The 71,486-nt window shown below is 41.6% G+C and overlaps 2 protein-coding genes and 1 long non-coding RNA gene across 4 annotated transcripts; all 3 read left to right on the plus strand.

Annotated features, from left to right (window-relative positions):
• Positions 1-9,184: 9,184 nt before the first annotated feature.
• SEC23B (SEC23 homolog B, COPII coat complex component) lies at positions 9,185-35,411 on the plus strand. 2 transcript variants are annotated; one of them, XM_081917791.1, is made up of 20 exons: positions 9,185-9,290; positions 10,971-11,206; positions 12,735-12,792; positions 13,561-13,647; positions 13,812-14,048; positions 14,170-14,255; positions 15,076-15,220; positions 15,672-15,830; positions 16,697-16,812; positions 17,175-17,298; positions 17,705-17,785; positions 20,817-20,906; positions 21,413-21,519; positions 21,688-21,841; positions 22,942-23,019; positions 23,255-23,416; positions 24,382-24,468; positions 29,051-29,206; positions 32,596-32,661; positions 34,177-35,411. In XM_081917791.1, the coding sequence occupies exons 2-20, from the start codon at positions 10,986-10,988 to the stop codon at positions 34,264-34,266; spliced, it is 2,304 nt and encodes a 767-aa protein (XP_081773917.1). In that variant the 5' UTR covers positions 9,185-9,290; positions 10,971-10,985; the 3' UTR covers positions 34,267-35,411. The 2 variants fall into 2 exon arrangements, with proteins under 2 accessions (XP_081773917.1, XP_081773918.1); XM_081917792.1 differs by lacking the exon at positions 9,185-9,290 and adding an exon at positions 9,479-9,630.
• A 10,044-nt stretch (positions 35,412-45,455) lies between these two features.
• Positions 45,456-46,422, plus strand: LOC309374416. Its single transcript, XR_014170577.1, has 2 exons — positions 45,456-45,657; positions 46,199-46,422. It is a non-coding gene; the product is annotated as an uncharacterized lncRNA (long non-coding RNA).
• Positions 46,423-50,697: 4,275 nt separating this feature from the next.
• Positions 50,698-69,641, plus strand: DTD1 (D-aminoacyl-tRNA deacylase 1). Its single transcript, XM_081917933.1, has 5 exons — positions 50,698-50,827; positions 53,352-53,442; positions 54,948-55,183; positions 59,755-59,852; positions 69,466-69,641. The coding sequence occupies exons 1-5, from the start codon at positions 50,785-50,787 to the stop codon at positions 69,619-69,621; spliced, it is 624 nt and encodes a 207-aa protein (XP_081774059.1). The 5' UTR covers positions 50,698-50,784; the 3' UTR covers positions 69,622-69,641.
• The last annotated feature ends 1,845 nt before the right edge of the window (positions 69,642-71,486 follow it).

A 71,486-nucleotide genomic window follows, 5' to 3' on the forward strand; every position in this document is an offset into this window, starting at 1 on the left:
CCTTTAATAGTGGCCGAAACACACAGAAAAGTAGCTGGTGATGTTTTCCCAAGGATGGAGGTAAGAGCCAGGCGTGGTAGGTATACTTAACAGTCCCTTCATAACCTTTTTTAAAAGTTTAGAAGCAGCCATGAGAGGCAAATGCAAGGAAACCAAACCCTGGGAAAGTGCTGGAACCCCTGGAGTATCTGGTCACTTGGAGATTGGGATGCAAGCAACATTAACCATATCTCTTTGAGATTATCAGATTAACATTTCTCACCAGGGAAGCAAATTAATAAAGAGGTGGTAGCAGTAACTTGAGGTGTTGCAGGCTGGTCTTGTTTCAAGACAACTGGGCATGTCCACAGTCAGTTTCATACCAGTCATGAGTGGCCCACCCATGAGGCAAGGTGAGGTGACCACCTCAGGCGGCAGGATCCACAAGGACAACAGATCCACCTCCAGGAAATGCACTGCCGCCTGCTGCCGCCGCCTCTGCCTCCACAGTTGCCACGATGACTGTGGCATCCTTCTTGGAGGCCAGATCTGCAGCCTCCTCAGAAGCCCCCTTCCCCCCATGCCACCTCTTCAGTGGCCTCTTGGTGAACAGGAGGTGCTGCTGGTCTCCCACCGCTGGGAAGAAAATAGCAGGGGCTGCCTTCTGGGGTCTCCTGGGGTCTGCAGCACCCCAGCGTGACACAGAGCAGGCCGCTCCCCCCTCCCCAGCAGGCTTTAATTCCCACTTCAACCATCAGGTAAGGTTGATTGGATTCCCCCTACTCCATTCCTGAGGTAAATCATCACTCAGCCCTTCTTTCCAGACAGGGGTGGGAGCATTGCCAACATGTCTTGGGCCAGCCCTGATACCCATTCTATGACAAGAACTGTGGCACTAAGCATATATTTTTTAAAATCCAAGTAATTTGCTTCTCTGTTTCATCACCTTGTACTTTAGGAGTAAAGCTTCTGATGTAGATTGACTGTGCTGGTATGATGGCATTGTATGTTCACAAACATCCCAATCATTCAGGGAACAAACCTGTCTACCAAAAGGGTTACCTCTCATTACAGGTAGGTAGCTGTGTTGGTCTGCCGTAGTCGAAACAATTAAAAAAAAATTCCTTCCAGTAGCACCTTAGAGACCAACTAAGTTTGTTATTGGTATGAGCTTTCATCTGAAGAAGTGTGCATGCACACGAAAGCTCATACCAATAACAAACTTAGTTGGTCTCTAAGGTGCTACTGGAAGGAATTTTGTTGTTGTTTCGGTTACTTCTCAGTTCGGTTAGGGTTAAAACCTCAAAGGTTTTAAATCTGATAAAATACTTATACGGAGGGGTGTTTGATCTGATAATGCTCAGGGGGCAATAAGAGCAAAGTTATAATGGGTTATGGTACTGGACATCATATACGGCAGATTTGAACTAAGCAACCTATCATTTCATAGAATTGTGGAGTTGGAAGGGACCAAGAGGGTCATCTCATTCAACCTCCTGCAATGCAGGAATTTTTTGCCCAATGTGGGGCTCAAACCCATGATGCCGAGATTAAGTCTCATGCTCTACTGACTGAGCATCCCAGAATATTTGACTGCAGGTTTCTACTTCCCAGGCAAGAGCAATACTTGGACTATTCAACTTAATATTTTTAACTAGCAAGTGCTGTACATGCAGCAAATGACTCCTCTCCCACATGCCTTCTACTTCTGACAGCTACAAGACCTCGCAGTATGAATCATTTTCTTAGCATCTAAAATGAAATCAGCTGAAGGAAAGAATCTGTGAATGGCTGGGAAAGGGGAACTTTCTGCCTGCAGTGCTGCTAGCTCTATTTTCAGTTTGTGCCCTTCCTTTCTGACATGAATCCGCACAACTGATTAAACGGGATCTGTTTTAAAGCATTTCACACTCCTTGCCCTACTTCATTTGAGAGAACAGCAAATTATCCACAGGGTGCTCTGACTTGCCACAGACCCACTTGAAAACATTCAGTTGTTGAGGGGGGAGATGAAAAGCACTCTGGGATGCTGAATACCTGGCAGCTGCCGCTGTGTTCTGTGTATCGCGCCTTGCTCATTAATCATAACTTCTGCTTCAAAGGATCCCTGACAAAGCACAACAGCAAGAGTCGGGCAATTATCCCTTACTGCAGGTTTCTGGGGACGAGTCTCCAAGGTGATGTATGTGCCATACTGATACTCCATCCTTGGAACATCCAACAGAAAGGAAACCCTTCTCTGCCAACACTGTCACTACAGAGCAAGGTGTAGCCAGTGTGGTCCCCTCCAGATGTTCCTGGATGCCAGCACTCATAATCCCTGACTGTTGGCCATGCTGGCTGGGCTGGGAGCGGATGGAAGTTGTAACTCACCAACATCTGGGAGGGAGCCACATCAGGAGCAATGGGGCAATCACTGACAAACTAACCACATAGCAGCACCTGTGGTGGTGTAGACCCTCCAAATGTGTTCAGTGCGATAACGTGGCACAAGTTTTGGGCTATCCTCCTTCCTCCATGATCACTCTCTCTACAGTGTTCAAACTGTTTCTACCATGTTTGTCTACATGAGAGATCTTCTTACCCCACAGTCCACCTATATTTCCCACCCATTTCATGAGCGGGATCAGGAACATATATACAAAAGTGGAGTGTCTGACTACCAGGCCCTCTGAGTGGCTGTGGAAGACGGCGTAGTATTGGGGGTTAACCCACATGGCCACTGAGTAGAAAGTGGTCAGCTCTTAACAAGCTACTCTATTGTGTGCCTCACGCTCATAATAATCTACCATATTATTTTCCCTCTTTTGGAGCCATCCCATGAAATCAGTTGACCCTTCATGTTTAAATTGATTGGCACCCCATAAATTTGTAGCAAGCACTGCACACAAGAGCACAGACAGATGCAAAAAACAAAACAAAAATCTGGAACAAATGGTGGGAAATTTTAGATTCAGGAATGAAGCGAATGAATAGTTTTAAATATTTGGTTTGAAAATGTAGCCATTTTTGAGAGATGTGGTGGAAAACTACCACCAGTGACCCTCTGGATATTGTTGCTCCTCGGGAGAATAATCATTTTAACAGCATTGCTACTAAAGATTGCTGCCTTTATTAATTCAAGCAATACAGTCTCCAGCAGTCTCTTTAGAAAGAGACTCCACATTTAACCTCCAACCCACAGCATGGGATTTTTAAAATTAACCATATAAGTCCATCTTTCTCCTCTCTTTCCCTCTTTTGTTTGATTTAGGAAATTGCTTTTTCTGTTGTCAAAAGTGGTACTGTTGCTTAATATAAATACTCATCTCATTTTCATCTTTGATTAACAAAATGTCCAAAGTTCATATGCACACAATAAAATAATAAGGTGAACAAGAATACCACAGAAAGTAACAATTTCCAACATATCAGCAAGATCCAACAGTCACAATACAGTAAAAGCAACAGCAAATAACTATAAAACATGCTAAAATACCTGGGCAAATACCACCTCACCTGACACCGAAGACTTATGAAGGTGAGTGCCAAACAAACCACAAGCTATAAAAACCTCTCCATGGTCACCACTTACCTAACCTCAGATAGTGAAAAGAGCTGAAAGTTCTGATAAATATCATTTTGTACTCATGTGGTAGAAAATGGATCTTTGGATACCATTTAAAAAAAACACTCAGAAACAGCCTCAGTCTTCTGCATAGTAGAAATTCAGATGACACATTTTGTTTCATCACCACATTTTTATAATTTGCTTATACAATGGAAATTGTAAGAGAGAGGGAAAAAATGAATGTGTAGAAAGAAAGAAAAAATCCTGAAGAGAGCAGGGGAAATAAACAGCAATAAACAGCAATATTAAGGAGAAAGAGCCTATATGGGGAAATGTTGTCTGTTATTTGTTCATTCCAGAACTGGATAAACAAAGCCTATCTCTCAGTGAATTAGTCCTATTGGCTACTACTTAAAGCTTTTCTTTTGGATGTTTGTTTTGTCATTAATGCTATCTCCCAGAATTTTCTCAATTAGTCTGTTATAGCCAAAGGATTCCCCCCCCCCCCATTGGTAGGTAATGCAAAGTTTAACACCAGCCAATAAGCATGCCAACTGAAGATCTGTGCTTCTAACTCCTGACCGTATCATGCACAGAAGACTTGTTCTCGGAATTTCAAAATTCATATCCTATTGTTTCTTGTATTATATTCAGTGGCCCAGAATGTTTTTATTTTATTGTACTTCCTACAAAGCAAGTGCTGGCAATATATTTTATTCATTCTAGATGGGGGAAAGTACCATTGCCGTGGCCTAAACCACAGAGCCTAGGGCTTGCCGATCAGAAGGTTAGCGGTTCAAATCCCTGCGACGGGGTGAGCTCCCGTTGTTCAGTCCCTGCTCCTGCCAACCTAGCAGTTCGAAAGCACGTCAAAGTGCAAGTAGATCAATGGGTACCGCTCCGGTGGGAAGGTAAACAGCATTTCCATGCGCTGCTCTGGTTCACCAGAAGCGGCTTAGTCATGCTGGTCACATGACCCGGAAGTTGTACGCTGGCTCCCTCGGCCAGTAAAGAGAGATGAGTGCCACAACCCCAGAGTTGTCCGCGACTGGACTTAACTGTCAGGGGTCCTTTACCTTTACCATTGGTCAGTTGTTCTGAAATTATTTTTCCTTCTTGTTGGTACTAATTAGAGTTACTAGTATGAATTTGAACAACCATTCCCATTCAGTTTGTTGCACTATAATATTAGGTTTTCAATAGACTCTTTCCCCATTTTTTCCTGTATGTCAGTTGCTCTCTCTTTAATTCAGATAGAATTAAAATTATTTTCTCTGATCAGTTGCAGCAATAGATTTTCAAATGGAGTTTAAAGTAATGGTGTCCGTGGCAGATTTATAATCTGCAAGACCCTGTGCGAAACATTTTTGGGTGACCCTATTCATTTACCTTAATTAATGCAACTATGTGAAAATATGGGGTGCATGAGGAGATGACAGTAATAATATTTCTGTCTTTGCATGTATTTTCCCCTGCCCCTTGGGAACAATTCCTGCTGCTGTGGTGTTTATAATAACAGCACCTCTGAAACTGGTGAACCAACCTCCACTGACTTTAATTGGGAAGCAGGAGAAATGAAGAGTGCAAACAACGCGAAAGATTCAAATACTATAATTCAGCAATGGCAATGCATTGTAATTATGCTTCAGATGTATTCTCTCAGTTAACAATGCATATTAATAACTTGTGGGGCCCTCAGCTTCAGCGGTCCCTAAAACTGCATTTTGCGCATACCTATGAATCCACCACTGCATGGTATTCCATGTTATGTTAATAGTTGTCCTAAGAAAAAGATTTAGCACCTTCTGCGGAGTTTTCTTCAACGGGAACGAGTGCTCTAATAGCCAAGCCAGCTCCATCAAAACACCACAGATACCCAATCCACCCTATAATTACTCCGTATGATCGGAATCAATTGAGATTGCCTGCATCTTCATAAAACCAGGTTGCCTAAGCCTCTTGCTGGGGGCAGGATAGCTAGGATAAATAACAGATGTGATAGTGAACACCCCTGCTGTGTTCCCTGTGGGAAGGTTTACTTTAGCAGAGTTAAACAGTCCCCTTTATAAGTTTATGCAGTGGTCTGAGTTCTACTAATACAGATGCCTTCCTGGCTAAAAATCTCTTTAAACCCCTTTTAAAGAATACACACACAAATCTGATTCATGTTAATATAAAACTATTTCACTCTCAGATTCATTCAGGTTTACAGAACTGTACCTGAAGGCAGGCTTAGGTTACATAACAAGCAAATAAACTAAACCAGGGGGAAGTTGGTCCTGAGGTGACTGCAAGTGAGCAGTTACCTTTCAAAACTACCAGCAACCGACAAACTGGTTGTCACAGCAACTGGTTAGAACATGGAGGCCGTTAGTCCTCTGTCAGAATGTTGCACTTGGCTGCACCTTTACATCCCACATTCCCATATAAAAGTGCAAACAGCGTCAAGTCCACCAAAGTTCACACTTTCTCGTGCTTCAGAGTCAATTACTCAGATAACTTTCATAAGTTTACCTCCAAATTGCATAACTTCAAAAACTTTCTAGGGAGACATCCATTCAAGACAGTTGGAACTTCTTGAACAAATCTAACGAGATTCAAGTGGCTGGTATCTTTAAAGAGTTACTGTTGTGCATCATATTTAGAGCTCTGTGCACAGAATCCAATATGTGCCTCTAAGGAACAAAGCCCTGATGATTGCTATGAACATAGTATCCCACCACTCTGTTCAGCCTGGGCATTAGAAGGTTTGTGTCTTGGTTAATCAGGGCAATGGGACGATATAGTCCCAGCTGAGTGGGATCTCTGTCTGGTTTGGCAATCACAGTTGGATGAGACTCTCTCCAAGAGTCTGGTAAGCCCCCACCCCAATTGTGTTGTTAAACAGGACAGCAATATAAGAGGCTGATTTTTCTCCAAATATAAAAATTGTTTCCAAATCTGTTCCAAAGGGATTTAGCCATGTTATTGATTACTCTTGAATCTTGCTGCTTGGACTCATGAACTGTTGTGAAAAAGTCTCCGGGAGGAGAGCGGGGAGTGTTCGCGTGACACACCTACACACTACAGCCAACACACTAATGTGTCGCAACACACGGTTTGGAAAGCTCTGATATAAAGGTGTCATGAGTTTGTTATGTGGTGGTCAGACCCTCTTTTTGAGCAGCATGAGCTAAGGTCTGCCCATCCAGTACTGGATTAAGAGAGCTTTTTGAACCTATACTCTTGTGTCTGCTTCCCTTTCTTTGGGATTTTTGGGCATTCCCCCAGGGAAAGAACTTGGCATAATTTTATGCAACATTATTCTATATTTCCATGCTGCCACAAGCCAAGGTCTCATGTCTGAGCCCCTCTATTAGCAATCCTGCACTTCCAACTCATCCTGCACTTCCAGCACTTGCTGCCTTCCAGTTACTTGCTAGCTCCCTGCCCAACTTTTTGAACTACAAAGCCATATTGCCATCCCTTGACATCCATTCCAGCCTTTTCCATGCCTAAGCCTGCCACCGACCATGTTGTCTACGTCTGACAGCTCCAATTTCTTGGAAAAAAGCACTGATGATTCTTTATTTCCTTCCCTTTAACCAGGTGCTTGATCTGAAGGAGAGACAGAGGTCTCTGTTTGGTCCTGTTGCCTTATTCATCACGGTATTGATCTCATTAGAGGGACTGTGGCAATGGAATCCTTATTATCTGGAGAATCAGTGGTTGACAGAAAAAAAAATGTGTACTGGTATTCTTATGAAATTCCTCCTTCCCTGTGCTTCTTATTCCATCTATTTTTGAAGCTGGCCTCATGAGCAGGAAGGTCCCAAAGGACTAGGAGAGGAGAGGGAGGTTTTAAAAAGCTTGATGAATACAATTACTTCCAATTGGAGAGGTCAGTTAAACGAGGGACTTAGATAAATGAGCTTTTGTGAAATGTTTCTGAGGTTATTTACAGTGAATAACCTCCTCTCATTCAGGTAGGTCTGACACAGTCAAAATAAATAAATAAAATGTCCAGTAGCACCTTAGAGGGTTGGTCTCCTGTTAAGTTTTGGGTGAACATATCAGACGACACAGCGATTCTTCAAACAGCTCTTGTTTATTCAGAGGCAGAACAGAATTGAACTGAAGGGCTCAGTCAGCCTGCTTGTACTGTATAGACTAGAGCTCCAGAACAACAGTTACTGTAGCAACTTTCTAAAACTATCCAATCACTGAACGTCACTTTCGATCCTTCATTTGCATAACTATCTACAGTATCCCCCTGCTAGCCCAGGGTGAGAACTTCAATGCATAACACTACCGGACAATTTTTTTATTTATTTCAACCTCCTCTCATGTTCTTCTTTGCCCATGGCATGTTTGTCCCTGATATATATCTCTTGAATGTAAAAAAATAAAAAAATAAAAAATTGCAAGATTAAAAAAATAAAAATTGCAAGACAATTGCTATTTCTTCCTCTTGTCTGAAGTCAGTTTCATGTAGGCCATGTGTATTGCTGTTCTAAGGGTACCATCACTGAGGCTGCCAGGAACTGTATTCCTAAAATGCTTCAATAGTGCTGAACCAATCACAAGTAGTTAATTGCTCGTCCTATTATTTTGAACCTTTGGGATATGTTGGCTTAAAGTATTTGTACTGTGATCTTGATCAGCGAAGTTACGTTTTTGCCAATAAAGACTAAAAAGTGGGCTTTGTTAGAGTCATGATTGGAGCGCTGTAGTAAGGGAGTATCAGACTCTGGTATGTGTGATCCACACCCTCTCCACTCCCCTATGCCACTTGTAACATGGGAAACCTCATAATCGGATTTTGATTTGAGACTTCGCGGGACTTGTGCTTGTGTAGCCAACAGTCTGCCTCAAAACACAAATTTCCTGCTACGTCTAACAGTCCTTATTTAGTGTGAACATTTAAAAAACAACCATGCTAATGCACATTCGAAAGCAAATGTAGCTCATTGTCCTCAAATTCATAGAATCATAGAAATCGAGAGTTGGAAGGGATGCCAAGGGTCATGTAGTCCAACCCCTTCAATGCAGTTATCTCAGCACGGAGTCCCTCGTCCGATGTTGGTTGCGGGTGTGAGGGGAGGGAGGGAGAATCTGTCCAAAATCACGGCTTCCACTTTTTCCTCTTTCTATGCACAACTATTTCCCCGACTATGAGCAGGCGGAGCATGCAGGGGCGGGTAATGTAGTCACAAGCAGCATCCACATCGAAGGGATGCTCTCTCTGCTTTCCCCACCCCTCCTGCGTCTGTGGCCCAGCTAGCAACCGCTTACTCAACTCAGGGGAAAGCTCGCCTGCCATTTTGGAAACGGGCAGTTCGCCCGGGATCGGAGTCGCGGGCGAGGATGACGTAAGCCCCGTAGGTGCCGCATCCGCCAATGGCTAAGCGGCAATGGAATCGAGACCATAGATATAGGAAGGGAGAGAAGCCTGAAAGAAATAGTCCAACAGCAGGACCTTAGAACAAGCTCTCAGCTTTGCTTTGCTTCTGGAGAAAGACACCCCTCTGCCTGTTCGCATGTACACCTAAGTCCAGTCTCTTTTATAGGAAGGGCTTTTGTTTTTTAAAAACCTTTCTCGACTTCGGACGTGGCTCTCCAAGTGGGCGCCGAGCAGAGCTCTTGCCACGTCTCTGGTGCGCGCCGCCTCCGCCTCCGCCATCTTAATTGCGGGCAGCCTGCCGCTGAGGTGTCCTTTCAGCGGTTCCGCCAAACGGGCTGAAAGCGGCGGAAGGGAGAGAAGCGAGGCTGGCGCTGTCAGGTGGGGCGCCGGGGTGAGGGCCTGGCCCTTCGGGGGCTGCGGGGGGGGGGCGGCGCGGCGGGCGCTCCTATCTGCGGGGTCCCTGGGCTCTCGGGGCGGGAGGGACCGGGCAGCGCCGGGCATTTGGGGCCTACGTGTCCTCCTCTCCGACGCGGCAGCCCGTGAGCCTTCAGGCGGGCAGCCCCGCCGTGGCCCCTTCTCCCCGCGCCTAGAAAACTCGCAGGCCATTGCCCCTTCTCCTTGACATGCTAGCTTTCTACGTGCAGAGGGGTTGCGTGTGGAAGAAAGGTGATTTACTCTTGTAAAACACATACAGTGCCTGCTCTCTCAACTAGTAAAGGTAAAAGAACTAGTACACTTAGGGTATATTGAATAACCAAAAAGCTATTTTGGTTAAATTATTGTAATTTGGTTTTGCTTGCTAAGCGAAATGTGTACTGTATAAGCAGTAGTATTTTCTGGGGAAAAAGAGGCCAGAACTCGCTGTGAATGCCTCCCGTGTTTTCTTAGAATGGCAATGGCACCCGCCTGAGACTGATCTTTGGTGAGTTCCAACTGAAACCCCCCCCCGCCCCTGTGTGTAAGATTGCATAAAAATCATTAAAAATGACACTGAAGTACTTTCAGTTATATATTCCACATTCTCTGACATTTTCAGAAAGTAATATTAAGTTTCTGTGGTTTTTCCTGAGCACTTTGTGTTTTTTTTAATCAAAGATAGACTTACCAAGTTAAATGTTGTCCAGTCACAAAAATAACAGTAGATTCAAATTCATCACACCCAAAAGTTCTGTCCTGGGCCCGTTGTTCTTCAACGTCTTCATAAACGACTTGGATGAAAGAATTGACAGGATGCTCATCAAATTTGCAGATGACACCAAACTGGGAGGGGTAGCTAATGTCGCAGACGACAGAATCAGAATTCAACATGACCCTATCAGATTGGAGAACTGGGCACAAGCTAACAAAATGAATTTCAATAGGGACAAATGTAAGGTTCTGCACTTGGGCAGATGCATAAATATAAGCTGGGGGACATCTGGTTTACTAGCAGTACGTGTGAAAAGGATCTAGGGGTCTTGGTGGACCACAAGCTTAACATGAGTCAACAGTGTGATGCAGCAGCAAAAACACCATTCTAGGCTGCATCAAGAGAAGTCTAGTGTCCAGATCAAGGGAAGTAATAGTCCCACGCCATTCTGCCTTACTCAGACCACACCTGGAATCCTGTGTCCAATTCTGAGCACCACAATTTAAGCTGGATGTTGACAAGCTGGAAGGTGTGCAGAGGAGGGCAACCAAGATGATCCAGGGTCTGGAAAGTAAGCCTTATGAGGAATTGTTGAAGGAGCTGAGTATGTTTAGTCTGGAAAAGAGGAGACTGAGAGGAGATACGATAGCCATCTTCAAATATCTTAAGGGCTGTCACATGGAGGAGGGAGCATGCTTGTTTTCTTCTGCTCTGGAGGGTAGGATGCGAACCAATGGCTTCAAGTTGCAAGACAGGAGATTCCGACTAAACATTTGGGTATAAGAGTAAGAGCTGTTTGGCAGTGGAACAGACTCCTACAAGAGGTGGTGGGCTCTCCTTCCTTGGAGGTTTTTAAGCAGAGGTCAAATTGCTACTATGGATCTATGGCTCCGAATAGTTGTGAACAAATTTGTTGTCTGTCTTTGCAGAAACATTGCTATTCTATGGCGACTTACCTGGAGTTTATTCAGCAAAATGAAGAGCGTGATGGGGTGCGTTTCAGCTGGAACATATGGCCCTCCAGCCGACTGGAGGCCACAAGAATGGTTGTCCCACTGGCCTGTCTACTGACTCCTTTGAAAGAAAGATTAGACCTGCCGCCTGTCCAGTATGAGCCAGTATTATGCAGCAGACCAACTTGCAAAACTGTCCTTAATCCACTTTGGTATGACTTTCTTTAACATCTATTGTTTCAGTGGAGCCATATTTTGTTAGTGATCTTATTCTGCAAAGCTCAAGACTGCACATTTTTCTTAGAGTAAAGGAAGCCCTAAATTGGAGTTTTGTAATTTAAACATACAGTATAGCAGATTCTTCCATGTCCTATCGGCAAGCCTGTGTGATACATTAAGATTGTATCATGATCCATTAATGTTAAAACTGGGTTGGCATACCCAAAGTATATTAAGAGAAGGGAGAATATTATTTTGGGTCAGAGGCATTGCTCCCAGTATTGAGGGGACCCAGCGTCGCACACCTGTGAAGTCACAGGTGTGGCGCACATTGCGTGCATGTGACATCATACACACAACGCGTGTGCATCATCGGGAGGATGTTGAGCATGGAGCCCAGAGCCTTGTGGCTTCAGTGGCTGGTGGCTCCTCCTGAGTGGTGGACACTGATTCTGCTCCACGCTCGGCCTCTCCCGCTCCTCAACATTTGGGGGCTCAGACCCCTGCCAACAAATATTGAGAGGGCCGAAGAGAACTCTGTGCCTAGGAGTTGGTGCCTCTGTTTCCGATGCAAACCTTAGTCATTCAAGCAAGTAAGCCCTGCAGTATGCATGAGAAGTGTCAAAACTTAGAAACCAGACACACTATCCTAGGCAACACAATTGCACCAGGTAGATATTTGGGCCATTGTGTTGTAGTTAGAGCTCTAGATTGAAAAGCTTGGAACCTCAGTATTTTTTATATAAATTTAATAAGCCTAATACAGATACACAGTTAGCTGTGGTTTCATAATTGGATTATAGGACTGAGTGTGTTTTTTCTCTGTCCTTTTCTTGTTTGTAAATTGCTTCCCCACAAAAAGTCTGGCTTTTGCGTTTATGTGTGAAGTAAACCCTGATCACAAGTAACATTGAATCTAGCTAGAGAGGATTGGGAAAGAATCCATGCATGGGAGGCAAGAGAAGCAGAAGCACAATCCTGTCACACACACACAAAACCTAAACACTGACTGATTGTATGTATGGCATTGGAGTCACAAGGATGCCATTTATTTTCTAAGACAAAGCAAATGTAAGGAAACAGGTCTGGCAGAAATTACTCTTGTCCAAAGGCTAACAGGTTAAATGAAAGGGCAAACAGCAAGCCTGAAAAAGTGTCCCACTCCAGGGAGGGACACACAGATGCCTTGATACTTGCTAGTCAAAATAGCTCTCCTTGTTGAGGAACCACTTGCTGAAAAAATGTACATTTGCCTAATTGGCAGTAATTGAAAGTACTCTTATTGGCTACTAGCAACTGAAATGAAGAGATTAAAGTTGGCTTTTATGAGGTAATGCCAGTAGTAGGAATTTTCTCTTAATATCATTAGTTTTGTTATGTCATATGTTTACCTTGAGGCTATGTATCAAAGACCTAATACCAATTATTTGAGAGAGAAATGGAGCACCCTGACATATATTTCCTTAAAGCACAAGTTTGATATATCACAAGGATTTTAACAACTTTATTTCTTTTTTACAGTCAGGTTGATTACCGAGCCAAGCTTTGGGCTTGTAACTTCTGCTTTCAGCGAAACCAGGTGGGTTACATCTTCGCTAACTTAACTCTCCCATTTGCCCAGATCAGTACACCTTTTTAATGTGTACTGCGAATGTACAACTTTGACCAGTGACATTGACAAAAATGCTGCATAAAAACTTTTAGTTTCTGTTTTTGAGCTGTCATCAGTATTTGCCATGCATTTGGTTGTCTTTATGAACCAGGTGCATCATCATATGTTGCCTTTATTAGTCAAGTGACAGTGGCTCAATTCAGACATAGCACCAAATTCTGGTTCATAGTTTAGAATCATAGTTTAGAACCTTAACTGAAGCTTGAGCTTCTAAACCTACAATAGGAAAACTGTGTTTTAGAGGTGCTTGACTGCTTTCATTTTCCAGCTGCTCAGCACACTGGGCTCAAGAAGCGTTCATCTCCAATAGTCAATTCATACATCATGCCAGACCAGGAGTTTGCACAAACCATAATTTGCAAACACATTCCAAATCATGTCAGTCAGATGTCCTGTTAAACCATACATACGTTTGGTGTTAATAATGATTTGGTGTGATGCCAGAATTGAGTTTGTAAGTTACCTTGACCAACCACTGGAGCTAGTTTGCAAATCCTGTAGCCTGATTTCCAGTTTAATCAGAAATTCATCCCAAATTGGCAGCTGTCATTTTTGTAGAATGTGTAATTAAATTCTCATTTTTTATTGAAATATAATTGCTTGTATATACGTTGCATTACAAGTGAGCTTTGACATATTTTGATGTATGTCCTAATCTTTGGTGTGTTTCTCCAGTTTCCTCCAGCATATGCAGGGATATCTGAAGTGAATCAACCAGCAGAGCTTATGCCACAGTTTTCCACAATTGAATATATAGTTCAGGTAATCCTTTGTACGCTGTGTTTGAAACTCCACTGTGTTTACTTTAGTATCTATTTGACAGTAATCTTAAAGTGTTTAGACTATGGCTTTCTGTAAGGAAAAAAGGAAGTATTCTATTGTATATACTTCTATGTGGTAAATAAATGTTTTTCCTCCCACACAAGCGTGGTCCTCAGACACCCCTGATCTTTCTTTATGTGGTGGACACGTGTTTGGAAGAGGAGGACTTGCAAGCTTTGAAGGAGTCCCTACAGATGTCTCTGAGTTTGCTGCCTCCTGATGCTCTTGTGGGGTTGATAACTTTCGGCAGAATGGTACAGGTTCATGAACTGAGCTGTGAAGGCATTTCCAAAAGTTATGTTTTCAGAGGCACTAAGGATCTAACTTCAAAACAAATACAGGTATGCTTTGCTTTAACTTTCTTATAAAAACCCCTAACCCAACCTTGTCTGCCCCTCAAAAATTATTTTAAAGTGCAGTCTTCTGGGTTCCTCCAATTCTGATATGTGTTTTGATTGTCAGGATATGTTGGGTCTTACAAGGCCTGCAGCACCTGTTCAGCAAGGAAGACCTCATCAGCCTCAGGAACAACCTCTTATTTCAAGCAGGTATATAGTTTTGCAAAGCAAACTGTATTTAAAAGGATGTAGTTGATTGGCTTGCATGGAACTTCTAAAGATCCTTGTCTCTATAGATTCCTTTGCATGGATCAAATTTGTCTATTTTTGGCTATTTTGAAGCAGCTGCTTTTATTATATATTTAGGAGAGAAGTGGCATTTACAGAATCTTAGAATTGTAGAGTTGGGAGGTACTATGAGGGTCATCTAGTCCAGTCCCCTGCAGTGCCCAATGTGGGGCTCAAACCCCCAACCCTGAGATTGAGAGTCTTATGCTCCACTGACTGAGCTATGATGGGCAAAGCTATGGTCAAAATAGCTTTTAGCAATTTTATCCAGTTTGCATCTTCAGTTTGAAAAGATGGGAAATCACCATATGAAATGTTATATTAAAGTACGATCAATAATTCAACACTTTGAGGGCATATGGATTCATTTGAAAACGATACCTGATTCATATATTGTGGTGCAGTTGGGTGTGTCTCCCCTCCCCCCCAATCATGTGGAATTTTATATGTTGTTATATGCTGTTGTGTTCTCATGCTGATCCCCTTGGGGTCCTCCAGCAAACAGAGATATTGTTGCATGAGCTTTCATAGGCTAGAGCAGGTGTGGATGTAAAAGTGATCTTGTATGTTATGTCTGGGTTGATATGCACAGTTTGTATCCTGTAGTGCCCAGCTTGCTTCTGCTTGTATTTACTGATATTTGAGTAGTAAGATAGGAATGCAAGTAGCCTGAGAACTTTATACATCAAGTTTGTTCTCTGTAAAATAAAACACAGTGTACTTTTATTCTGAACTTCTGTAGATTTTTGCAGCCTGTTCACAAAATTGACATGAACCTGACAGATCTCCTAGGGCAACTGCAAAGGGACCCATGGCCAGTAACTCAGGGAAAGCGACCCCTGCGATCCACTGGAGTAGCTTTGTCGATTGCTGTTGGATTACTGGAGGTATCTTTGTTATGCTGGTGGAGGAAGGAAGTGAAAATTATATACTGCATTCAGTATCTGAAACTTGCATTGTTGAACGTGCCTAAATTAAAAAAAAAAAGCCATATGGTGTTCCTTCAATACTGCTTTGGAAATGAGATATTTTAGAATTGCTTATAGTGATATATGAAAAGTAATAACTTGCGATTGCTATCTGACAATGATGTGTTGAAAGTGCATCCTTTCTGTATGCAATACTTTCTTCACCATTTTAATATAAGGCTGGAAAAGTGATAAAAGAGCATGAGCAGTCCTTATTCTTCCTAATGAAAATGTCATGCTCAATGGATTTCTTTTTTTCTTAATAAAATAACTAAAATCCCCAGTGTGGTTGATGTATACTGTACTGCCTTTGCAGAATACATTGCCTGCTGATATTTCATGTGTGTTTTCTTCTCTTCTCATCTCCAAGGGAACATTTCCAAATACTGGGGCCAGAATAATGTTGTTTACAGGAGGTCCACCAACTCAAGGGCCAGGCATGGTGGTGGGAGATGAGCTGAAAACTCCCATCCGTTCCTGGCATGATATAGAGAAAGACAATGCCCGGTTTATGAAAAAAGCTATGAAGGTAAGAGTTGGTCTCTGCTTTAAACTCTCTCTGTGTTAGGGGTCTGCTGGATTCTGGCTTGCCAGCAAAATATGTAGTTTCAGGAGCTTTTCTGAATGGAATGGAATGAACATTCTGAACAGAATAGAAATCTTCACCTTGGGTTCTAACAGTTTAAGTCAGATGCATGCTTTTTCGAATAATCTTCTAAATCGTTTTTAATGCAAGCTGAAGTGGCTAAAATCTCTAATAAAGGTCCTGGATGAAAATTTTTCATATGTCTGTTGTACCAGCTGCTCCTTTTTAGACCATGATTTTTGCTGCTTTCTCTTCCCCCTAGTTGTTTTCGCTAAGACTGTAGTTTTCAGTCCTGCCTCAATGGTTGTTTCACAAATTTTAGTACTTGGGGGTAATCAGTTGCGCCCAAACAAAAGTAATTAGGGGTAACTGACCTCCAGGTTTGCTATGCCACATGCAGCTCGCTTGGTTAGAGTGTGGTGTTGCAGGTTTGATCTCCATAAGGGACGGCTGCATATTCCTGCATTGCAGGGGTTGGACTAGATTCCTGCATTGCAGGGGCACCTTCCAACTCCATGAATTTATGTACTAACATATGCATGCTCATATTCATGTAGAGCTTTGGAACTCAGTAGTTGTTACATTTCAGTTTGACACCCATGGTTTAATGGGCTTGGCACTCTGAATCCCATGCTATTGTTTACCTGTTGAATTTGGACAACTTTTTGTTGGACTGCATATTCCATCAAATTCCCGATGGGAGTTGTGGTCCAGCAGCAGCTGGAGGACACCCTGTTGCTCTAGGATTATAATATTTAATCATATTGGTAACAAAATACATCTTCAAAATGTTTGTTATGTTTTCTTAGCACTATGAGACATTGGCTAATCGCGCAGCTACCAATGGACACTGCATTGATATTTATGCCTGTGCTCTTGATCAGACTGGACTTCTGGAGATGAAATGTTGTGCAAATCTTACTGGGTATGTTCTCAGTCCTCAACGGGAGGGTGTGCCTTTCTCTGTTTTCACATCATAGAGAAGGGATAAATTTCTGGATTGGTCCACAGTCTCTTTAGATGACTAGGAGGGACAGGTTTTCAGTCTAGGGTTTTTTGAGTGGGAGAACAGAAATAATCACAGTTATTTACTTCAGCCATTATCATGTATATAAATCCAATTTCTGGGTTCCTCTTCTTTTGCATACTATAGTATTACACTCAATTGTAACTAAGGCCACAAACCTATATACTTAAGTTTGAATTCAGTAGGAGACTGAGAAGGATGGTTGGTTTATGTTTTGTAACCCAGCAGCAGTATTTCACTGTAACACATTCTTTTCTCAGGGGTCATATGGCGATGGGTGACTCCTTCAACACCTCTCTTTTCAAGCAGACTTTCCAGAGAGTGTTTAACAAAGATCCCAGTGGAGCATTCCAAATGGCTTTTGGGGCCTCTTTAGAAGTGAAGGTGAGTGTGGCAGACACCAACTGTATTTTGAAGTTGCAGGACAGTTTGTTAGGTATTACTGCTACACTCTCCTAACTTTGGAGGAATTGATAATATAGTTGCCAACTTCAGTCAAGATCCCTTATTCACAGTGGGGTGGTGTACAACATTTTCACATAATAGTGGGTAATGGCCCTACATAACAGAGAGGTTCTCTGTATCTTGACATTGTCTTGTTTTATTCAGTTTTTTCCTCAAAATTCCACTTTCTCATTCTGTACTTTGCAGAATTCACAATTTGAAAACAAGGAGTGTTGTGGGGAGGATTTATCAGGCTGTGGTCAGGGTGGCTGCTCAGGGGACTTCAAGGGACCCAGTGGACAATTGTTATGACTTTAGGATTACTTCAACCTTCTTTTCACTTTAGACCTCTAGGGAGCTGAAGATTGGTGGAGCAATTGGACCATGTGTATCCCTAAACGCAAAAGGGCCCTGTGTTTCTGAAAATGTAAGTGTGTGTATGGTTACTGTTTGTTTAAGTTATTTAGATGGTGTGTCAATGACACAAATGCTATCATACATAACATAAAATGGAGTTTAGCATCTCAGTTTTTAGTGAGTGGTTATCTTATAGGTACAACAGAAAATGATGTAGAGAGTTGGGGATTTGTCCGCCTTTTTGTTGCTGTGAGTAGCAGAGTTGAAATCAGGGCTGCTATGTGGATTGATCTTGTTCCGTATGAAGAAGGCTTTCATTGAAAGGATGTAGGATGTTCAGCTGCTAAGCAGGTTCTTGGCATCCAATTCTAAGGGTGGGAGAACCCCCCCAAACTGCAGCCTGCCACATTACACCTTGGATTTTTGCTTCAGGGATAATAATAATAATAATAATAATAATAATAATAATAATAATAATAATAAAAAAATAATTTTTATTATTAATTAATAATAGCCAAGACCGGGCTCAGGGTGGCTAACAACCAATAATAAAAACAAGTTGATTGAAATACAACTTAAAAAACAAGATTAAAATACAACATTAAAACATTAAAATGCAGCCTCATCACAGGAGGAGAAAGGAAAAAGGAAAGGGGGGGAGGGAATCAATTTGATTTCAAGCCAAAGGCCAGGTGGAACAACTCTGTCTTACAGGCCCTGCGGAAAGAAATCAGATCCTGCAGGGCCCTGGTCTCATGAGACAAAGCATTCCACCAGGCTGGAGCCAGTGTTGAAAAGGCCCTGGCTCTGGTTGAGGCTAATCTGACTTCCTTAGGGCCCGGGACCTCTAGGGTGTTGCTATTTATCGACCTTAAGGTCCTCCGTGGGGCAGACCGGGAGAGGCGGTCCTGTAGGTACGAGGGTCCTAGGAGCATGTGGGTGATACCTACTTTTGCTTTTTTTCAGGAATGTGCTGTGTGTGTGTGTGTGTTGTTCCTCTTTTCCAGAAGGGAAAAGTATGTTTATGTTGCCTCAGATTTGAGAGCTGAGGAGTTCCCTTATAAAATTAGGTGTGTTGACTGGTTTTTTGCATAAGTTCATTGAAAAGAGTTGGCTGATTTCTTTATCAGTTTTTTTTATTATTTTGCACTTTCCTTCATGTGGTGTTTTAATACTACATTGTGTGTTTGTTGCCAATACTCTACATTTGTTACCCAGTATGATTTATCTTATTCTTTAGGACAGGGATGAAGAGCCTCCAGCCTGCAGGTCTTCCCATTTGACCCACAGGTTCATTTCAGCCAAGCCATACCCACCAGTCCTACATCTGACATCATATATGAAGTCAGGTGTGGAGCAGGTAGATGGCCTGTCTCAGCCAATGAGGACATCCAGGCACTTACAATCAGTTGATTATTGAATCTTGAGAAGCTCTTTTCAAAGAACTGGGCAAGCTAGTGCTTTGAAACGGGCTTCTGAAGGCCCCTATAGGCAAAACAGGTCACCTGACATCATGTTCCACCTACCTGTTAGATGGGAGCCGCTGACTGATCTTACCCAATTTCGCACTGCTGCTTTTGGAGGTCAGGCAGGAAATGGAGACTGTTGAATGCAGTGCCACAATTTGTCAGCTTTCAAGGTTTTTAGCTGTGGCAATTGGAATAAGATCCACTATTTGACTATTGATTCAAAACCCTAAAATGTACCGTATTTTTTGCCCCATAAGGCGCACCGGCCCATAGGACGCACCTAGTTTTTTTGGGGGAGAAATAAAGAAAAAAAATTATTTCCCCCCCTAGGGCTGTTCCCCGAGCTTGCAGGCTTCTCCCCGCCGCCAGCCTCCAAACCAGGTCGGGGGACAGCGGCATGGCGGCATTCCGCCTCCCCGCTGTCCCCCGAGCTTGTGGGGCTGGCTGTGGGGCTCTCCAGGCTTCAGCGAAAGCCTGCATTCGCCCCATAGGGTGCACACACATTTCCCCTTCATTTTTGGAGGGGAAAAAGTGTGTCCTTTAGGGCGAAAAATACGGTATTTTATATAATTGACTTTTTATTTCTATTCTTTGTATATCGTACTGTTGTTATATTACTATGGCCAATGGCTGACGTAAATAATGATTCATTCATTCACTCACTCATTCTAAGGGACAGCCTTCTCCTTGCCTCCGGCTTGTGCAAGGTGGAAATGGGGCTGGGACTCCCTTAGACTTCTCTGTTGAGAGGTGTGGGTGTGCGCCCCTTAATAGAGAAGTTTAAAGGTGCCCCCAACTCACCTCTGTCGCAAGCCAGAGATAGGGTGGGGGTTCTGTTAGACACACACACCCCTGCCACCTTGCCAGGGCAGCAGCACTTTAGCGTGCTTGCCTCACCTGCCACCACCTTGGCACAGGAGTCGGGCAGACTACCCCTTTCTCCCTGGAGAAAGTGCCTGTGCAAGGTGGAGGCAGCCTCTCAGAGGGAGCCTGGCAGGCTCCTTGCACCCAGGAGGAAAGGCAGAACCCTCCCTCCCAGTGAAGTCAGCTAGGCGGTGCAGAGTCTTCTTAATGCTGCTGCCGGGCCCAGCTCCGCAAGGCACGGATAAGGTGGCTTGCCCACTGGCTGAGAAGCACACAGAAGCACCACATCCCTCTGGCTCATGTGTCAACAGGAGGGCTGTGGGGCTTGCTCAGCAACACGCAGTCAGCCAGGCAGAGGGAATCTCTCACATCTGCCTGGCTGGCTGCTTGTTTGCCTCCACGCAAGCAAGTTGGATGGGCAGCAGGTCTCTTTTCTCCTGAATGATCCACTGGGAGGAAAGAGATTGGCCACCCCTCTTGCTCGCGAGGAGGCAAACACACAAGCCAGAGAAGCATTGGGGCTCCCTCAGCTGGAGGGCTTTGGGGGGAGCCTTCTGTAAGTGGGGAGAAGATGATTTAGCAGGCTGTCTTATGCTGAAATGGGAAGTTGGTACCATGTGAGAATGATGGGGGGGAGGTGTTTGCGGGTAAACAGTCCAAGCAAATGCATTTCTACTCATAAGCAAGCCCTACTGAATTCATTGGGGTTAAACTGGCAGATGAATCTGCAAGATCAGAGTAGATCTGAATATTTGGATTCTCTTATAGGAACTTGGGATTGGTGGCACATGCCAGTGGAAGATTTGTAGCCTTGACCCCACCACAACTCTAGCCATTTATTTTGAAGTAGTAAACCAGGTGAGCCCGCCTATTTATTTATTTGCCTTTAACGTTGTATGTACATTATGAAACATTTTTTACTGTGCTATTCAAGTCAAGCAAATTATCCATCCAGAAATTATAGCTGCTCTTTTTGAGCAATGCTTCAAGTTTAAGAAAGTATGATTCCAAGCTGCATCCTTATTTTCTTTGCGTGGGGGTTGCCACCACCCTGTTCTAACTATTTCTCATAATGTATTTAATTAGACTTGATTAAGCTGCAATCCTAAGCACTGACTAGAAGTAAGTTTCATTGAGCTCAGTGAGTTTTACTTCTGAATAAACATTCATAACATTACACTGGCAGTCTGTTTCTCATTAGTTTGGCCTGCACAATAATGTTGTTGTTTTTTGGTGGCTCTAAGAAACTGTTGATTTTGAGTATGCCATACTGCTTTTATTTTGTTTTCATTTTGTAACTGCATGATGTTTTCAACCTGCCCTTAAAATATCCTAAAGGAAACTTCTGTTTGTCTGGTTTTCAGCACAATGCTCCAATACCTCAGGGTGGCAGAGGGGCTGTTCAGTTTGTTACACATTATCAGCATTCCAGCACACAGAGGCGCATTCGTGTGACTACAGTTGCTAGAAAGTGAGAACAACTTGGTGATATTTGGCTGTGTATTGGCTTCATGTTTATATTGTTTAGATTGTGTTGCTGCTTCATACAGGGTGCATACATTTTCAGGAATTTGGGAGGGAGTTTGGTGTGTCCTTTAATCTTCAAAAATCTATGTGTACCAGTTGTTGCTGTTTTTAGTTGGGCAGATGCACAGAGTCAGCTGCAGCACATAGAAGCTGCATTTGACCAAGAAGCAGCTGCTGTCCTGATGGCTCGACTCGGTGTCTATAGAGCTGAATCAGAGGAAGGGCCTGATGTCCTACGATGGCTGGATAGGCAGCTAATCAGACTTGTGAGTATAATTAATTGTAAGCCTGTGTAATCTTAGGACTCAATTATTGTTTAAGCTGATTGGACTGCATTCTGCTGGAAATGTTTCAGATTGTGGGGGTTTTTAAAGCCCAGCTGGTATGAAACAAAATTTGAATAATCCATTCCAAATCCATTGGCTAAATCTAAAACATTGGGCTAGTTCAAACAATTCTGAACTCTATTTTAACATTACAAGAGCAAGCCTACACAACTCACAGGCCTGCATATTCCCCTCACCTCTTTTCCTCTGGCATGGCCACAAAGAGAGCAAAAGAAATGGCCTTTCCCTTTAAACTATTCAGCATTTCCTATTACATCTGAACTCAGTGATAAATCGGTACGTGTAAAGTAAACTTTGATCAATGAACAAGCCAGGATTTTAAACCATGGTATGGTCTTGGCTTATATGAACTAATCATAGTTTAAACTAACCCAAGTTCCCCCAACTTCTGATCTTAACAAGCTTCAAACCATTGTTTAACATCCTGGCTTGTCCAAAACTAGTAACCAAAATTTTCTGATTCAAAGGAAACAAGAAAGTGTGGTTAACTGGAGATTTCTTGACTTAATTGTGGCTCTCACAAAGGGAAGAGCAAAGGGGCACTGAGTACAGGCAAAATGCTTGTTCATATCTTGCCTTGCTAGCTGAGATGGTAGTTCAAAGCCAGGCCACTAAGTAAAATTCTCAGGTGTCTAAATTGAGCTTGTGTGTTTTGTTATTGTAGAATGAGTGACAGTTTCCAGGAGTGAGCAGAAAAGCATGGATGGGGAACCTGTGGCCCTCCAGATGTTATTGGATTCTAGCTATCACCAGCCCCAGCAACATCTGGAGGGCCACAGGTTTCCCACTCCTGGTGTTATGCAGTTGATGTGATATAAACACTTGATTATCTAAGGATCAGTTTCTCCATTAGTAATTTTAAACTAAACTGCTTTACTAAATCCATCTGTGTCAAATTTTATTCTATTATGTGATGAAATAAACATGCTTTTTCAAATTTCTTGGTAATTTCTTGTTATGTTATGTTACATTAAACTGTTTAAAACATTTAAGGTTTTATTACTATATATCTCCAACAGTGTCAAAAGTTTGGCCAATACAACAAAGATGATCCAAATTCTTTCAGATTGTCTGATTCATTCTCTTTGTATCCCCAGGTAAGAGGATATTTTTTGGAACTTTAAAAAAATTAGAACAATTGATAGGAGATAACAGTGGGGTTCCAAGACTCTTATGATGATTAAACAAATTCTTAAAACAATGATGTGTTTGTGTGACATTCACTGACTTAATTCAGAGAGATGAATGCAAACAAAGAGGAGGAAATGTTATGGTAGTAGTTTTGATTGGTATTCTCCTGAAAATCTCTACCATTTTCTGTGTCCCATGTAGTTCATGTTCCATTTGCGGCGATCTCCATTTCTTCAAGTGTTCAATAACAGCCCAGATGAATCTTCCTATTACCGTCATAACTTTGCCAGACAGGATCTGACTCAGTCTCTCATCATGATCCAGCCTATACTCTATTCTTATTCATTTTATGGACCACCTGAGGTGATTTGCTTTTGTTCAGACCAAAGTTATAGTAGATACTTCTGTATATTTTGGGACACATGTTAAGCTAGGAGTAATGACCCCAAAATATCAAAATGTTTGTTTTTAGAATCTTACTGTGTGTATATTTTGGTGAAAATGTGCATCCTGAATTGTTAGAAGATCTAAAATATTTGTTCTCTGTTCTTAGTTACTGAAGAATAAAAACTCTAATGAAATGAAATCTGTGTTATAGTATTTAAAAGGCAGGGTGAGGAATTTGCGTCCCTCAAATAGTGGGGTACAGAGGTTTTGATATCTACTAACAGTTGATAAGTGTACTGATGTTATATATCTTGATTTGAGTAGAAGATACCAGCATAATATTGAGAAGTACCGCATTTTTCGCTCCATAAAACACACTTTTTCCCTCCTAAAAAGTAAGGGGAAATGTTTGTGCATCTTATGGAGCGAATGCAGGCGGGAGGCTCTGCTCAGCACTCCCTTTAAAGAGCCGTGTGGAGCGTGTGTGTAGCTCCTGGGGGCTTTTCCCCGAGGAGGGAGAAGGGCAGTCCCTCCTCCCTCCTCGGGGAAAAGCCTGCAAGCGCTGCATATACGCTCCACACAGCTCATGAAAGGGAGCGCTGAGCAGAGCCTGGGATGCATAGAGGCTGTGCTCAGCACCCCCTTTAAAGAATATTTTTTCCTTGCACTCCTTCTCAAAAAACCATGTGCGTATTATGGTCAGGTGCGTCTTATGGAGCGAAAAATACGGTAGCTATTAATATTTGGTAGAAGTAAAAGATGCTATGTTAAAAAATATGTATTTGATTTCCTCTTTGGGTGCAGGGAAGTTATTTGAGAATCTGCCTATTTTATGTTTAGTTTTGTTGTTTGAAAGTTGAGGTTTTACAAAAGCTATATTCCACTTCACTTTTGTAATAAGATTAATGTGATTATTTTTTTCCCTTTTCTTCTGCTTCTAGCCTGTACTTTTGGATAGCAGCAGCATTCTTGCCGATAGGATCCTCCTGATGGATTCTTTTTTCCAGATCGTTATCTACCTTGGTGAGGTAATGTGCTGATAACCTTTTGTTGAAACTGAATGCTTCCTGTGAGGTGCTAAAAAGTTTAACAAGCTCCTGAAAATATATTGTCTATTTTATTATCTTTTATGTACAGTCGTACCTTGGTTTTTGAACAGCTTAGTTCTTGAACGTTTTGGCTCCTGAATGCCGCAAACCCAGAAGTGACTATTCTGGTTTGCGAACTATTTTTGAAAGCTGAACGTCCAACGGGGCTTCTGTAGCTTCCAATTGGCTGCAGGAGCTTCCTACAGCCAATCAGAAGCCACACTTTGGTTTCTGAATGTTTTGGAAGTTGAATGGACTTCCAGAATGGATTTCATTTCATTTCCAAGGTACGACTTTATTGGATAATTATTCTGGGATCCATATTCTTGTTTGTTTTCCCAGATACTCTTGCCTTGTGCCTTTATAATTTGGTGAGTAGGGTGTGTGTTTATTTATTTATTTATTTTTTATTTTTTATAATATTTATTAAAATTTTCCAGAATGAAAAGGAAAGATAGAAAGAAAAGACAGATATAGTTTGCGCTTAGTTTCAATAACATCTTTCCCGGACTTCCCCCCCCCCCCTCTTGTATCCCACTTCCCTTTAATTGATTCCACAAATTCTTACCCAAATTTAAAAACCTTATTTGTAATTTTAAATAACACATTTGTTCCAAATTTAATTTAATTTATCTTGTTATCCTTAATTAACCATTTCTCCCTATGTTTTATATAATTCCCTAAGATCGACCCCATTTCCCTTCCACGAATTCCCTTATTTTCAAACAACAAACAGTAAAAAAGAAAAAAAAAAGAAAAAAAAGAAATATAAAATTTTACAGCCTTTGGGTTCCAAATCTCCCCCCCCCCTTTTCCCCGGTTCCGATCCCCAAAGTTCATCCAGTTGTCTCCTGCCAGCCTGGTGCATCCACATCTATGTCTCAGCTCCACTTTGCCGTCTTTTAATTGTTTTTAATTTCAGAAAGTCCAATCTCAAAGAAACTCTCCCAAATGCTCCACCTTCAAATTTAGTCCAGCTCTCATTCCTTAGGTTGCTTTTTTCCTGTTCTGCTGCAGAAACCTTCTAATTCAGAAACTTCTTGTTCTCCACAGAGGCTTTTGTTATTCAGGAACATAACTTGCGTCAAGTCCCTTCCTTTCTTCAATAGATAAAATCCATTGTCTCCTTTAGTATAGAAACTTCTGTAGACAAAATAATGCTTCGTTTTTGCAGCTTTCCCAAGAGATAACAAATCCTGTTCAAATTCATAGTATTTTTCCATTTGCAACTACTGTTGCAATGTCCCATCCTCCCTCTAGAGGGAATTTAGTAACTTAATTTCTTTCAAAGTCAGACCCAAAAATCTAATAACTTGTTGCCTTTATTTCCAATAGTTTATGTCCAAATTGTAACAAACCAGCAAAGCCATCGTAACAAAGTTCTCTTTTATTTCCCTGCTTTGACAGCTACTTTGACAGCTGTCAAAGTTTCTGTGTCTCTTCGCCAGCCTCTCATAGCGGTTCGTTCCCGGTTCCAGGGTGGGTTGCAATTTAGTTCCACAAATCAATCTTCTCCTCCAGCACAAAATTGTAATTTCCCTTCGTAAAGTTAAAAATTTTTCCAAATAAGGAAGTTCATATCTCGATCTTAGTTGTCACATCCTTGCGTTAAACCGTCTACAACAAGGGGGGGGCGGACTTCCTTTTTGCACCCCCCCGCTTGCTCCAAATTCATAGGTCAAATTTGCCTTTTTAAGTCCGATAATTTTACTCACGGGTTCTTTTTAGTCCAAATCCGAAATTTCCAAAGAAGAAGTCGTTGCTCTCCACCGAATGGCGTGCGGCTTCGCTGGGCAGGGGAAGCAGTGGACTCATAGCACCACACACACCCCCGTCACCCGCTCTGGAGCCTTTAAAAAGGCTCCTTCACGGGTCGGGGGGGTGCAAACGGTGCCCGCCGAGTCACCAAGTCCATGGGCATCTCCGCCCATGGTTTTTGAGGGTCCCCGCGTTGCCGGCGCGGCAAGACCCAACCCCTACCCAGCAGACTCCCTCCGGAGCTCGGAGAGAGTCCGCCATTCGGCGATGGCGCCGGCCCGGAGGTCCCGGGGTGTGTGTTTAATCAATGTTTTTGGCTTAGGCATAATGCCAAACCACAGTTAAAGCAGGCCTTTATGAAAAGGAAATATGTTCTATAGCAGTGGTTAGCCAAGTACTGTGGACCTCCTGTTTTTCTTTTTTCTTTTTAAAATTTTTAAATTAATTTTTCATTAATAACAGTCCATTGGAGGCCACACTAATACAATACCAAATCATAATGCAATCAAAAGAGCCAATTAATCAGTCCTGAATTCAATGTTTTTGGATGACTTCCCGTGTTCCAGCTATCAGGAGCTGAAGTTATTCCTTGGTCCTGCTCCAATTCTCTTATAGTCCAAATACCACAATTCCGATCTTAATCCGTTGTTTTAGCAGCCACTGGTGTGATGACTTTTGTTCATATTTAACAAATCCATATCCATTAAGTTGCAGAGGGAATTTATATCTTGTATTTTTGTGTGTGAAATATTTGTTTACGTTCTTCTTTTCCTTTGTCTTGTAATCAATCCTCTTCAACATTGCCCCTCCTTCGAGGACTTATTTCTTATTACGCCACAGTTTCTCCATTTTGCCTCTCCAAAACTGAAAGCACTCCAGCGTCCAGCCGTGACTCCTGGCTTACTTCCAGCATTTGTCTCCTTTGAACTGTTCCAACCTTCTAACAAGCTGGTGTCTTGCCAAAACCATAATAAATCAGAATTAGAGCCCTCTTTAGTAGGCAATGTCACGAGTCATCACAGTATTTCACACAGTCTATTCTTTCAAGTACTCTGTAAAGAAAATAATAAGTTCTTGTTGAATCCCTCTTGCATTCCATATATAGTTATAATCCATTAATAATTTCATTCCATTAGTAATTAATTGATTCTTCTTCAGTGAAGCCTTGTCGAATCATAGCCCAGCAAATATAATGTAAATATACCGTATTTTTCGCACCATAGGGCGCACCCAGTTTTTTTGGGGGGAAATAAAGGGGGGGAAATTATTTTCCCCCGCAGGCGCGATGCTGGGACGGGGAAGCTCGAGCTTCCCCCGACCCCAGCCCCCAAACAGGCAAGTGTCCGCAAGCTGTTGGAGCGCTCCTGCTTCTTGCTGAGAGGTCCGCGAAGCCTGGACGCGCTGAGCTCAGCGCGCGCAGGCTTCAGCATGCAGGCAACTCTCCGCAAGCAGCGGGAGCCCAGCGCTGTCCCCCGAGTTTGCGGGGCTGGCGACGGGGAGGAGCAGGCTTCTCCCCCCGCCAGCCTTCTAGCCAAGTCGGGGGACAGCGGGAAGGGTGCGCTGCGCCTCTCCCGCTGTCTCCCGAGTTTGCGGGGCTGGCGACGGGGAGGAGCAGGCTTCTCCCCCCGCCAGCCTTCTAGCCAAGTCGGGGGACAGCGGGAAGGGTGCGCTGCGCCTCTCCCGCTGTCTCCCGAGTTTGCGGGGCTGGGGACTGGGAAGAGCAGGCTTCTCCCCCCACCAGCCTTCTAACCAAGTTGGGGGACAGCGGGATGGCGGCCTTCCGCCTCCCCGCTGTCCCCCGAGCTTGTGGGGCTGGCGGTGGGGCTCTCCTGAAGCCTGGAGAGCGAGAGGGGTCGGTGCGCACAGACCCCTCTTGCTCTCCAGGCTTCAGCGAAAGCCTGCATTCGCACCATAGGATGCACACACATTTCCCCTTCGTTTTTGGAGGGGAAAAATTACGTCCTATGGTGCGAAAAATACGGTAATGTAAAAAGAGAACAAAGGCTCCCCTTCACTTACATAGCGTTCCAATTACGATGAGAGTCCTCTCCAGATCAAAGCCTTGGCACTCAGTGGCTGATTCATTTAGCAAGTTATCTTTCTCCTTCATCCAGAACACGTCTGTTTAAGTCCAAATTCAGATCCATCTTAAAAGAAACAGAAGTACCTCTGCTCATGGCGACTGCATTGGGGAGTTTCCAATATGTGCAGTGCTATGCACTCTGCATCCCTGCCCCCACATTCCACCGGAGCAAGAGGCAGTTATTGGATGATCCGCGAGTGAAAGCTCCCCCCTCCCCCGACCCTGGTGTGGGTCTTGCAAGGATAATTACTCCCAGATTATCCTTAATTAACTGCACGGCTGGCATCCACTATTGTGGGATCCATTGTTCGCCATGGCGGCTGCATCGAAAGTGGACCTCCTGTTTTTCAAAAGTCAAGCCATGGACCCCCTACTTTTGCAAATGTTGATATCTTTGTGGTAGTTTTTGTTACGTGAATGGTGCCACCATACTCTCCAACATGTCCCATTGCAAAACTGGGATGTGGCACTTCTGGATCGTGCTCCCATGTGAATGATGTGGGCCTGGGACTGCACAGGGCCCCATTCCAAACATCTTGCTTCTCCTTTATGTCTGAACAAGGTGAGATGAAGATTCTGCACTAACACAAATCATAGATTACGAAGCAAAAACAGGCTTGTCCGTCAGTACCTAATAATAAAAGTTGAAATACTTTAATCCCTCATTCTCTTTCCTTTCAGACTATTGCCCAGTGGCGTAAAGCTGGCTATCAAGATATGCCTGAATATGAAAACTTCAAGCACTTACTGCAAGCTCCACTGGATGATGCTCAAGAAATTCTGCAGACAAGATTCCCAATGCCACGTTACATTAACACGGAGCATGGAAGCAGTCAGGTAAGGCAGAGCATTACAAAGGTGTGTGATGGAACTTAACAGAAATATATGTAGAAGTGGATTTTGAATGGGTCCCGATACATAGTGTTTATTTAGAGTCTGAAAGCATTTTGTTTTATCTTCAGCCATATTAATAAGTGTGTACCACAGCCACACTATAAAATGTATGTTTCTTTCTTGCACTAAAGGTTACTGTACTGGTCATACTGTACTGTACTTAGGATGTCAACTCCTGGGAGTTACTTGTTTTGATACAGTTTGTACCTCTTGCTCATCTGTTGATTCTCTCAGGCTGTTCTGTTGATTATTTTAAGATTCCTCCAGGAACCTTAGAAGACTGATTCTATACAGCTATCCTGTAGTGTAGGCTAGTACAGTGGTATCTCTGGTTGCGAACGGGATCCGTTCCGGAGGCCTGTTCGCAATATGAAAAGAGTGCAACCCACAGCGGCGCATCTGCGCACGCGCAGGTTGCAATTCGCTGCTTCTGCGCATTCGCGTGGTGTCATTTTTGCGCTTCTGCGCATGCGCGAGTGGTGAAACCTGGAAGTAACCCTTTCCGGTACTTCCGGGTTGCCGCGGGACATAACCTGAAAGAACGTAACATGAAGCGGATGTAACATGAGGTATGACTGTATCAAAGCTGAAGACCTGCCCAAGGCCACCCAGTCTGCTTCATAGCTTAATAAGGAATTGACTATGCATTCCCCTATGCTTAAATAGAGCCTCTGCATCTTCTGAATAATAATAATAATAATTTATTATTTGTACCCTGCCCATCTGGTTGGGTTTCCCCAGCCACTCTGGGCGGCTTCCAACAAAGATAAAAGATACACTGAAATGTCACATATTAAAAACTTCCCTGAACAGGGCTGCCTTCAAATGTCTTCTGAATAATAATAATTTATTCATTTAGTACCAGACGTTTACATTCTACTATCTTATAGTTGGGCTTTCCTCTCCACATAAAATCATAGAGTTTGAAGGGACCATGGTGGTCATCTAGTCCAACCCTCCGCAATGCAGGAATCTTTATTATTATTTAGTTTTTTATTCATACTTTTCAAATTTATACATTTCATTAGTTTTACAATCAATTTAACATTCCAAAATTTGACTTCCCCCTCTTTCTGTGGTTCCTTAAATGTATTTTTTAATATCTTCTGTGTATCCAAATTCATTTAACTTACTCTTTTAATTATCTACTATAAATATATACTCTTATAAATCTGCAGGTTATTACAGTAATCCTGCTAATGTCTTTATCTGTCTACAATTTATCTGTAAATATTCAATAAACCATTTCCATTCTTTTATAAAAAGTTTGTTATCTTGATTTCTTATTCTTCTGGTAAGTTTCACCATTTCTGTATATTCCATAAGTTTTTGTAGCCATTCTTCCTTTACTGGGGCTTCTGCATTTTGGGGCAAGTAACATTCTTGCTGCTGTAGTAGCATACATAAATAAATTTCTATACAATTTAGGTAGTTCTGTCCCTATAATTCCCAAAAGAAACGCTTCTGGGGTTTTTAAATAAAAGTTATTTTGAACATCTTTTTCAATTCACTATATAACATTCCCCAGTAAGCTTTAACCTTACTACAATACCACCACATATGATAAAAAGAACCTTCTTTCTCTTTAAATTTCCAACATTTGTTTGATTTAAATTTATACATTCTTGCCATTTTGGTATTAGATATCAACGATATATAATTTTCACATAATTTTCTCTTAAACCATAGCATGCTGTAAATTTTATATCCAAATTCCACAATTGTTCCCATGCTTCTATATCTATGATCAATATCTGTGCGCAGCGTATCTCTGAGGATTTTGCTTGCTCATCCTTTGTCTCCCATTCCAATGTTTTATACATTTTAGACAACACTTTTACATTACACTCCAATCTTTTTAAAATACTTTATTCAGATGATGACATTGTAACCGTGTTGTTAATTTCCCAGATAATTCTTTAAATTCATTTAATTTATACTCTCCTCGCTCGTTTTAATAAATTTCTATAAGTTGTCCACACTTCTACCATATTCTTTTTCTTTACCACTATAGCTTCCAGAAGTGAGAGCCAAAATGGTCTTCTTACCTCTAATAAACTTTATCCCATACGCTGTACAAATTTTTCATAATTATATGGTTTGTAAATCCTTTATGAACTTTCACCTTTTAGTACCATAAATAAGGGTGCCACCCAAAAATATTATCATGACCTTCTAAGTCTAAAATATGTGAATTCTCTAATGTCATCCATTCCTTCAACCAACAAAGGCAAGATGCCTCATAATGTAATCTCATATGCCAGATATGCAATGCAGGAATCTTTGCCCAATGTGGGACTTGAATCCACAACCCTGAGATCAAGAGTCTCATGTCCTACCTGACTGAGCTATCCAGTGTTGAGGTTAAATAAAATAACAGGTATTCTTATCCTGTGAACTTCTACATTTTTCATTGGGATATACCAGTAATTTATTTTAAGGTTTCTGTCCAAACATGGGTGTACAGAGCCCTCAATGTAACACACAATCAATCAATCAACATAAATATCTATTGGATGATCCAAAAACACAAGCTCATCAGTAAGTTGTACCCTGCCCACTGCAACAGGGAATCTCAGAGTAAACAGCTGGGCTGGCTTGGTGTGCTGCTTTGTAATGTGCGTAAGATGCTTGGGAGTTTCTCTTAGCTCGAAAGGCAGCCATTAGCTTGCTTTTTCAGTAAGCAGGCTGCTGCCTTTTGAGCTAATAGAAACTCCCAAACATCTTGAGCACATTACAGTCATCTATAGTTGAAGGCATGTATCATTTTAACTCTGATTTCATACTTGAGAGATGTCATCGCCCAAACAAATGTGTATTACTTCTTTCTAATCATTTACTTGAAATATGCCAGTAACCATTTGAACTATTAAAATCAGCAGACTAGTTTTTTGTAGTGGCAGAATTCTTCCTTCCTTCCAAGTTCCTCTTCTGTGAAAGTTCCCTGTTTTTTATTTATCTTGAGCTGAGAAGAGCAGTATACAGTGGTACCTTGGGTTACATAAGCTTCAGGTTACATACGCTTCAGGTTACAGACTCCGCTAACCCAGAAATAGTACCTTGGGTTAAGAACTTTACTTCAGGATGAGAACAGAAATCGTGCGGCTGCAGCGCAGCAGCAGTGGGAGGCCCCATTAGCTAAAGTGGTGCTTCAGGTTAAGAACAGTTTCAGGTCAAGAACGGACCTCCGGAACGAATTAAGTACGTAACCAGAGGTACCACTGTACATGCAATCACTTGACAAATTCACGTGGACATTTAGGATATAGTGATAAGCTTGAGATTTCATTTTGTATTATGTCTAACCAACTTTCTCTTTTTGGCTTTTATAGGCACGCTTTCTCTTGTCTAAAGTGAATCCATCGCAGACTCATAATAATCTCTATGCATGGGGACAAGTAAGTAATGAAATACCTACTCCTGTGTTTAAAGTGTATATTTTTATTCTGTATATGTATTCACAGTTTAATTTACTATATCGAAATTAGGGAGTAGGGATGTGGGCATTGTTTTTGGTATTCAGGAGGCTTGGTTTTCATCCCCTTTCATCCAGTCTTCCAGGTGCTGTGGGACAGCCAATATGCTGTAAGAAGTGTGACATTAAAATACACAAATTGGAACTAGGATATTCTGCAGTGTTTTGAGGGGGCGGGAATCAAATATAGTGTACATCAGTCATGAGGAACCTGTGGTCCTCTAGATGATAACACTCCAGCTTAAATCATCATTGGCTATTGGACATACTATTGGGGCTAATGGGGTTGGAGTCAAGTAGATCTACAGTTAGTTCTGTTGAATTTGTTGGCACTTACTTCCAAGTAAAAATGTTTAGTATCAGTGTGTAAGTATTAAGGCCAGAAGTGGACCCTTTCAGAATGGTAGATGATGATAGTATATAGGGGTACCAATTGGCTTTCTTAGGACTAAAGCTCACCCCGTCACGGGGATTCAAATCGCTGATCGGCAAGTCCTAGGCTCCATGGTTTAACCCACAGCACCACCTGCGTCCCATCCTTTGGACTATAATGTAACTTAAATAGAAAACTTTCTTTAGAAAGATTTTTCCTGCAAAAACATTTTATTTTAAAAAATCTGATTTATTTTTTTTAATCATTTTTAAATTTTAAAAAAATTCAATTTAAATTTTAAAAATCAGATTTACATTTGTTTTAAAAAATCACTGATTTTTATCCATCCTGGTGCATTCATACCATCCATTCTGCTTACCATCAGTGTGTACATACTTGCAACAGAATTATATTGAATACATCTGCAGTGGATTCTAGTTGACAAAAGCTTACGCCGTAATTAATGTAATCTTTAAGTTGCTGCAAAATTTAGTCTGTGTTGTAGCAAAACAGCAAACATAGCTAACATTCCAGAAAAATTTAGTTAAGTCTGTCTAGTACAGTGTTTTTCAACCTTTTTTGGGCAAAGGCACACTTGTTTCATGAAAAAAATCAAGAGGCACACCATCATTAGAAAATGTTAAAAAATTTAACTCTGTGCCTATATTGACTATATATAAAGTAATTCTCTTGAATAGGAATCAAATAAACACAAAGAAAGTATTTTATAATTACTTTATTATGAAATAGTAAGTAAACAGAAATATGAAAAATTATAAAATACTTTATTTTTAAATCTTTCGAATTTTTCAATTTTTCCCACGGCACACCAGGCAACATCTCGCGGCACACTAGTGTGCCGTGGAACAGTGGTTAAAAAACACTGGTCTAGTATAAGGCCTGTGAGAAATTAGAATAAAAATTGTAACATAGATTAGTAGAGCTAAATTAGATAGTTTTGTATTCTATGGTGAATTGCACTTAATCTGTCCAGTTACCACCATCCCTGCCCCCACTGGTTACATTAGTTTGGTTTTGGTGTTAAAATGTAACTTCTTTTTCCAGGAATCTGGTGCTCCAATCCTAACAGATGATGTTAGTCTGCAGGTATTCATGGATCATCTGAAGAAACTGGCTGTTTCAAGTGCATCATAATTTTGACCTGCTGAAGAAATCTCAAAAAATCATTGAACTAAGTGAATCATGCTACTGATTACAACCTGCCAAGAAACTGATAACATTCCTACCCCTCTCTTCAATTGATTTTTCTTATTGATTCTACATAACAAAGATGTGAGGGAGTTTTTTTATTTTAGAGTTAACTTATTTGTATTCCTTTCGTTTGTGTTCTGCCAATTCTACCTTTTCCTTCATGTCATTATTACAAAATGATGAATTATCTCACCTGTTGTCCCTGTAACTCACTTTTTTTTACTTGTACTTAAAAATAGTAATAACAATAATTGAGGAAGGTATTGATGCTTGGCGCTGTCACTAGCTAACTTCTTAATTGCCTGGTTTGCATAAATGCAGTTAAACTTTGGCATGAGCATGTTAAAAGGAACTGAATAGAAGTTCTAAACAGTTTTACTTAAGAAACACCCAACATTTCCAAATTGGTATTAAGATTTTTTTCTGCTTTTATGAGCTGTTTAGTGTAGCTGTAAATTTCAAATCTGGGCACATACTCTGGATACTGTATAAGGGGCCAATAGCTTCTGGGGAAAAGCCCCTGTTCTTACTTTACCTTTGAAAATATATCTTACCCACAAGAGTATTGCCTACAATTAAGTAGGCAATGCAGTGAATTAGGAGGCTATAAGGGGAAGGAAGGGCTACCTGGAGCTGCTTTAGACTTGAGAAAGTCTAGTTTGAAACTGTCTACTAGAACTGGCAACAGCCCTCAAGCCTTGTGGTCGTGCCATGAAGGATGTCAGGCATTGACTCATGTGTACAATCCCTGAGCTGTGCCCCCAAAATCAAAGGGAATTCACCTGTGCCATTCTATAGTTGTGGATGTAGTCTTTACCTTTTCTAACTGGTGGAGTGGGCTGAGGTGCTACTGAAGCCCTGGCTTGAGAGGCTGATGATGTTAGCTGTTGGCTGGTGAGGGAGAAAAGAGGAAGAGTTGTTTCATTATGAACATTTAGCTGTTCAGCCTTCTTATTCTCTTGATCTTTCAATGTGAGTCAACTTAGTATTTCTTGAGACATTGTGACAGCTCCTGATATTTTTAACCTTTTTCTATTGTGAACCACAGTAATAATACTAAATCTATTAAATCCCTGATAAATTGCTTATTTCTTTCTGTAAGGTGTCATTTTTATTTGTGTGTTCAGCGTATTTGGTTACATGATATATCTGAATCAACTATAATAAGGCACAGAGTTTTCCACGGGGAGCTAAGAAAGCTTAGTTGTATGAACAGGAAGATAAAGAATGTGAGTATTATGTGCCAAAAATAGCAGTAAATTTACAGGCAGCATCTGACTTTGCTATTGGTCTGTTTTCACAGGATAGAAGAAAAAAATGCCATTGAGCTTTTCTTGCTATATTTTGGGTCAAATGTGTAGTGCAGGACAGAACACAAACAGGAAGATGAATATGCATTTTTGCTATTGTAGTTTTGTGATTTAAGTATGCACTTGCCTGTTCGTTACCAGAATGGAAGCTGCATCTCCTATTTTAATTTTTTTTTTAAATAAATTTTTATTGATTTTAAGAACATAAAGAATAACAACATAACCAAGAAAAGAAAAAGAAAAAACATACAAACAAACATACACGACTTCCCCAAACCTTCCCTTCACTGCACCCTTATTTTTAGAATAGTTTTTAGCAATCCTTCTTTCAATTTTAATAAAATAACTTTCTTTAAATTTTCTTAAGTTTAAACTTTAACAGCTATAATTCTCTAATTCATAACCCTTGACATCTTAACATTCCGAAATTTTACAGGAGTTCTTAAGATAAACTTTAAATTTTTTCCAATCCTCTTCCACCGTCTCTCTCCTCTGGTCACGGATTCTGCCGGTCATCTCTGCTAGTCCCATAAATTCAATCACCTTGGTCTGCCATTCTTCCAGAGTAGGTAGTTCTTGAGTCTTCCAATACTTTGCTAATAAAATTCTTGCTGCCGTGGTTGCATACATAAAAAAAGTTCTGTCTTTCCTTGGAATCGTTTGGCCGACCATGCCCAGAAGAAAGGCCTCCGGCTTCTTTACAAATGTCCACTTAAGGACTTTCTTAATTTCATTATAGATCATTTCCCATTAGGCCTTAATTCTTGGGCAGGTCCACCAAAGATGATAGAAAGTTCCTTCGCATTCATTACATTTCCAGCACTTGTTATTGGGCAGATGATATATCTTTGCAAGCTTGGCTGGGGTCATGTACCACCTATAGATCATTTTCATTATGTTCTCTTTTAAGGCACTACATGCCGTAAATTTGATACCTGTGGTCCATAACCATTCCCAGTCTGCAAATATAATATCATGACCGATATCTTGTGCCCACTTAATCATTGCTGATTTTACTGTTTCATCTTGGGTGTTCCATTTCAGCAGCAAATTATACATTCTGGACAGGTTCTTAGTATTGGGTTCCAATAACTCTGTTTCTAACTTTGACCTCTCCTTCTGCACCTCCTATTTTAAAATGGTGCTTCACAGCCAATAGCAGTCTATAATTCAGTGATCTATGGAAAGTGCGCAGGGCTTGCTTGTTTTCCCTTTTTGAGGGGGAGGGGTGTTCTGACTATGCTCCAGTGAATTCTGGGCTTCCTTGATGAAAAGTTTAGTAATAGCAAGGAAAGCAACTGACAACTATTTTCTCTACAGCTACCAGTTTCCCCCTGAAATATACAATTAGAGAGTGTTAGGTCCTGTAAGTCTGGCTGACTAGCACCCCATACAAACTGTATTGTTCAGAATGGGCCCTGGATTCCTCCATAGAATCTATTGGCTGACAAATCAATATGAAAAGATTCCCCTAAATGTAGGAACTTTAAAAACCTGGTACAGGGGCAAGGCTAGCCCTACAGTTAGGCAATGTGAAACACCTTCCACAGTCAAAAGATTTTCAGATACTACTAAAGGGCAGGAAATTGTCTACAGTTATCACCCACTAAAACTGACATGTTCCTACTGGACTTTCTGCATAAGGCAGTAAATTACTCAGTGGATGGGAAGGGTGGAACTGATGATACTTTTCCTTCTGTGTTCCAACCCTTCGTCAAGAGTCACTACTGAGTGCAAAATTGTCATTCCTGAGCTCCTATGTGGTGAGGTTTTTTATGTTAGTTTTGTTCAGTATCATATTTAATCAGTTTTCTTATAATTGTTCAAGCATTCATACTTAAGGCATGTCTGAACTTTAATGGGAATATTGGGAGGAATTAGGCTCAGATATTCCAAATAATTTCTCCTTGAGTCTGAACTTTCAGGACAGGTGTCAGGGACTGGCAGGGCTCTGAGGTGTGTGTGGCAAAGGCAGGGCACCAGGGAAGTGACCCAGGAAATCTCACAGGAACAGGTTTTCAGTGGAAAAATCCAGTGACTTTGTAAACAGTCTCTGTTGCAACTGTTACCTTCAGCCCTCTAGAGGGAGCATCAATGTATCCAATGAGTGAAAGAAACAAAGAGTCCAAAAGCCCTCAGAGGAGAATAGTTTCTAAACAAATCTATCAGTCTTTTAGTTGCAACAATGTTATTTCTGTAGAATCTCAAGGATTATATCCAATAAAGTCCCCACTTTATAACAAATCTTGTCTGACAGTTCCCTGTCAAAGTGCTTCACCCAGGCAGTCCGTTCCCAGAGTTAGAGACTGCAGGAAATAGTCCTTTAATTTCCCTCATGCAGGTTGCCTTTTCTTCTTCTTCCCCCCCTGTTCCTGCTTACAAGGGGGGGAGTTTACCTCCAGTGTTAGGGTTAGCCCACTTAGAAAGTTCACAATAGCTTTTCAATTACAGCTTCCAAGTTCCGTTGCTTTGAAAGTCATGCAATCCAGGGGAGGCAGACTTCCTTTATTTACCGTCCCCGGTTTCAGCCGAATTTAAAGGTAATTATTTGTAATCCCAATAAAGTCTCCAATCTTACTTACGGGTGCTCAGTTTTAGTCCAAATTTTCAGGAAGGAATCGGCGCTCTCCGCCTATGGCGACGCGGCTTCACTCCACGGGCTGGGTAGCGACTCTCAGCACCGCGCGATCCCCCGATGCTCCTCCGGAGCCTTTAAAAAGGCTCTTTTGCAGTAAAGGGGGGCGCAAATGGTGCCCACCGAGTCTCCTTGTTCACAGGCTTCCGCGCCTGTGATTTTAGGGGTCCCCGCTTCGCCGTAGCGGTCAGACCCGAACTCGTGGAGCAGCCCTCTCTCCGGAGATCAGAGAGAGAGCCGCCATTAAGCGCTGGCGCCAACCGGAAGTCCACAACCTTGGGATATGAGTGGCCCTGAGAACGACCTTGGGATATAAGTGGCCCTGTAGAAGAGATAGCAACAAGATCTAAAGCTAAAGCTGCACAAAAGAAAAGGGGATCTCTATCAGGACTTTTGCCTACAGGTGCAGCTGGACAGGAGAAAGTAACTACTGCATTTATGGATTCAGTGACACAGGCATTGCTTAAAATAAATGAATCTTTAGAACAACTGAATAAACAGAGCACAGAAAACACTAAACAATTGTCAGAACTTTCAGCAAAATTAGACTTAAACACCAAAAGCATCACATCTAATACAGAGACTATAAATAAATTGGTGCAAGAAAACACCACAATTAGAAAAATTGCAGAAGAAGCTAAATCTACTGCGGAATCAACACAACAAAACCTAGTACTGGTTTGTAAGAAGCTTGACCAGCATGAGGTGGCCTTGTCCTTATGGGAAATGCAGCGCAGGGAGAAGAATTTAAGACTTAGACTTGTCCCAGAGAGTGAAGGGGACAGTCTAGTGGACTTTCTCACAAAAGAACTTTCTGAATTTTGGCAGGTGAACCTAGAGGAAGAAGAATTTGAGATAACTGCCTTCAGATTGGGCAGAAGGCAAGGTAGGAAAATCCCAAGGGATTGCTTAATAACTCTGAGATCTAAAGAGGAAAGAGACAAAATTTTAAACTTGCATTACCAGAAAATTTTGCAGATCGAAAACGCTACTGTGCAAATTTATAGGGACATCCCAAAATACATCCTAGAGGTAAGAACCTACTTTAAGAACCTGGTTGACCTGCTGAAGAAGAACAACATACTTTTTAGGTGGGAATATCCACAAGGCCTGTCCTTCAACTTCAAAGGGAAGAAAGTCAAGATAAGAACTGTACAAGAAAAAGAACAATTCCTGGACAGACACGAGGAGGACTTGGTGAAAGGAGTGCTGGACTCGACATCTGAAACAGACCTGGGAAATTTGACATTTGGGCTTAAGTCACCATTGGAAAAAGAACAGCCGCAGGGTGCGGCTGGAGGAAATTAACCAACAATGTCTCTGCGATTTTTAACCTGGAATTGTAATGGACTGAACCTTCCCCGAAAAAGACGTGAAGTTTTTCATATCTTGAAAAGAGAACAATTGGATGTGATCTGTCTACAAGAAACCCACGTGACAAGGGCACATAGAAGACTACTTATAAATAAAAGATTAGGACAAGAATTTATCTCATCAGATAATGTCAAGAAAAGAGGCGTGGTGATCTACGCTAAAGAGAATCTGGACCCAAAATTGATTTTCAAAGATCAACATGGAAGAATTTTGATAACTGAAATACAAATCCAAGGAGAAAAGTTTTTGATAATTGGTATATATGCACCAAATGAAGGGAAGGCAGAATTTTACAAGAAACTGCATGAGACATTGATGGACTATTTAGATCATAAGATGATCCTTTTAGGAGACATGAACGGCGGCGTCTCTACAAATATGGACAAAGCACAAAGACAGGTGATTTCTAAGGATGGGAGACTACCTAAGACTTTTTTTGAAATGACTGACAATATGGACTTGATTGATATCTGGAGAACAAGAAACCCTCTCGAGAGAGAGGGGACATTCTTTTCAGAGTCACAGATGACATGGACAAGAATAGATCAAATATGGATTACTAGTGGAATGGCTCCAAAGGTAAAAAAAGTGGAAATCTGCCCAAAGACACGCTCCGACCATAACGCGGTGAAGATGGAGATGAAGGTAACAACAGCTGGTTCCTTCAGATGGAGAATGAATGACACCCTATTCAGAGATCCAGAAGTTTATAAAAAGGCCCAAAAAACTTTGAGAGACTATTTTGAAATAAACCTGAGGTCAGAAGTGGAGAAAAGAGTGATCTGGGACGCAAGCAAGGCCGTGATGCGAGGTTTCCTAATACAGCAGAATTCCTTAAAAAGGAGGAAACAAAATGAGAAGAAAGACAGGATTTTGGAAAAAATAAAAGAAGGTGAAAAGAAACTTTTTTAAAAAAATAATATTTATTAAAGTTTTCAAGAATACAGAAAGAAAAGATTAGGATACATTCAAGGCCTTATTTTCATACGCCCGCTTTCCAGGGCTCCCTCCTTCCCCCACCCCTACCATATTCCCCTATCATATTGTTGGCTCCACAAGCTCTCGATTCTAATTAAAACTTAATTTGTTATAAACCATTCTTCAAATTTAAATTTAAATTTATACAATCCTCATCAATACCCTTAATAAAAAACAAAGATTCTCTCCCTAGGACCCACCGCCTTTCCATTCCACAATTTCCCCCTTTTTTTTTTAATGATAAAGACACCCCACACAATAGAAATATAAGAAATAAGAAATAAGAAATATAATAGATGAAAGAAAACCAATTCAAAAAATAGTTAACAAGCCTTTGGTTTCTAGTTCTCCCCCCACCCCCGTCCCCGGTCTAATTTCCCCCTGACCACCAATCCATGTTGTCTGCCTGGAATTCTTAAAGTCCATAAATCACTTTTTTTTTCCCCCAACTCCTTGCTGGCTTTTTCTTTTTATAATTATTTTTACACCATACATAACCTGAAAGCAAATTTATAATTATTTTAAAAATTATTTTTAAACCATTAAACTTCAAATCTTTGATAAAACTCCCCCCATTGTTCTTTCCAAATTGTAGTCCAGTTTCCTCTTGTTCCGCTGCTAAAACGTTCTAGTTCAGAAATTTAATAAGTCTGCAGGATTATTGTTATTCAGGAACAAAAACTTGCGTTCAGTCCCTTTCTTTCTTCAATAGAAAATTCTATTGTCTCCTTTAGTTAAACACCCTGTAGACACAATATTGTTTCCGTTTTGCAGTTTTCCCAGGAGATAACCAGTCCTGTAAAATTCCGATGGTATTTTTCCACTTACGACCTTCTTTGTAATGTCCCGAAACTCCTCTAGGGGGATTGTTGTAACTTTGTTTTCTCTAGTCCAAAAGTCCGATTGTTGTCCATATTTTCGCCATTTTGTATCCAATTTTTAACGGATTGTAACAAATTATAACAAGATTAACCAGCAAGGTCCTCATAATTAAGTCCTCTTTGAATTTCCAACTTTGACAGTAACTTTGACAGCTGTCAAAAATCTCCTTCGCTTTTCGCCAGGCTCTCTCCTCAATACTCTCTCCTCAATCACCCCGGTTCCCGGGGGGGGGGGTTACATTTCCTTCTCCCTCAATTCTTCCTCCAGCACAGTTCTTATGATTTCCCATCGTGGAATTCTTAGTTTTTGTCAGCGATACAATTCTTTTTGGACCTTGGTCTCCCAGTCCTTGTTTTGGAAGATTTACAATAGGGAGGGGGACTGACTTCCTTTTTAGATCCCCCCCCCGCTCGTGTCAAATCCAAAAAAAAATTTTTTTTCCTCCTTTTAAACCCGGTTTCCAAATTACTCACGGGTTATTATTGAAAGTCCAAATTCTCAATGGAAGAAGTCAGCGCTCTCCGCCGGATGGCATGCGGCTTCGCTCGGCAGGGATAGCGGTGGACTCAAAGCACCACGCTTCTCCCCGGCACCCGATCCGTAGCCTTTAAAAAGGCTCCTTCACGAGTCGGGAGGGCGCTAGCGGTGCCAGCCGAGTCTCCATGTCCATGGCCTCCGTGGCCGTGGTTTTTAAGGGTCCCCGCATCGCCGGTGCGGTAGGACCCAGCCCCTGCCGAGCAGGCTCCCTCCGGAGCTCGGAGGGAGTCCGCCATTCGGCGATGGCGCCAACCCGGAAGTCCCAAGAAGGTGAAAAGAAACTGAGGTCGAAACCAAAGTCTCATGAGATCTTAAGAGAAATTTAATTTTATCAGACGCAGTATATGGAATTGATGAACCAGGAGATAGAATGGAAAATTAAGCAAATGAGACAAAGGACATTTGAATCGGCGGATAAATGTGGGAAACTTTTATCATGGCAATTGAAGAAGAGACAGAAATTGAATACAGTTACAAGTCTGGAGGTGGATGGAAAGACCATATCCAAGCCAAACGAGATTAGTAATTGCTTTCAGAGTTATTTCAGGAAACTGTATGCACAAGGGCCGGAAAATGAAGGAGAAATGGAAGATTTCCTTAAGAAATATGGATTACAAAAAATTTCGCAACAGAGCATCCTGCTTTTAAATGAGAAAATAACTGAGCAAGAGATAGAGGGTGCCATCCAAAATATGCAATTAGGGAAATCCCCAGGACCAGATGGACTAACCTCCAGATACTATAAAGCATTAAAGGAATGGTTAATACAGCCGTTTAAGGAGGTTTGCAATGAAATACTAGAGGAGAGAAAGGCACCTGAATCGTGGAAAGAAGCCTTTATCACGCTTATACCAAAAACTGAAGCTGATAAAAATCAGATCAAGAACTATCGCCCCATATCATTACTCAATGTGGATTACAAAATCTTTGCAGATATTTTGGCAAAAAGATTGAAGAAGGTGTTGGTGGAGGAGATTCATAAAGACCAAGCAGGCTTTCTCCCCGGGTAGACATTTATCTGAGAATGTAAGGAATATAATTAACATTATAGAAATGCTGACAGTTAATATTAATACAAAGGCAGTCTTGATCTTTGTGGACGCGGAGAAAGCCTTTGACAATATTTCTTGGAAATTTATGAAGAAGAATCTCCATGGGATGGGGGTAGGCCAAAGGTTTGAAAATGGTATAGGTGCAATTTATTCGGAACAAAAGGCAAAATTAATTGTAAATAATGTGGTTACTGATGAACTTTCCATAGAAAAAGGGACACGGCAGGGGTGCCCAATTTCCCCGTTACTTTTTATATTAGTCCTGGAGGTTTTGTTGAACTTGATAAGGGGGGACCAGAAGAAGAAGAAGAAGAAGAAGAAGAAGAAGAAGAAGAAGAAGAAGAAGAAGAAGAAGAATAGTAGTAGTAGTAGTAGTAGTTTGGATTTGATATCCCTCTTTATCACTACCTGAAGGAGTCTCAAAGCGGCTAACATTCTCCTTTCCCTTCCTCCCCCACAACAAACAATCTGTGAGGTGAGTGGGGCTGAAAGACTTCAAAGAAGTGTGACTGGCCCAAGGTCACCCAGCAGCTGCAGGTGAAGGAGCGGAGACGCGAACCTGGTTCCCCAGATAACGAAACTACTGCTCTTAACCACTACACCACACTGGCTGTTGTGCAGGATGCAGTGGAAAGAGAGGCTGCTCAGGCAACAGACGTGTCAGTAGACTCTAACCTTCTCCTGCCCCACTTTCTCCTAGAACTGCTGCCAGAATATGACAATGTGAGGGAGTGATTAGTGATTACTTAACAACCCTAAAGTTCAAACTGCATCACTGTGTATGTATTTTAAGGGAGTGGAGGAGAATAGACCTGTCCTTGAAAGTTGTTGTTGCGCAACCCAACTGCACAATCTTGTGCAACCCAACTGATTTCCTACTTGGGAGTGAAAGAAGAAAAAAAGGGGGTGGGCACGGGCATAGCCAGGATTTATTTTAGGGGGGCAGGACTGAGTTCAACACAATTGATAATTTATCTTCAACACAATTGATAAGTCTGTTGAGTATTTTTATTTATTTACTTGATTGGGAGGCAGCTGCTTGTTAGCATTTCAATCCCAAAACTGGCTACACAAAGAAGCAACTTGAGTTAGGATTGCTGCCTTAAGAGAAACCCCATTGACCTATTTCTGAATAGACTGGTTAAGATTGCACTGTTGTTGATCCACTTTCTCCTTAGCGGCTTTCACAGTCATCTGATACTGACTCCACAGTTTGCTGCAAAACACTTTCCTCCACTGTAAGTTTGTTTGAGCTGTCTTGACCCCGGTGCACACCTGTAATACGACCAGCCTGTCCATGAGGCAGACTGAGGCAGCTGCCTTGGGCAGCAAAATTCCAGGGGCAACACCCCATGCTCCCACCTTACCTCAACAGAAGCAAGAAGCAACAGCTGTGGCTTCCAGTGAGATCTTGTAGAGCCCCACAAGATGCTGCTTCTCACTTCTCCAGCAGCGGAGTGGGTGGACAGCACCTGCAGCAGGAGCACCAGAGAAGTAAGATGTGGCAGCAGCTAGCAAGTTCTTGCAAGAGCCCTGTGAGGACCCACCCAAACCCAGATGCTTTTGCCTGAGCGAGGCTTAAGTGGGGTGGAAACAACAGTATGTTGACATTTAGCTGCGGACATTTGGATTAGTTTTCTTAGAAATGCTTTTAGAACTTTTGTTCCCTGACAACTATATTCTCCCCAGGAAACGAGACCCTTATCAGAAGGGGCTCCGGTTTTCTCTTGTTTTTGCTTCTGCCATTTGGGGCCAGGCGCGGTGCTGCTTAGCCGCAGCTGCCATTAAAACATTCGGCGCCGAAGTCTATTACTACTATTAAATTCGTTGGCCGCTTTTTATCTCGCCCAAGGCAACCCAAAACGGCTTACGACCCCCAAATCCCCCGCGCAGCCCCGTCAAGAGGTTTATTGAAAAGACAACGAGCCTTCGGAGGCGCCGCTGCCTCCTTCCAGGTGTATCTGCAGGAGGAGGAGGGAGGAGTTCTTGGTTTGGCTGTTTGTGCTTTTATTATGTACTTTGCGGTTTCATTCTGTATTTTATGCTGGGAACCGCCTTGAAATTTTCGGATAAAGGGCGGTATAAAAGAAGAAGAAAAATCATGATTGCTGGAGATCAAAGAACCATCAGACCATCATCTCGGCCGCGTCCGGGTCGCAGGGAAAGGCCAGCGATTGGCTCCAGGCGCAGCCAATGGGAATGAAGCATTTCGCCCGGCACGCGAAGGGGCGGAGTCACGTCCGAGGGACCAACGAGCGAGGGAGGCCAGAGGGGCGAATAAAAGGACCGGAAGTGCGTAGCGGGGAGCGCGGGCCTGGTCCTCCCCCGGCCCCCATCTCCGTCTCCCAAGTTCCGGACACTGGAAGGAGCCCTTCCAAGAAGAAGAGGTCGCGCGGGATGAATCTGTGGCAGGCCTGGAAGGCGGTGAGCAGCCGGCCCGCCATGGTGTACACCTTCGGCGTGTGGACGATCCTGGGCTCCATCTACATCTACACGTATTCCCGCGTGGCGAAGGAGAAGGAGGCGAAGGAGGAGAGGGAGAAGACCGAGGAGGAGCGGGTGCTCGGTAGGACCCTTCGCCTTCGTAGGGGGACCTCTGAGCATGTGGAGAATGCGCCTTGCTTGCTTCACATATTGATGTTGTAAATGTCCCAATGCTTTCTTCTGCAACAGGAGAAGCAGCTTCCCAAAGGGGGCGGGCAGGGGGCGGGGTACGCCCGAAGGTGAAGGTCTGCAAGCTCGGAAGTTGTGCAGAACTTCTGCCCATTGCCACACTAGCTAATGGGTGTCAAATTAAATGCGCTTGAATTATTTATTTTTGAATTGTTTATTGTCTGGGACCAACTTAGTGATAACTCCCTATATTTCAAAGTAAGGTTTTTGGGCAGAACTTGATGGCAGCAATCATTAGTGCTGTGGCAATGCACTTTGAAGTGTCCTTGTGTAAGTTAAATAAGTGTAAAATAATCCATTCATTTTTTAAATATATTGTCTCATCCATCACAATGCTTCAAAAATGATAAATAGCAAAAAACAAATAGTTTTTTCTCTTAGGAACTCTTATGAAGTGGGACTTTTGCCTTTTCTTTTCTTTTTTCTGCATTTAGAGAATGCAACTGGATTGACCAAATATGTTTCAGAAGATGGACGGAGGAAAATTGTTATGTTTAGAACAGCAGAGAAAGGCTTTACTTTCAACATGACGACAACTTATAAACCAAACTTTGTGCCACTGTCAACTCGACTGCATAATTACATACAGTCATATTTTGATGATACTACCAGATCAGAAAAATAAATGTTTCTGAGCAAAAATTCTCAAGATACATAAGATGTCAGTTATGTTTTATATTTTCTAAACTCACATGAAACCCAGTCTGAAATAACAGATATGTTATCAGCAGTTGCTTTGATAAAACAATGGGTTTTCTAGACTGCCTCACTGAATTTGAGTTTTTTGTGACCTATTAAAATTTGATATCTATTGGAACATTATTATTATGGGGTTTTTATATACTGTGCTGCTTTTCAGCTCAAATCTCCCCCAAAACACCTGTTAATAGAATAAAATGTACAAAATAATCAAAACAACATAAGATAGCAAAACCTCAATAAAAGAGGAACAGAAGTGTTCCTAAGCTTTCATCACCCCTATATCCCACATCTTTAGCACCTGAATGAGGTGTGGGGAGGGGAGTTACTAGTGTTGATGTTTTTATTACGTATTTTTGGTTTTATCATGTGTTTTTATGCTGTGAACTGCCCCTCCAGCCTTCTGGATGGCCTGCTCATAGAAACCAGGGCAAACTGAATGTGACTGGGCAGCACCTAGGGTGGCCAGGTATCCTGTTTTGCAGAGGACAGAGCTCTGTTTTGAGGGAATTCTTTTTCCCCCCACAAAATTTTTTATTAGTTTTCACAATACACTAAAATAGAATCAAAGAGATGAGAGAGAAGAACAAGAAAAGACACATAATAAAGCACAGAATTATGTGCATATAGTCCTCTATCATAATTATAGCTGAATCTTCAATCCACAGACAAAGAAGTGAGTTTTCCCAGCTCTCAGCAGGGAGCGCTTCCCCCTTCCTTAGCCTCACACCCTGAGGAAAATTCATTCTGGCCTGTCTCTCACACAAGTCCCTATCTTTGATCCATCACCTCTCTGTATGTAAATCTTCATTTATCCCAAATATAAATCTTCAGAAATCAAAACATATAAGAACCAAGTTAATAGAGTGCTATCAAATATTAACAATCATAAAACAAAGTAAAGGAGAGGGAGGGAGGAAATTAAAGGAAAAAAATAGGCTTCCACTTTTCCACCTGCCAATTATTTGTATATCAATTATTCAAAATATTTAACATATGCACTCTAGGAATATCCAGCTTTTTTCCATTCGGCTAATCCCAAATTTTCAAAAGAGTATGAGGAAATACGGTAAAAGATCATTTTCAGAGTTGGTTACATTATAGGCAATTACATGAGATGTATAAAGAAGATAACAAAAAAGGATTTAGTTACACCACTTCTAGATTTAAAAAGGAAGTAATAGAAGGGAAAGTGAAGTTGCTGAAGGGTGCATATAGTATTCTGCTAGAATGGGAAACAAAAGATGAGGAAGTGAGATCGGTCGTGATCAAATGGGCACAAGAAATAGGACATAACATACAATTTGAAGATTGGGAAAAACTGTGGAAAACAGATTTAAAATTTACAGATTGTTCTCTTCTGAAAGAAAATTATATGAAAATGATGTATAGGTGGTATATAACACCAGTACAGATAGCAAAAATGTATAAAACTGGGTCAAACATATGTTGGAAATGTAAAGAAAAGGAAGGGACCTACCATATGAAGAGGGACTGCAGAGAAATTTTTAAAAAATGGGAAATGATATACAATGAGTTGAATAAAATGTTTAAAATGACATTTATTATAAAAAACAGAAGCATTTCTGTTAGGGGTTGTAGGACAAGAACTGCCAAGGGAAAAAAAATATTTATGTATGCTACAACAGCGGCAAGAGTTTTGATTGCCCAAGGATGGAAGAATGAGGAAACCCCGACAAAAGAACAGTCGCAAGAGAAATTGATGAACTATGCAGAAATGGCGAAATTGACATGCAAATTGCAAGACAAGGACAACTGTGACTTTAAAGAAGAATGGGAGCCTTTTATAAATTATTTAAGAAGACAACAAAATGAAATGGACTCCTTGGCAGGTTTTAAATAAACACACAGATTTATTGAGGGTTAACATAGTAGAGAGATATAAGGATGTATACAATTTTACAATATGCAGAGGTTAACGTTTTTAGAAATCAGAGAGGAGCTGAGGGAAGTCTTAGGGGGGAGGGAGGGGGGTTTGCTGGGGAGGTGGAAGGGGGGGAATAATTAAGATTATTTGTTTTGATAATTTGTTATGATGAAGTTGTTAATTTATTTTTTTAAAAAATGGTAATCCCAAATTTTCGTCCCAGGCACCCAAAATTCTTTTCTCAATGTGGCTCTTCATTAACTACTGTTACCTTCAAATGTCCAAAATAATATTTTTCCAGTTCCTTGTGGCGAGTTTCTCTTCATTGGTTCCAACAAAGCTCAGAAACATAGTAATCCATATTTGTTTGCCTGTAAAATTATTAAATCATTGTCATTTTTCCTTTTTTCAATCTTTGATCATTTCAGTCTCTAGAAGATGGGAGACTTTTTCTGTTTGTATATTCATTGTTCCACAAATCTCATTAGACACAGCTTTGAAAGCACATTCAATGTAAAAAACAACTATGCTTTGATCTGTCTTGTGCTCTTCTTGCTGCAGATTCCATCATCAGCTCCCACCTTTCCAGCAGCCATAAATGTGTTTCCTCAGCTAGTTCCTGTTCACCGTCTGCAGGTTCTACATCTCCCATTCTTATCTGTAGCCCAGTCTCCTTAACCATCTTTTAAGTCCATTAACTGCATTTTAAACAGGTCTTGGGTCTTGCATGAGTTCAAAGATCAGGGATGTTTTTCGTGTAGCCATGATTTAAGGCTGTCTTCGCTTCCCTGCATCATGTGAGACAGTAAGAAATTCCCACTTTCGTTTTTCATCAGCTCAGCACAAGGAAACAAAGATTTACAAAAGACGTAAAAAATAAGTTATATGCAATTCCAGTCCATTTTAATCTTTCCAGGCAATAAGTTATTTAAAGCTTGAAAGGGCTCTGCCTGTTATCCAATACTGCTTTTAGCCACCTGCAGCCTTTTCGCCTCTGTGTGTTATTTAATTGGCAACTAGAAAATCCAATTTCTTTCCAGTTGGTGCTCGAGCCAGTATATTTGCCTCACTGTAGATGTTCTCTCCTCCCCAGAGATTTTTCTCCCTCCCCATGATGATGATGTCTTCAGAATATCTGAGGCTGTGCCCTTCAACACCCCATTTAGTTCAAAGGGGACTTATCTCCTGACCACCTCTCATCACTACTTAATTATCTCTGCTAGCGGGAGCGCTAGCAGACGATATCTCAATTTGGCATATCTCCAGTTGGAATTTTGTTTTAAGCGAATTCTTGGTTGAAAAGAAGAAACTGTAAGAAAGGGAGAGCAGGGGCCTTGTTGCTGGTTTGGAGTTTATCTGCTACAGTGGCTACTCATGCATCACCAAAATGAGCAAGGTTTATATGTGCTATTTTTTTTATATTTAGAAATAATTTGCTGATAATAAAACTGGAAATTCATCTCAAACCAGTTGTTGGCATAAGACTGTCCTGGGAGACAATGGAGTGTGCCTCCAGGGGTGAGGTGAGCTGGAGAATCACAGTGCAGAGACCGATAACTCTAACTGTTGCCTCCCGCGTTGTTTTTGCTGTGTCAGCAGGAGCAAAAAGTGCCAATTATGAACCTCATGTAAATTAGATTAGAGGCTGGACTGAAGCAAGTGTCCATCCACCCTGTCCCCATAGAAAAAAATTCTCAGTTTCAGAGCTCAATCTGCTGAAACTGCTCCCCTGCATACAGAAGCCTTCTACCCCATTCACATGCCCACAGACCTGCCACACTTTTTTAGTGTTTCAGTTTTGAAATGTTGTATTCCCCCTCTATGAAATAAGATATGAGTTAGAAAAAGAGTTAGAATATGAGTTAGATATGAGTTAGAAAAAGCAGGGAAACATGTTGCTCACTTTTCCCCCTTTTCCTTTGGGGTTGGGTTAGAGACTGCTAGGATTATATACTATTTTTTCCCTGAGGGGGACTCAGTGCATTTTACAAATAAAAATAAGAAAAACGGAAAAATTGCAAGTAAATATTGAAAGAATATTTCATATATATTTATACACACACACACACACACATATACATATCATACAATCACAGAGTTGTAAGGGGACCCAAGGAGCATCTAGTCCAGCCCACACAATGCCGGAATCTCCACCTGCAGTCCCTGATCCAGTTGGAAACTGTCCTCCAAAGCCGCTCCTCTTCAGGCGGCGGAAGGGCGGCCCGGAGGGGCGAAGCCTGGCGACGCCTCCCGGGCTCCTCTGGTCCGCTCCTTCCGTCCCAGGCGACCCGGAAGTTGGCGAGGCTGCCTCCTCTGCACTTTGCCGTCGCTCGCAGCACCAAGTCCGCTTCCTGCCTCTCCCGGAAGTGGCCTGACGCCACTTCCTGCTCCGCCGGCCGGGGTGCCGGCCGACTCTCCTGAGGGCCCGGAGCCATGAAGGCCATCGTCCAGCGCGTCGCCCGGGCCAGCGTGACAGGTGCCACGGGAAGCGCGCCTGGGCTGGCCGACTGAATCCGGCTGGCCAAGAGGCTTCGCCTTGCGGGGGGCGGGGAGTGGGGAAGGGGCCGTGGAAGAGCCTGGGCTCAGTCTCCAGGGGCCTCTCTGGACCGGGCGGGACAGAGTCCCTGCCTGAAACCCTCCAGGGCTGCCGGCACTCGGGGTAGACAAGCCTTTCTCAACTTTGGCGGGGGGGGGGGCTGGATCCCCCTCCACCTGTTGAACTACAACTCCCATCATCCCTAGCTAGCAGGGCCAGTGGTCAGGGATGATGGGAGTTGTAGTCCCACAACATCTGGGAACCCCCCCCCACCAAGGTTGAGAAAGGCTGAGGTACGCAATACTAAGCTGAATGATCAGACTCAGCATCATGTAGTTTCCATGTTAATAAGAAGTTTAATCTTGTTCATTTGGGCCTTAATAGAGTTTCCTATTCTGCCACAGATGTTAAAACATTTAGTTTAGCTGTTGCAGTGATCACTTGCCACTGTAGTCTTAAAGGGCTACTGTGCTCTCTACATTTCATTTCCCGCTGACCTCGGCATAAGGCAGCTTCCCATCTGTGTTCCTAATAGTGTAGGAAGTTCCTTGAGGACATGCCGTGCCTTTTAATCCCTGTGGTTCTGTCTGCATTGCTTTGGCAACAGGAAGCTGGCATGGAAGGTTAATTAATTAATTAGTTAATTGCATTTGTATATCGCCCTTCATCCGTAGATCTCAGAGTGGTTCACGACATAAAATTACAATATATATAAAAAAGACAAAATTAAACCAATAACAACCCACCCACTCCCAATTTTCTCCTGTTTTCCCCCTTGCGTGAATAGGGCAAGCTGCTGGATAGCAGTTATAGAGTCTTGATAAGCACAGGGTTGCATCCATATCATCTAAGCAGACGATGTCCTAGACGTTGTGTGAAGAGCATCCCAAGGTGCCATAACGTTTAAGGAAGCAATCTTTAAATCCCAGCTTGGCCTTGGTGGGCCTGAACTGAGTGGTGGAGCTGCTGCCACTTGCAAAGCACTCCTGCTCACAGTAGCCATGGTTGAAGCTGGGAGAAAGGCAATAAAGCTGCCAATTTTTTTAATTTTTTAATTTTTTAATTTATTTATTTATTTATTTATTTATTGCTGTGTGAGCTACAGGCTGCTGCAGCAGAATGGCCAGAATTTGCCCAGTAGCTGGACTGGCTTAGGATCCCATGGGTTCTTGGCCCAGCTCCCACCCTGGGGGGTACAGGTGTACCCCACCTTTTAGGACAAGCCCTCACAACACATTTGAGCATATTGACAACTAAATACATCAAACTAAAAAAAAAAATCCCTTCCAACTCTATGATCCTGTTATCTTTTCACCCATACCTCTACTGACCTCAGAAGTTGTAGTTTTGTTTATATTATGTTTTTATGCTATGTTTTACTGCATACTACATACTGTTAGGCCTATAGACAATTTAAAAATAAATAAAACATAGCAGGCCAACACCAAAAAAGCTATAAAGTCTCTAAGGCCTCTTAGGAATTCAAGAGTTATAATCATGAAATTGATTAATTTGTTGTACAGTGGGGCTCACCCACAGCATTGCTATGAGCCTGTTAGGATAGGCAGGGTGTAAATGTAAGAGAATAAACAAATATGCACTATGTATTGTTGCCAGATTGATTAAGTATGAATCCTGTACATAAAATACCTCATGCAGAAGGAGAATTTTGATAGATGTATTTTTTCTTGCCATTCTAAGCACTGTGAGAACTTTATTAGTAAAATGTCTCCCTTTGTTTAGCTGTAAGAGTACTCTGCTTCTGTATTGAATGAGGCAAAAAACCCCACAAGAATGTGCACGAAAAGACTGATTCATAAATTGAATTATATATGTGAATTATATATTCAGCATAAAATGCTAATAAGCAAAAAATAGGCAGAGTAGCTAGCATAAAGCACCCATTTCCAAATACATCCTTCATCAGTGTATATACATATTGCTGTAAAGCCAAACACATAAAACAAGAATTAATATCTGTTCAATATACCATCTATAAACATTTTAAAACCATAGGGTAGGGCTATGCTGATATAAATAAAGCATCTATTACATACCAATCTGGGGCCAGATCACATAGCCATTTGGCAAAGTAAAAAAAAAGTGTTTCCAATAGCGTATGTATGCTTGTTCTTTGGGTCTTGGGGAGGAGGAACACAATGACTGTTTTCTACTTACACTGTCGGACGCAGTATGGCTCTGAATAGCAGTTGCTGGGAATCAAAACTGGGCAGAATGCTGATGTGCTCAGGTTTGGCTGGCACAATTCCTATAAGCATTTCATTGGTTGCTGTGAGAGCAGGATCCTGGACTAGATGGGTCTTTCACTAGTACTTAAGGGACAACAAACCACTGGCAGTAAGTTGGTTTCTTAGAATCAGAAACTTTTAAAACTCCCTATAGTTTGCTAGGATATATAATTGCATGTGACAAGTTTAACCTATTTTTAAAAATTCTCCTGCAGTTGGTGGGGAGCAAATAAGCTCCATTGGACAAGGCATTTGTGTCCTGCTGGGTATCTCAGTGGAAGACACTCAGAAAGAGCTTGAGCACATGTAAGTCAATCTAAAGTATAAAACCTTTTCTTTGTATTGTGCTTATATAAATTTTACTAAATTTTTAACAATTTTGCATACAAATGCTAATTTTGTTTGTTCACTCATATGAAATATCCAGTCTGGCTTCTAGTCAGGCTTCTGAATTAACTAACAGTACGCTTCCTGATGATGTTAGTTACTGAGCTAGGATATAAGGGCTCAGGCAGTCCTTAGGACAGTCTTTCTCAACTTTGTATCCCTAGCTATTGTTGGACTACAACTCCCATCATCCCTGGCCACTGATCCTGCTAGCTAGGGATGATGGGAGTTGTAGTCTGACAGCATCTGGGGACCCAAGGTTCAGAAAGACTTCCTTAGGGTATCCAGGACCCAAGTTGTTCAGAGCTTTGTATATTAATACAAGGACTTTGAATTTGGCCTGGTAACGCGTGTGCAGTCAGTGCAGATGTTTTAGTAGAGGTGCATGCTGTCAGCTATTTGTTTCTCATCAATCTAGCTGCTGCATTCTACATTACCTGGAGCTTCCGGACCAGGCCCAAAGGCAACCCCACATAGAGCACATTGCCGTAATCTAGTCTTCAGTTTACTAATGCATGGACTGCAGTGGCCAGCTATCCCAATATGACTAGGTGGCAAACCGGATGAAGCTGGTAAAAGATACTACAGGTCACACAGATCAATTGGGTTTCTAATTACACAGGAATACCCTCTTGCTATATATCTGCCCCTTCAGCAGGAATGCAACGTTGGCTAGTCCCTGCATTAAGGCACCTAATCCATGATTTTCGCAGCCGTTCCCAGTTCAGCTGGTAAGGAGAATTAGAACTGGGTGTCATTGGCATATTTACCACATCATGCTCCAGCCTAATAACCATTCACAATGGCTCATGTAGGAGTTAAATATTACTGGGAATGAAAGAATGTCTGTGAAACTCCATAGTAGAAGTGCTGGGGGATGAAGAGCAGTCCTTGAATGCTACTCTCTGGACCCAACCATGCAGGTAGGAACAAAGCCACTGTGATACAGTGATTCCAAAACCCATTCTGCACAGTTGGTCTGGGACGATGCCATGGTCAATGGTACCAAATGCTGTTAGGCAGTGAGAGTAGCAGGGCCACACTCCCCCCACATCACTCTCTTGATAAAAGTCATCCATCAGGCAACCAAGGCTGATTTCATTTCTGAAACCAGGCCTGAACTCAGGTTGAAATGGATCCAGATAAACCTTTGATTTCCTGGATATGATGACAAAATATGGAATCTTCAAGGTCTATGAATCTTTTCTTTATTCCATATTTTAAGGCTGTGGTTCCCCAACCCCGCTTCATATTTATGTGGAATTGTAAGAATGATCTTATTTTGAGACAGGGACCTTTCTTGTCTTTTGGTTTTCAACTTAGGGTTAGAAAGATTTTAAACCTGCGTGTGTTTGAAGATCGAAGTAGCAAACACTGGTCTAAAAGTTTAATGGACCTTTCATGTCTTTTGTTTTTCAACTTAGGGTTAGAAAGATTTTAAACCTGCGTGTGTTTGAAGATGAAAGTGGCAAACACTGGTCTAAAAGTGTAATGGACAAGCAGTACGAAGTGCTCTGTGTCAGCCAGTTTACTCTTCAGTGTATCCTGAAAGGAAACAAGCCAGACTATCATATGGCAATGCCTACAGATCAAGCAGAGACTTTCTACAACAGTTTCCTAGAACACCTTCGCAAATCATACAAGCCAGAGCTTATTAAAGGTAAGGTCAAATTAAAGAGTTGGATAAATGGGGAAAGCTTCCTACAGCACAATCCTATGCACGTCTATTCAGAAGTAAGTCCCACGGAGTTCAATGAGTCTTACTCTGAGGTGAATATGTGAAGAATCTAAATATACAATAAAACATGTTTGCCTTTTGGTAGTTGCTACTTTTATTTTGCCTTTTCCTATCAGTTAATGGGATAATTATTTCCTTAAATATGTGGATAAGGACCAGGAAAAGTACAATGGCTCCAGAACAAAAACAAGTAGCCTTTTTGGTCTGTTAAAACAAAATTCACAGGGACACTTGAATAACATTGCTTTGTTAATAAAGTGGAGTATCTGCATATAGATGTGCTGGATGGGAAAATGAGTGGAGAGACAAGACAGAAGCGAGTCACTGCAGATTGCAAGAGGGAGAGGTCAGAAAAGTGTGCAGGAAAAACTGAACTTGTGAAATGACAAGCCTCCCTCTCCTTTCTGCCCCTCTAAAGCCTGCTAGAATTGAGAGCTCGGTGTGTGCTCTGCCATAATACTGCCTTGGAACCCTGGCGCCTGAGAGCAACACATAGGCATGAACTCTTAGCTGACTAGGGCTAGCAGTAAGGCTGAAGGAAAGTAACAAGACTGTTGCTTGATTTCCATCAGCTTCCCAGATGTCATCTGCACCCGATTCCTCTCCCTCACAGAATAAAGGACTGGTGTTTGTGTATGAGCTTGGCTCCAGAGAATGCGCTTCCTGAGGCAATTCCTTGCTTTAGCTATGACCTCCCCCCCCCACCTCGATCCTCTTCTTGTCTTCATCAGAACCACCAATGTTTGCAATAACTTTCAGGTTACTCAAAACTTTCAAGATTCATGCTCTCTCTCTCTCTCTCTCTTTTAAAATTAAAATATGAGAAAAAGATGTTTCCAGGTCCAAGCTCAGGTTAGTCGTTTTGGTCTTAAAATGGTAATGGAGGGAAGCTTTTGTGTTGTTTAGAATGGTGCCCCCAGATTATACAGAGGTCCACTGGAACACAAGACAAGATTCAGTCTTGCACCAGTGGCTGTGATGGACCTTCCTCTCCCTCTCCAGCAGCCCTGTGTTGCCCAGTCTGCATCAGAGGGAGGCTGCTGTGATGGAGAAGAGCAAAGGACATTCCTGTTTGTGTGTGCAGTAGTCTGTTGCATAAGTGGGACATAACAGTTGGATATCACTCAGCAAAGCGAAGATATTGCCATAGATATACTAAAAACAAAAGTTATCCATGCGGTTAATTAATTTATTGATTAATTAAAAGAATTTACATATACAGTATTGTCTTTCATTTCATAATTAATCAGTTCATGTAGTTATCTGGAAATTTATGTATGTATCTTTGTACTAGATTCTTTGCAATTTTGGAAGTGTTTTCTCCAACCCTTCTGCACTGTTGTCTATGACAAAATGTGAGGTGGCTCAGAGGTAGATCAGATCAACACTAACCAATACTGTTTGTTTTCTTTTCATGGACTAACAACTGGTTATATATCTTCAGAAAATTCTGGCACTTGATTGTATGTTCAATCCTGTTCCTGAAAAACTAACTTCCAAATTAATTTGCTTATAGATATTGGAGGGAAAGCAAATGTTGAAAGAATCCCTCTATCTCTTCCCCACCTCATTAGAGAAGAAGCAGTTGGAGATTTGGAATGGCGGATGGTTAGCTGGGAAAGCTTCAAGTCACAAGAAAACCTTGATCAAAAGTTAGGAAAAGGGGATAGCTCAGTCGGTAAAGCATGAGACTCTTCATCTCAGGGTTTAGGGTTCAAGCCTCCCGTTGGGCAAACAATTCCTGCATTGCAGGGGGTCAGACTAGATGGCCCTCATGGTGAGTTCCAACTCTGCAATTCTATGAAACATGTAGCTTGGCCCTCACTAGAGATCTCTTGTGCCTTTTGCAGACTTCTGCCTTATAAAAAGGCATCACTTCATCCCTTGACAATGCTCTATACCTTTCTTTAGAAGTAGCATATTACCACCATGCCATTCTGTTTAATATTGTCATGTTTTATAGGAAGCATTTGTGCTTGAATGGGAGGAAATAAAAGAGTGGATAGATAAAAATGTTATGATTCAAAATCCTGATTGGCAGTGCAAAGATATAATCACTTACCATTTTTCCTTTAGAAAGGAGCAGTGCCTGGTAGGGTTTAAATCAATTTCTAAACTGTCAGCTTCTTGTGACCTACTTTGTATTCAATGCAATGTAGTTATAATGGAGATAATGATCTGCTGAATATGTGGATTGAAGCTTTTAGACATAAACATGTTAAAATAAAAGTTCTTGTAAATTGCCCAGTCTGAAAACTAAAGCATCAAATGGAACTCTTCTTATTCACTTCAGATTCTGTTATGATTAAGAACCAGTCTTTAAAAAGTATCACCAGGTAGTTGTGGAGGAATTATATTCTTAGTTTACTTACTAAAATCTTTGCCAAGACACCAGCATCTTCAGCTTTTTTATTACTGTTAAAAGATTTGTAGCTCTTAAAGTCAAAAAGAAAGGGGGAGTAGTAGTATATGAGAAATATAAATACAATGCATAAACTTTTAATTGAAGGAGCAATATTGTCAGTTTGGCAGAAGGAAAACTGTACTGCCACCTAGTGATCACTTGGCCAACAGCATAGCATCTTAAGCTAAGTGAAAAAATATTTCCTTGGAAAGAAACCTCAGCCTGCAACTTTACTGTTTTATCAATGGTTACATTAGACAAGGTTTCAAGGGCTATGGATGTATTGAGGCAAAAATTGGCAAGAAGCTGGCTATCCCTGTAATTCTTTGCCACCCCTATGGATGGGGAAAATGCTCTTTCAAACAGCGTCCCATACCTACAAAAAATGTAAAGAAAAAGAAGGTACCTTTTATCATATGTGGTGGTCATGTAAGGCAATAAAGGCTTTCTGGGAAATTATATATAATGAACTGGAAAAAAAAATGTTTAAAATAACTTTTGTTAAAAAAAACAACCAGAAGCCTTTTTATTCGGAATTGTAGGTACTGACATCCCAAAGGAACAGAAAAGACTTTTCATGTATGCAACAACAGCAGCATGGATGTTACTAGCCCAGATAAGGAAAGAAGAAAGAGTCTCTATCAGAGAGGAATGGCAAACCAAGCTGTTAGACTATGCCGAAATGTCAAAACTGACCGGAAAGCTCAGGGACTAAGAAGACAAAAACTTCAAGAAAGAATGGGGAAAAAATTATAATTTATTTAGGTGACCACTGTAAGCAGATGAAAACATTAGCAGGATTTAATCTCACTTGTAATGTAACAAATACTATTTGTTACATGGATTTGTTACTATTTGTTACATGGATAGATATAAAATATAGATTATGAAATAATATGCACTTGAAAATGACGGTGGAAGTCTCAAGATTCAGAGAAATCTATATGGCTATGTATTTGGTATTGTTATAAATTTATATTTGTAAAATCAAATAAACATGATTTTTTTTAAAAAAGGGAAGGAGGGGAAACTGAAAGGGAAACAGGCAGGTATTTGAAACTGTTATTGCGAAGGCAGACACCACTGTTACAGAGAAGCTAGCGGAGGGAGTGTTCTGCTATTGGAGGGGAAACTGAAAGGGAAGGCAGGCAGGCAGCAATTATATTGTCCCCCGCAGTTTGAAGGCTGTGACTTGCCTGCTCAATTTATTTGAAACTGTTATCACAATGTGGATTTAATATTGATTTTGAATTATATATAGCTGCCCAGAGCGGCTGGGGAAACCCAGCCAGATGGGTGGGGTATAAATAATAAATTATTCCAGTTACAGATAGGTAGCCGTGTTGGTCTGCCATAGTCAAAACAAAAAAAAATTCCTTCCAGTAGCACCTTAAAGACCAACTAAGTTAGTTCTTGGTATGAGCTTTCGTGTGCATGCACACTTCTTCAGATGAAGAAGTGTGCATGCACACGAAAGCTCATACCAAGAACTAACTTAGTTGGTCTTTAAGGTGCTACTGGAAGGAATTTTTTTTGTTTTAATAAATTATTATTATTATATATATCAATATTTCACCCAGCCCTACTGCTATAATCTTAGGCTAAAAGGCTATAGAAAAGATAGTTACAAAACAAGTCCTTTGGCACACTCTTTCAACAGCGGGAGATCACTCTGATTCTTGAGGCTGGTAGGTGGCTGCCTGGGCTTCCATGCCCACAACACATCCAGTTGGTAAACGACCCTTTCCTTTGAAGTCTGGCATTTTGCTGCCTGGGACTGTATAAAAAAACAGTCTCTAGCCATCACTGTGCCTCCCTTCTATGTTCTCAGCAGTGAGCCAAAGTCTATGTCCAGGTGCCAGCTCCATGCCTGGGTCAAGGCAAACCTGTCCTCCTGTTGACTCCATTATCAAGGCCACCCGGCAGAACCCCTGTCTTTTGCCACGTCTTGTAATGGGGCTACATATATAGCAAAGAAGCATTGGCAGCAGGTGCACCGTGCAGTGACTGCTGTCTGCCACTATAAAAACCAAAGGTGGGTCTTAGGTAAATGTCCTCTTCTTCCCACTCAACTAATTTAATTTTTCAGATGGCAAATTCGGTGAATATATGCAGGTACATATTCAGAACGATGGACCTGTGACTATAGAACTGGAGTCTCCTGCCCCTCCCATTGACCCTAAGCAGGTAAGTTACATTGACGCTTTCCTTCATCTGACGTGTATCTTCTTCTAAAAACAAGACTATGATCTTGTGTATATATTACTGGTGTCATTTTCCAGTTTTTGTTTTATATGCTGATATAGAAAATCATCAATTAGATGATTCACTCATACTTATGTATCAATACAGTTTATGATATGTTTGTAAGTGGGTCCATATGTGAAATGCCTTGATAGAACCTGAGTTGCATGTGAAGATAATTGGAAAGAAAATGCCATGAGAGAGTGCTATTAAGTTGAGAAGATCAAACTATTAAATTGTTGTTTAATGGTAATAGTTGTTGTAGTAATGGACCTGGTATTTAATGGATACCCATAAAATCTACAGTGTGGATTGGGATTGTTTCTAAAAATTGGTACTACTTTTGTTTTTATTAGTACTACTTTTGTGGCATCTGAGAACAGAAATATTTGACATGTAGCCATATATTTCAAAAGAGATGCAATACATCGGATTCAGATTTTATAAAACTTTCCCAAAGATGTTAATCATATTTTGTGAAATTAAAATATTTATCCAGTAGATCCAAAGACAGCAGGTGTCATTATGTTTCATTTTGTTAGTTCACCCACTTTTACCTCTTTTTTTTTTTTTACTGCAGTAAAAAGAAATGCTTGTGTGGTCTCTGTACCTAAGTCTCTCTGTCACCATATGCTTCCTTTTGTTCTATTTTTATTTCTCATTGCTGCTCTTATGCTGTTTGCATATCTGTAACACATTGCACACAAATCAGTACTGTTTTCCTGTAGGAAAAGAGAACAAATAAGGGAATAATGTGCAGGTCTCACAAGCAAACGGAGCGTTTTTACTCAGATTTTCTGGAAATGACATATTCTCCCCTATCCTTTTGAAAGCGACTACATTCCTTGTAAAAGAGAACTGACTTAGTGTGGTAAGATGAACCAGGAAGTCAGTTGAAATCTCAGGTCAGCTGTGGTTTCACTGAGTAGTTTGCCCAAGGTTACTTGGCAAAATGAAAATGAAAATAATGGCCTGCCTTACAGGGGTTGGGGCTTTGGTTATAGGTTACTGACATAATGTGTGCAAAGCAATTAAGAACACTATATGCATAGGTAAAGGTAAAGGGACCCCTGACCATTAGTTGTGACCGACTCTGGGGTTGTGGCGCTCACCTCGCTTTATTGGCCGAGGGAGCCTGCGTACAGCTTCCGGGTCATGTGGCCAGCAGGCCTAAGCCGCTTCTGGTGCACCAGAGCAGCACACGGAAACGCCGTTTACCTTCCCGCTGGAGTGGTACCTATTTATCTGCTTGCACTTTGACGTGCTTTTGAACTGCTAGGTTTGCAGGAGCTGGGACTGAGCAACAGGAACTCACCCCATTGCAGGGATTCGAACCACCGACCTTCTGATCGGCAAGTTCTAGGCTCTGTGGTTTAACCCTCGCCACCCACGTCCCAGCGTGCATACAAAGGCTGTAAATCTACAGTTAGTTCTGTTGAATTTGTTGGCACTTACTTCCAAGTAAGCATGCTTAGTATCAGTGTGTCAGTATTAAGGCCAGAAGTGGACCCTTTCAGAATTGTAGATGATGATAGTATATAGGGATACCAATTGGCTTTCTTAGGACTAAAGATTCCTGACCCAAGCCTTCCATTATGCAATCTTTATTAAAACAGATACAGGAGCAGTTAAGATATAACACCAAACAGTGTTTTGAAGTTGCATGAATAAGCAATTGAGAAAATTCAGGCTCTCCTACTCCCCCTCCTCCTTCCATTGCATGCAATAATTCTCTTCCTTCTATCCTGGTGTGGGGGAAACCATGCCTTGCTGTTTGATGTGAAGTGGCAATTTGTGATCTGCTTCAAAGGCAGTGGACATCTGTTTGTGAGGTTGAAGAGGGAGTTTGTGAATCTAAAGTTCCCAGCTGGCCTGATCTGCCCTGTACAAAGACACAGCAACAAGGAGCCTCCTAACATAGGTGTGTGATCCATATAGGCACAGGTAATTGCCACCCTCAGTAGGACCTACTAAATTAAAATTAAAAGGTAAGGTCCAAGCTATCCATATTGATACTCTGCTGCTAGGGGCCCATAGAGCTGCTAGGAGCCATGGATACATTTGCAACCTGGAAAAACTAGTGGGCACCACAGTTTTGTATGCACTCACACCACTCTTCTTTCACCAGCAATAAGGCTTGGAGAAATATCATTTTTCAAGCCTAATGTGGGGAGGAATTCTCCTGGAGAATGTAGCACTAATCTTCCTCCCCAGTGGCAATATCCAGGAAAAGCGCCTCCCCCTACAATCACAGAATTAGGCTAGAAAAAAGCCTTAATTGGATCCAATTATTGGAACCAATAAAAAGGCTTTTTTCAGCTCTTAACTGCAGCAATAAGGGCAATTCTAGATGGGAGTAGTAGCTGGGGAAAGAAAGAGTAATCCTTTACTTTCTAGCTCTGTCTCCACCTGCAAGTATCCTTCTCAGATGTAACTTGGCTTCAAACAATCCTTCTGTTGGCTAATTGCAGCATGTAGCTGTTTTCAGTGAGGTTGGGGGTCACAGAATTGTAGAGTTGGAAGCAACCCCAAGGGTCATCTAGTCCAACCCCCTGCAATCCAGGAATCTCAACTAGATCATACTTGACAGATGGCCCTCCTATCTCTGCTGTAAAACCTCCAAGGAAGGAGAGTCCAGCACCTCCTGAGGGTGTCTGTTCCACCGTCGAACAACTCTTGCCATCAGAAAGCTCTTCCTGATGTTGAGTCAGAATCCCATTTCTTGTGACTTGAAACCTTTTGGTTCTAGCCTCCAGAGCAGGAAAAAACATGCTTGCTTCACCTTCCATGTGACTTCAGCCCTTTAGATTTTTGAAATTGGCTCTCATACCTCCTCTCAGTCTCCTCTTTACCAGGCTGAACATACCCAATTCCCTCAATTGTTCCTTAGAAGGTTTCCAGACCCTGGATCATGTTGGTTGCCCTCCTCTGCACGAGCTCCAGCTTGTCAACACCCTTCTTAAATTGTGGTGCCCAGAACTAGACACAACATTCCAGGTGTGGTCTGACCAAGGCAGAATAGAGTGGGAGCTGTATTTTTATTTAAATTGTAGTAATTGGGCAGGATTCAACATTGTGCTATGGTGAACACAATGAAATTTAGTGTGAAAATTGCAGCTTGCCAGACAGAATGACCCCCCCTCTCCCCCATACACTGTTCTGGAGGTTCTTCTCACTCCCCACAAGCCAATTTTGGGGAGCTCCTGGGGTGAAAGGGGGCAAAAACCTCATTGTGCAAATAGAAGTCCTCATGCAGATGAATTTGTTCTAAAGTCACTTCCATGGCTCTATGTTCTTTTTGTAAAGTGTTTTGACTTTGAGGTGTTTTACAATCAAGTGGGATATAAATTGTTTGAAATAAAATAAATAACTAAAATTCAATTTAGTTCATGCTTTCTGATTCTGCTTTGTTGGCTAATTGAAAACTATGGTTTAACAATTCAAATATACCATATCACAAGTTTCCTTAACCATGGTTCATTGCAATGTGAGAATGAGCCCAAGTGTTTCTTCTTTACTTTACAACTTAGTATGATGGCGCTGAGCACACGATTGATTTTACAGCATATTGAGAGGGGTGATGTTGTGGCAAAGCCTTGGCATTGTTGGCTGCTAGAGTGAGTGAAATTGTGGACACGGTGGCAGTCATTGTTCATATCCAGTGAATGCATCTGACTTAAGAACATTAACCAGCACCACATTCTCACTCATACTTGGGAGGAAGCCCCCTTGAACAATACATCTGAGCGCAAGGGTGTGGTTTAGAGGGTGGAGTGTTGGACTCGGATCTGGGAGGCCAGGGTTTGAATCCCCACTCAGCCATGAAGTTCACTGGGTGCCCTTGGGCCACTCACTTCTTCTCAGCCTAACCTACCTCACAGGGTTGTTGTGGGGATTAAATGGGGTGGGGGGCGGAACCATGTACATCACCCAGAGTTCCTTGGAGAAAAAGGTGGGATATAAATGCAACAAAGAAACAAATAATCCTAGGCTTGAATCATCCTGCAATGGTAGGGAAATGCTCTTCAAGTCCACCCAAAGAAATTAGATGGGGGGGGGGAGAGAGAGAGGTTGGTCTGCTGCTTTTTTTTTTTTTTTTTTTTTTTATAAATATTTTATTAGGTTTTTAATAAACAAATTTCCACTTTCAAATACATACTTCCATGAATCCAATGGACTTCCCCCATCTCCCGAGCACTGCATTCCCTGTGTAGCCAAAACCTCAGCAATTTGTTGACTTGTTTTGTACATAACAATATATCTTCCATTTTATCGTGTTATCTGATGTGAACATTTCGATACAATTGCATTAATTTTTAATTTCCACACAATAAAAATATTTCGTTACCTCACTTCTGTCTTATAGTGTCTTATTTATCAATTCAGAAATTTGCCGATACTGAAGCTATACCTTCCTAGAAAGGAGCATTTTTTAACATTCATACAACTTATAATGCTTTTTCAAATAGTCCTTAAAATTTTTCCAAACTTCCTCCGTTTCTTCTTCTCCCGAGTCTCGAATTCTGCCAGTCATTTCAGCCAACTCCATATAGTCCATCAGCTGCGTCTGCCATTCTTCCAATGTGGGTAAATTTTGTGTCTTCCAGTGCTTTGCCAACAGAATCCTCGCTGCTGTAGTAGCGTACATAAAGAAAATTCTATCTTTCTTGACCATCCTCTGGTCTACCATGCCCAGAAGGAAGGCCTCCGGTTTCTTAGGTAAGGTGAATCTCAGCACCTTTTTTAGTTCATTATGTATCATTTCCCAGAAGGCCTTCACTTTCGGGCAGGTCCACCAGAGGTGTAAAAATGTCCCTTCCTCTTCCTTACATTTCCAGCATTTATTGTCAGACAGGTGATATATCTTTGCAAGCTTGACTGGGGTCATGTACCACCGGTATATCATTTTCATAATGTTTTCCTTCAAGGCAGTACATGCCGTGAATTTCATTCCGGTGTTCCATAACCTTTCCCAGTCTTCAAACATAATGTTATGCCCCAAATCCTGTGCCCACTTTATCATAGAGGATTTGACAATCTCATCCTGTGTGTTCCATTTAAGCAGCAAGTTATACATTCTCGAAATTAGCTTGGATTTTGGCTCAAGCAACTCTGTTTCTAGTTTCGATTTTTCCTCCTGAAAACCCACTTTTTTGTCTGCTTTAAAAACTTCCTGAATTTGAGCATAATGCAACCAATCTCGCACCTTGTTTTTTAACTTTTCCATACTCTGTAACCTCCATTTATCTCCAATTTTTTCAATTATTTCCCAATATTTAGGCCAGTGGGCCTCCATATTGAGTCTTTTACGTGCTTTGGCCTCCATCGGTGAGAGCCACCTCGGAGTTTTACTCTCCAATAAGTCTTTATATTTTGACCAGACCATGAAAATTGCCCTTCTGACAATATGGTTTTTGAACAATTTATGAACTTTAACCTTGTCATACCACAAATATGCATGCCACCCAAAAGCATTATCAAATCCCTCCAGGTCAAGGACATCGGTGTTCTCCAATAAGATCCAATCCTTCAACCAGCAGAGGGCTGCAGCTTCGTAATATAACCTCAAGTCCGGCAGGGCAAACCCCCCTCTTTCTTTCGCATCTGTTAGTATTTTAAACTTTATTCGGGGCTTTTTGCCCTGCCAGACAAATTTTGACAAATCCCTCTGCCATTTTCCAAAACATTCCACCTTATCCACGACCTGGAGGGACTGAAACAAAAATAGCATTTTCGGCAATACATTCATCTTTATGGCAGCTATTCTGCCCAACAAGGAAAGTTTTAATCTTGACCATGTTTCCAGATCTCTTTTTATCTCTGCCCAACATTTCTCATAGTTGTCCTTAAATAAATTCAAATTTTTGGAGGTCAAATGGACCCCTAGGTACTTTACTTTTTTGACCACATTTAGTTCTGTTTCTTTTCTGAACTCCTCTATTTCAGTAGTTGTCAAGTTTTTTGCTAAAACTTTAGTTTTTTGTTTATTCAGCTTGAATCCCGCCACCCGACCAAAATCAGAAATTAATTCTAACGCTCTTTTAGTACTAGAGGCTGGCTCCTGTAATGTTAATACCAAGTCGTCTGCGAAAGCTTTCAGTTTATATTGTTTCTCTCCGACCACAATTCCCTGTGTCAACTGGTCGTTTCTGATCATGTTCAGTAGCACCTCCAGAACTGAAATAAACAGCAGAGGAGATAGAGGGCACCCCTGTCGTGTCCCTTTTTCAATTTTAAACTCCTCTGTCACCACGTTGTTTACTATCAATTTGGCCTTTTGTTCTGAATAAATTGCTTCTATTCCATTTTCAAACCCCCGCCCTACTCCCATCCTTTCCAAATTTTTCTTCATAAACAGCCAAGAAATGTTGTCAAAGGCCTTCTCCGCATCAATAAAAATCAACACCGCTCTTGTGTTTGAATTAATCTGTAAAAACTCCAAAATGTCAATGATGTTTCTTGTGTTGTCAAATAAATGCCTACCAGGGAGAAAGCCTGCTTGGTCCTTATGAATAACTTCATTTAAGACTTTCTTAAACCTACTTGCCAAAATGTCTGCAAAAATTTTATAATCCACATTTAGGAGTGAGATAGGACGGTAGTTTTTAAGTTGAGTTTTTTCAGATTCTAGTTTTGGGATCAACGTGATGAAGGCTTCTTTCCACGTTTCCGGTGCCTTCCTCCCCTCCATAATCTGATTGCAAACTTCCAACAATGGTTGTGTCAATGAGTCCTTCAGTACCTTATAATATTTGGAAGTAAGCCCATCAGGTCCCGGAGATTTGCCCAGTTGGAGGTTCTGAATGGCGCATTCAATTTCTTGGGTTGTAATATTACAGTTCAGGGTTGCTCTCATTTCCTGGGGTATTTTTTGTAATCCATTAGTTATGACAAATTGGTCCACCTCTGAGCTTTTTTGTGGCCTTTGAGAATAGAGTTCTTTAAAATATTTCTGGAAGGACCTTCTGATTTCTTCGGGTTTCTGAACCATTCTCCCTTCAATCTCTAGATTTGTAACTGTGTTAAGTTTTTGTCTCTTTTTCAACTGCCAGGCTAACAATTTTCCACATTTGTTTGCAGATTCAAAGGATCTTTGTTTCATTTGTTTAATTTTCCATTCCACCTCTTGATTTATCAGTTTCGAATATTGTGCCTGGAAAAACTTCACTTCTCTCAATACTTCCTTCGATTTGGGCCTGGATCTCAGTTTTCTCTCTCCTTCTCTTATTTTCTCCAAGATCTTCTCCTTCTTTTCCTTCCAGAGTCTTTTTTTAATCGTGTTCTGTTGTATTAGAAACCCTCTTATCACTGCTTTGCTTGCGTCCCAGATTATTCTTTTTTCCACATTTGTCTTTAAGTTTATTTCAAAATAGTCCTTTAAAACTTTTTGGGCCTTCTTAACAATCTCCTGATCTCTTAACAAGGCGTCATTCATTCTCCATCTGAACGATCCGGTTGTATTTAGTCTCAATTCCATTCTCAAGGCGTTGTGGTCGGAGCAGGTTTTTGGGCAGATTTCCACTTTTCTGGTCTTAGGTGCCAGCCCTCTAGTTATCCATATTTGGTCGATTCGCGTCCATGTCATATGGGCCTCAGAAAAGAAAGTTCCTTCTTTCCCTAGAGGGTTCTTGATCCTCCATATGTCGATCAAATCCAAATTGTCAGTCATTTCAAAAAAGGTTTTTGGAAGTCTGCCATCTTTCGTTATATTAGCACTTTGTGAATATGGTCTGCTGCTTTTAAGAGATCCATCATGAATGAACATTTTGAACTCATTGAAGCTTATGTGATTTACATTCTCTGTGATTCGGCCTTACCTTGGTAACTGTTGCCAAGGGAGCTATGTACACAAAGAACAGTCATTCTCCATGAGAGTGCTAAAAGTTTTAGGAGCCTCGTTTAATTTTTCTCTTTCAAAGCAACCCAAACTCTCTTATTCTGATGAGATTCTTTTAATCTATTCTACTGTGTTTCAAAGACATAGTTTACTTCCCTGTGAAGTTCACACCAATTGAAATAGATTTGAAAGAAAAAACTCTTCATGGTCCTTCTAACTGGAAATGCTTCATTGTGATGAAGAGTGATGTTCTAGGAGTGTGGTACATTTTCAGTACATGCAGTCCTCCTTGAGGTTCCTCTGCCCCAGGTATCATCATTTGTACATTTTCATGTACTGAAAATGTACCACACTCACTTAATACTCCTAGAAGAGGAATACTAGTTTGAATTTTTAATGCCCATTCTGCAATAGATGTCTTAAACTGATCCAGTTTGTTCTTAAGGAAATCAATCCTCTACTATTTCTGACCCATATTTTGGAAGCGCAGCCTGAGATAAGGAAGCAGGGAGGGGCTGAACTCTCAATGAGTCTGTTGTGCTTTTAAACATCACACAGCCTTATGCAGCTAAATAGGTGGTAATAACATCATTTTAATTATGTGTGATTGTTGCCAGTTAATTTGTGCTTTGAGTAGGGGTTTATGTTATCAGTTCACAGGAACATCTTGACTGGAGTAAATTTTGAAGTTCGTATAAATCATTTTTAGTTTCTTGACAGGGCACCTGGGGATGGATTTGTCCACTGAGAACATAGATAGGCAAATAATGTCGGTGTATTGACTCCACGGTAATGTCAGCTGCCTGTTAGACTAATTGAAATCATTTTGCATGGTGATGTCTTAATATATTCAAGGACAAGATAAACTCAGAAGAGAAGGGAATTCATACTTTCCTTATGTCTCTGTACTGGTATCCTGACACCCTTCACAGTCATCTCAAGCTTCCAGTCTCTGCTAGCTATTAAACCTCTTTGCTTCTTGCCTGACTCTAGCTCCTTGCTTGTCTATTGTTGCACACCTTTTTGCATTTATTTTTTACAAAAACAGAAACCTTTTACTCTGGTACCTTGATATAGGCAAAATGTGAAGTTACTTTCTCTGTCTTATTTTGAATAGTCTCTGGGGATAAAGTGGACCTCAGCACAGATGTTTGGTAGTTTCAGTGTTCATATCAGCAAAAGTAAATTGCACCCTTGTAGCTAAGTAAGTAAAGCACAACTTTTTAGAAAATCCAAATGGTGGGGTAGAGGAAGGAAACATCACAGGACAACTGGCCCCTTAATTGTTGAGGAATACAAAGAGTATGATGTGACTCAAGTTTGCTTTAAAAAAATGCTAATAACGTTTTACAAATATTTCAAACAGGTGCTGGAAGGGTTAACACCTGTTACTTAAGATGAATGTCCATGTTACTAAAGAAGGCTTATACTATTGGAATACTGTACACATGGTAATTTCATTATATCATGCTGTAATTTGTGTTTGTAATTCATTTTTTAAAAGACAAAGAATGTGTCTTTTGCACAAATCCCAAGGTTCCGTAGCAGTAGGTGATTCTCGGCAGAAAATTAGATTTGGTGCATAATCTTCCTAAGAGATGCCAAAGTTTAAAGTTTTTTGTTTTTTTAATGCTGTGGTCTGTTCAAAGTATTTTCAGTGCTTCTGAGCTGCTTCGGTCTCCAGTGTGCATTTATGAAACTTCTTGTTTTGTTTTTCAGCTGGCAAAACTTGAGAAACAGCAGCAGAGGAAAGAGAAGACCCGGATGAAGGGACCCTCTGAATCAAGCAGAGAGAGAAATGTTCCCAGAAGTAAAAATGATCCTAGTGCAAGCAGTGGGGCTGAGGGGGATGTGTCTTCGGAAAGGGAACCATAACTTATGAAAAGCAGGTTCAGGTATGGACTCTTCTTTTCCAGCTAATATCTTGAACTCACTCTTTGCATGCTTCAGTTCAGGGTGAAGGGGAATTCATAGGAATGCATAGTTCCTAATATTTTCAATTATTTCCTTGGTGCTTAAAAACACTGAGCTACATCATGATCAGCTCTCATATAATCCAGGGATGAGAAGAGGGTAAGTTGGTCTTCTGCAGGGATGTGGGATCTGTGGCTCTCCAGATGTTGCTGGTCTACAACTTCCATCCTCCGTGACCACTGGCCATTTTCACTGTAGTTGATGGGAGTCTGGCAATATCTAGAGGGCAACAGGTTCCCAACCCCTGGTCTATTAGTTTGCCAACTAGCAGCTGCTAAATGCTGAGATTCTTACAAACAGTTGACTTCTCCAGCAAACTTCTTGCATTTTTAAGCAAAACTGTATATGACTTAGTGTGATGGGATAATGAGCTGCTTGTGCGTAAAAGCTTAATCCCTCTGGGGTTTGGCTGGTCAACCAAACCCAGGCACTAACGGAGCCCCCAAAGCATGACTCCGTCAGTCGCTGGTAGAATCTGACAGTGGGCGTCTACGGAATTTACTCCAACATAAAAGCTGTTTGACGGACATGCGCCTTCGTGACTCTCTGCGTGACAGTTTCCGGCGAGGGGTGGGAGTTGCTAACGGGGGTCTTGTTACCTCTGCACTATTCTCACTAGAAGTATCCCAGAGTCTTCCCTCCGATTCCCCTTCCGCTGGAACTCCTGCGCTCCCCCTGCTGGTTCCTGCTTCTGCTGTAGAGTCTCTCCTATTCTCCTGGAGCCTTACCCCCATCTCTCTCTCTGATGGCAGTTCCCTGACATCCACCTCCCCCCCAGGGCCCCCTTCACCCCCCGCCTCCTCTCCCACTGGCGGTGAGGGCGGAAAGCCCCTGAAGGAACTCTCCTCATTGTCCGAGGATTCAAACACTTCTAGCCATGGCGTACCGTCGCTCTCCCCGTCTTCCTCTTCTTCATCGGAGTCGGCTTCCTCACCCACCCCTGACTCTGGGAACTCTTCAAACTCTCCTTCCTCATCGGTGGTCCCAAAGTGTTCCCTTCTAAATCGTGCCACGGGTTGCGGTTTTTTTGGGAAACGCCGATGAAATGTTTCTATTAAAACCTCATCGTTGACTACCTCCACGGGTACCCAAGTGTTTTCCGACTCTGCTTCCCCCTCCCATTCTACCAGATATTCCACCTGATTCCCCTTCCACCTGGAATCAATGATTCCTGCCACGTTCATGTCGCGTTCTCTCTCTTCTATCACGGGCGTTTGGGTGACCTCTCTCTTACGCTCCCCCCACTCACGTCCCTCTCGGTACGGCGACAGTAATGACCTGTGAAATACTGGGTGCAATTTCATGTGACTGGGCAGTCTGAGTTCGAATGCTACTGGGTTGACCTGCTGTATGACCTCAAAGGGTCCCAATCTTTTGGGTCTCAGTTTCTTACACCCTCCCTTGAACGGTAGTCCCTGGGTGGATAGCCGCACCCGGTCCCCCACCCTTATAGTTTCGCCTTCCCTCCTGTTTCTGTCTGCTTGTTTTTTATATTCTTCCTTGGCTCTCTCTAAGTTAAGTTGAAGCTGACGGTGGATCGCTTCCATCTCTTCAACAAAATGTTCCGCCGCCGGCACGCTCCACCTCTCCCCTCCTTCTCCTGGAAATGCCCTGGGATGACACCCATAATTTGCCAGAAAGGGACTCATCCCTGTGGACACGTTCTCCGCGTTGTTGTAGGCAAATTCTGCCAGAGGTAACTTATCTACCCAATCATTTTCTCGGTCCTTTACATAACACCTCAGGTATTGTTGTAAAATCCCGTT

This window comes from Podarcis melisellensis, assembly GCF_964234715.1.
Source record: "Podarcis melisellensis genome assembly, chromosome: 7".
NCBI classification, from domain to species: Eukaryota; Metazoa; Chordata; class Lepidosauria; order Squamata; family Lacertidae; genus Podarcis; species Podarcis melisellensis.

What these genes read in the sequence shown, in the direction of transcription:
- SEC23B (XM_081917791.1), top strand. Translation starts at nt 10,986, where the DNA reads ATGGCGACTTACCTGGAGTTTATTCAGCAAAATGAAGAGCGTGATGGG. An exon ending in TGTTGTGCAAATCTTACTGG is followed by an intron (nt 16,813 to 17,174) that starts GTATGTTCTCAG and finishes TTCTTTTCTCAG; the next exon opens with GGGTCATATGGCGATGGGTG. An exon ending in ATTTTGAAGTAGTAAACCAG is followed by an intron (nt 20,907 to 21,412) that starts GTGAGCCCGCCT and finishes TCTGGTTTTCAG; the next exon opens with CACAATGCTCCAATACCTCA.
- DTD1 (XM_081917933.1), top strand. Translation starts at nt 50,785, where the DNA reads ATGAAGGCCATCGTCCAGCGCGTCGCCCGGGCCAGCGTGACAG. An exon ending in CAGAAAGAGCTTGAGCACAT is followed by an intron (nt 53,443 to 54,947) that starts GTAAGTCAATCT and finishes TTTTCAACTTAG; the next exon opens with GGTTAGAAAGATTTTAAACC. An exon ending in CAAGCCAGAGCTTATTAAAG is followed by an intron (nt 55,184 to 59,754) that starts GTAAGGTCAAAT and finishes TTAATTTTTCAG; the next exon opens with ATGGCAAATTCGGTGAATAT.